This window comes from Puntigrus tetrazona, chromosome 7 (assembly GCF_018831695.1).
Source record: "Puntigrus tetrazona isolate hp1 chromosome 7, ASM1883169v1, whole genome shotgun sequence".
Taxonomy (NCBI): Eukaryota; Metazoa; Chordata; class Actinopteri; order Cypriniformes; family Cyprinidae; genus Puntigrus; species Puntigrus tetrazona.
The window spans coordinates 19529102-19601190 of record NC_056705.1 but is presented as its reverse complement, the minus strand read 5'-3'; the positions used below and the strand labels follow the sequence as shown (position 1 = coordinate 19601190).

At 40.1% G+C, this 72089-nt stretch overlaps 1 protein-coding gene across 17 annotated transcripts; it reads left to right on the top strand.

Annotated features, from left to right (window-relative positions):
• The first annotated feature begins 23115 nt into the window (after window positions 1-23115).
• Window positions 23116-49071, top strand: tle3b (TLE family member 3, transcriptional corepressor b). 17 transcript variants are annotated; one of them, XM_043243985.1, is made up of 22 exons: window positions 23116-23490; window positions 23996-24187; window positions 24900-25000; window positions 25322-25385; window positions 26725-26769; window positions 32689-32751; window positions 32861-32965; window positions 35962-35994; window positions 37571-37775; window positions 37927-37943; window positions 41133-41252; window positions 41675-41725; window positions 41814-41966; window positions 42387-42519; window positions 42784-42959; window positions 43439-43515; window positions 43810-44059; window positions 44791-45038; window positions 45154-45301; window positions 45772-45922; window positions 46253-46329; window positions 47472-49071. In XM_043243985.1, the coding sequence occupies exons 2-22, from the start codon at window positions 24164-24166 to the stop codon at window positions 47577-47579; spliced, it is 2349 nt and encodes a 782-aa protein (XP_043099920.1). In that variant the 5' UTR covers window positions 23116-23490; window positions 23996-24163; the 3' UTR covers window positions 47580-49071. The 17 variants fall into 17 exon arrangements, with proteins under 17 accessions (XP_043099920.1, XP_043099931.1, XP_043099926.1 ...); XM_043243996.1 differs by having other exon boundaries at window positions 23117-23490; window positions 32861-32935; window positions 35965-35994; window positions 37574-37775; window positions 42781-42959; XM_043243991.1 differs by having other exon boundaries at window positions 23117-23490; window positions 32861-32935; window positions 35965-35994; window positions 42781-42959.
• Window positions 49072-72089: the final 23018 nt, after the last annotated feature.

The window sequence follows — 72089 nt, the reverse complement described above, 5'->3', positions numbered from 1 at the left end:
AATAATGAGGCTACCAAAACCAGTTCCCCTTGTGAAAGCGTCTTACTTTCACCACAAATGCGCGTGTACACACACACTCACACACACACAAACACACTCTTGTCTCAAACACCTATCTTGACCAAAAAGTAAGAAAAACACAAGTTCACACTTGCTCATCTCATCTTTCTTTCTCACATGTTATCATCTTGTCATGTGCCATGGTACAGCCACAAGTTTATTTTTAAGGTTGTTTTTCTCTTCCAGAGTGTGTTTGTGTGAAGGTTATCTCACAGGTTCAGCTGCGGTTTGGTGCAATGATCTATAAGTGCTGAGTGAGCAAGAGAGACGTTTGCTCTTGTGAAACCTCACAGACCAGAAACCACATGCTGTCTCCTCTGCAAACTTTTTTTCTTTTTTCTCTCTCTCTCTCTCTCTCTCTCTCTCTCTCTCTCTCTCTCTGTTGTGTGCTCTTGCAGCATTCAGACTAGTACTGTCGAAAGATTAATCGATTAATTGCATCCAAAATAACAGTTTTTGTTTACATGATATATACATGTGTGCTGGGTGCATTTATTTTATTATATATATAAACACACACATGCATGTATATATTTCAGAAAAATAACTTATGTTTATATTAATACTTCTAATAATAAAAATGATACAATACAAAAAATAACCTGAATTTCCCATAACTCGCTTAACCCATAACTCACCACACACACAAATCCTTTCAGTCGCTGATTTTGGGGTGCAACATTCATAAACGTGTTAGCAGCTTGATGTGTAAACTGTGCTGGTGTGATGTGATTATGCAGTTGGTTTTCTTTTCACTCTATCACACCAGCTGCTTGAATTATTGATGTTCTTTCTTACAAGCTGCTGTCTCCATGTGTTGTTGAAATTGTTATGAGTTTGCTTTTCCCTTTCATGTCTTTCCCGCTGTCTTTGTTGCCTTTGACTTGTCCACACAAAATGATCTGCTGCTTTGCGTTGTCATGGCAACTGAGGGCATATACACAATGCATTTTCTCTCATTGCGCATTATCAGTTTATTATCAGATTCACGTTCAGTCTTCAGTCTAATTTTTCTGCTGAGAGTTAAATGCTTTTTCTTTCTCTTTCGGTATTACAGTGTGGGTGATAAGCAGAGGTTTACGGTTCCAGGAGCTTGTGCACCTCTCTCTGTGTAGGTGTAGGTGACAAATTGGATTTTGCACATATTGCCACCACTGTCATTGCTTCTGATGCGTGTGAATGTATCGAGGGCTGTCAGAAGAGTGTGGAAGCTAAAAATACACTTTCTGTGTCCTACATGGCACCTCTTGCATTCTCAGTTTGTTTGTTATTTCTCTGCTGCTCAGACTAGTCCATGAGATGTAGGATGCCACACATGCACACACCACATGTAAACACCGTCTCTCACGCTTTTACTCGTCTTATCATCGTCTGAGGTTTGGTGAACATGCTCTCTCACGCATTTCATCTCAAGGGCAGTTAAACCCATACCAGCATTGGTAAAGTTCACACGCGATGTACTGAGCGACAAAACAAAAGACGGAGAACAACGCAGAGAAAAGAAAAAAGGAAAGGGGTGGAAGATAGGTCGCAACCGCACATTAGCAGGCACGCTGCTTGTCAAGTGAGAAAAAGAGAAGTAGATCGGAGTGTGTGTTTGTGTGGAGTGCTAGTCTACTCTACAGGAAGGTGAAGGCAACGCTGTGGTGTGAGAATGACTTGTGTACACTTTTGAAATCAACCCACGATAGTGATTTTGTCTTTGTTACATCCTTTCCTAAGTATTTAACATAGTTAAAGATCTGTCACTTGCTGATGTACCTCAGCCCCCTCAAAGGAAAAATACTGATTCAAACAGAAATCTCTCGTAACTGTAAAATGAGGTGATGGTTGCCATAAAAGAATTGTTTGTTTTTTTTCTTTCGTTGTGACATTATGTGGGCGTGCCCTATTTTTGCACACTTCACCAGGTTTTAATCATTTGCTTTCCTGTGTGGTAGAAAATAGTTCAGACTAATATGATATGCTGAATAAATAAAAGAGAAACACACACAATGCATGCAAAGTTCATGCAAATATATGTATAATATAATTATATACAATGCGGTAAAAACTGTAATATTGCACAATGTTATTATAATTTGAAATAACATTTTTAATATTTTAAAATGTTATTAATTCTTGTAATGGCAAAACAAAATGTTCAGCATCATTACTCCGGTTTCAGTGTCACACGGTCCTTCAGAAATCATTATAATATGCTGATTTGGCACTTGAAAAACTTATCAATGTTGAAAACAGTTGTGCTGTTTAATGAAATTATGATGTTTTGTGTGTGTGTGTGTGTGTGTGTGTGTGTGTGTATAAACCAATGAAGTACTGGTAAAATAAAAGTGTACTGCAACGGATGAGTTTAAGATTAAACATTCACCAACCATCAGTCCCCAGCTGGTTTTAGCCACATGCTTTTTTACATATCACCTTTTTGTATGTTTCCTCATTTGCTGGTCTCTCTCTTCACTTTATACACACATACACACATGCACAGCATCCTTCCACACAGCCCTAATGGTCCCACTTCCCTTTCTCTGTTTCTCTCTTTCTCTCTCACCGTCTCACACACATAAACACGTCCTCCACCTCACCCTGACACTGTTGTGCTTCTCTCTTTTTAAACCACAGATGATTTAAATACTGAGGAGGTGTTTTCACCTCAGAGTGAAAAGCAGCATGTTATCTGTGTGGGCTATGACACACTTTGAGACCGAGAAAAGCTTGTTATGAACACCATAATCTCTGAGATGAGTGTGAAAAATTGTGCAACAACTACTGTGCAAGAACGAAGCACTCCAACTAGGGCAGTAGGAAGCTGGAGTTCTATTGAAAACAACTGTATTGTGGTGTTGGTGTGTTTCTGCATATATTCATCCGTCTCTCTCTTTCTCTCTCTTTTTCTCTCTCTCACACACACACACACACACACACACACGCTCTCATGCATCATGTAGGCAATTATTAGTTTAACCCTTGTTCAGTCTTCCTTCTCTTTAAATGATTTTCTAATTACAGTGATGTAAAAACAAGCTTTCTTTCTCTCATCACTTATTCTCCCACTAAAATAAAGGGCAGTTTTTTTGTTCACTCACACTGACCTTTAATTTAGGACTTAGAGGCAGATTCTCCTGCAGCCTTTCTAAAAATAACAGAACAGAAACTAAGCTACGGCAGATTTTTTTTTATTGATCGTAACAGTCATGCACTCATTGTGCAGTTCTAAGTATTTTTTATTATAGACTGTAAATAACAAAGTAGATGGGCTGGAAGTCTTCCATGTATAGCAATCAGAATTTATAAACTGCTCCATTACCTCGATTTCCATTGGTTACTCTCCGAACATTAGCAATTATTTTCACGCGAGCGGTGCTCATAAAAGCTATAATCTGGTGATTTACAGGCTTGCGGCGCAATGCACTTGGCCTCAGTAGCAATTTCCTCCTCTCTCCCTGCTCTGTTTATCTCTCTTTGTATTCGCTTATGTTGACAAAGTCAGTAGCCGTTCTGGCTTCAGCTGATTCAGTGAGAAATCGGTTTAAAGAGCGAACACATGTTTTATGCGTGTTGATCTGGAATCCGTTTGGATGGTAACGAAAATTGTACAATTGTTCATGTAGTTCATTTTTCACTGTGGTATGAACAATGGACAATAAATTGGGCAATAATTGGTTGAAAAAGCTATTTTATGCATGAATCCATTTTTAGCTATTCTTTATTTATTAAATGTGTGTCTGTGTTGTGCAGACATAGAAAACGACGTGTGCTTGTTTTTATCCGCATACAATAGGCTGCTGAGAAGTGCCATCGGTGTCTTGTCAATTCCTGCTCATAGAGATGGATTGATAAGGCTTGTGGAGGTGAAAGCAGTATGTGACTGACTGTTTGTGTATGTATTTGTTTGTTAGCAGGTCACAAAGCTCTATCGCATTGCTGCCCACTCAGCCTACGCTCATCAAGCCATTAAAGCCCCTGAGGGAGAAGGAGCGAGAGAGATGGATGAAATATGGGGGGTGTCCATTTGTAATACAAAAAAAGAAACCAATGTAGAAGGAGATGGAATAAGATGAGCTCATAAATCACGCATGATGGAGACAGAGCAGCTGCTGACATCGTGTTTTTGCATAGACCTACAATTTGAGCTACGGGATGAAATATCCAGGGTTAGAGCTTTGTTCAAATCCCTAACTTTAGTTATTAGCACTAATGGTAATGTTAGCTTTAGTGACTCTTGTCTCTTCCAGACTGCGAGACAGAGCGACTCATGTAGCAGTTTAGAGAAATGAAGGATGTTGAGGTCACAGGGTAGATGTGAATTTGGATGAGGTTGTTCTCTATGGCTTCAGTATGTGTTTGGGGATATCAGCTGATGTGCTTAGACAATCTCTTTCTCCCACTTACCGCTCTGTGACTGGCCTGAAACACAGCTGTAATGGGACCATCCAGATGTTTGCTCTTACGCTCACAAATTACTACAGATTGTTAAAGGGGAAGCAAAACCTGGAAGGTAATCAAACATGCCACCAAGGGGTATTTGTTGAACAATTTTCTTTCTTCTTGTTAAATATACGCACATATTGTGAGCTTGCCCAGTTTTATGTGGGTATTCACTGAATCATTTGTGTGGCTTATCTTTCTTGAAATATCTGCAAACGTGAAATGTTTCTACATGAAGTTTGGGTGGAACATTTTGAATCCTCCTTAATGTAGCAGTTAATTTGGTAGCTGTAATGAAATATTAGCAAACAATCATCTTTCAGCATTTAAAAATCTTGATTAATGTTAAATTTCATGGATAAAATCTACATTATTGGGAATTTTTTCACATGACAGTAAAATGTTTCTATGCAGCTCAAATGTGCCATATCAACCAATAGAAAGCTCCTTGGTGTGTTCTGTGTGAACTGTTCCTCGTACATGATCACTAGACAATGGACAATGCCATGCCTTAATGCATTATTAATATTAACACTGAACCTTATTGTAAAGTGTTTATCTTAAAAAAAAGTAGTAGATTTAGCTGCGTACAGTCCTGAACCTTCTTGTTATTTGCTGGTTGATATGAGGGTATTCTCATTCTTGATTTGATTTTATACGATTTTAAGTGTCCCTACCCACACAGCATATACATCCCAGCAGACATATAAACTCATAGAAGCCAAATGTTGACTCAGTGTCACTTTAAGACCCAATTTGAAAACTCTTTAAACTCTATAGCTACAAGATCCTGCATGAAAAAAGTGTAATGAAACAAATTAAATGTAACAATTTTGTAACATCACACGCAACCACACTGCTTGTACTGTAGTCAAGTAACCACTTCTTCTATCTTTTTTTCTGTGTCAGTTTTTTGTCACTCCCTGTCTGTGTCTCTCTTTTTCCCTCTCTGACTAACTCTCTTGAGGTTTGGCAGCTGAGCCCCAGAGTTAAGTGGCTTTTCTAGTTTATCCTGAGAGGTCAGTGGGAGAACTGAAACCTCATCTCTGAGGCATGATCGCAGCCCTCGAACACGACAAGCGCCCTGGATCACAATTTTGCTTTCTGTCAGAAGCTACATTTTGTAGCTGTTTCTTGACGTCACGTGAACAAACAAGGAAATCCTGTGTGTGTGTGTGTGTGTGTGTGTGTGTGTGTGTGTGTGTGTGTGTGTGTGTGTGTGTGTGTGTGTGTGTGTGCACATGCATTTATATAAGAGCGAGAGCAGTGCAGACGATGGCAGCAGCGATGTCGGTGGTTTTAGTGGCGGGTGAATTACAGCCTGCTGTAGAGCTGTGGTTTAGTCTGCTCTCTGTCTCACACACAGTAAAGTGCTTTACTCGTCACTCATCAAGGGCTCTCGTTTCATAGGCCCCGATGCGCAACACTGCTGTAGGCCCTGAACCTGCACACACATGCACATACACACACTTGGGTGGGCCACGAGTGCCAGGCCTGGGAGCTCAGCCTTGCCACAGGTGCTCCTCTGTTCTGCGTGTGTGGCTAATGAAGCTCATAAAGATGGTGGATCATTACTGAAGTGTCTTCACTGCAGCCCTGTAGATTTACTTATGCAGATTTGCAGGTTCCTCCCAGCTCCTCTTGACACATGTCTGTGTGGTAGCAGATATAAAATTAGCACTACAAAGAGGGAGATTGGAATCTGCACAAACAACAATGTGTTTGCATGCACTTTAAAGGTAAACGTAACAGTCCGGTTTTTGAACTAACCGACCTTAACCGACCGATAATGCAGTTGTAGCTGAGTTTCCTCCAGCATGTATTTTTGTTATTAGAACTATTTGGGCTTGCTGTTGTACTATTTCTCAGGAAGTCATGGTAATGTTTATTCAATCCTTCATATATTTGATTACGCATTATGTCGTGTACTTAGACAGTGAGATGAAGACTATAGTAGCATTTATCTTGTAGTTTATCATATTTCAGCTCTGTTTATCGGATTTTGCAGCACACATGAAGGTATTGTAATGTGATTACATTAAGATCGCCTAAAACCTTGAAAACACTAAGCTAAAGACTAATAAAAATAGCTAAATAAAACAAATAATTATAATAGTAGATAAATGTAACTTTTGAAAGTAAGTCTGCGCTTAATGCTTGTGAACAAACTGTGTGAGATGCTTGTGCGTGGGTGTGTTCAAATGTGTTACCAAGAGTCAGTGTTCTAACTTATGTCTGGTTCTCAGCTTGCTTAGCGTGCTAACGAGTGTGACATTAATTACAGCTTACACTGCTTTTCCCTTTCTATGTGTTTATGCTAGTCTCTTTCTCTTCCTCTTTTTATCCGGAATTGGTGTGAGTTTCCATTTGCTGTCATCATGGCTCACAGACACTTGTTAATGAGGCTTCAGATTCAACCCTCACTGGTGGATTTATCAGGTACTGCTCCCAAATTATGTTGAAAAGTCTTAAAGCGTTTGAATTAACCCTTAATGTCTTTTTATATTTTAAAATTGATGATATCAGCATTGGCATTACTGCCAGAAGCACCTCCGCCAGTGCCACTGGACGAGCTGTGGAGTGATCATCCGAGACTTTCGCCCCCGACTTTTGCCCCTTTAATCCTGGAACACCTTAGCAGTGACAGGGACGTCTCCCTGACACCCCCCACAGCTTGTCCTAGGATCCCTGTTAGCCCCATACTACGCATTTGTCCCTTCTATGCAGCCTCTTTCTGCCTCCTCTGCCAGGTCTTTGATGGCTCTCTTTTGTTTGTGGCCAGTGATGCCCGGAGACTTTAAAAGGCTCTGGGTAGAAGCTCCTATGTAGCCTCTGCAGCTGATTTCTATTGGGAAGGTAAGAGCTCTCCACCTGGTTTAAGAGCATGCAGCAGCCAGCTCCATATAACTTTAATTTTTTTTTTCCACTCCCTGAAGAATAGATATTATTGTTCCTGACTCTCTTGTGAGATAAGAGACTACGAGACTTAACTTGCTTTGTTCTCATCCAAGCCCATCATTCTAATATGCTTCACTCTAATATATTTGGTGCATAACGTATTATTATTATCATCAGTGTATAAAATATTTATGCTGCTTGATGTTTTTCTGAAAACTGTGATACATTTATTTATTTATTTAAAATTCATTACAGGTCATCACCCTGATGCAGATTGTTCTCTTTTTGAACAGCATTTTGAACATGTGATATTTGCAGGGTTTGTGAGCATTGGGTGCAAGGATGCATGACCTGTTTATGTTCCTGTGTGAAGTACAGATGTGCTCTCAGAGATAGACGCTCTAGAATGTGGTCAGTCTGCGGTGTTCTAAGACACAGTTCAGCCTGTCTGATCTGTGACGCACTTCCTTTGTTCTGCCATTTACTGCCACTGAAAAGTCTTGGCCTCAGCAGCCACTTCCTGCCTAAGATGAGCGCCTTTTCTGTGGTTTTGAGGGTGAGTGGAACATGTGGGTACTAAAGCGTTGTCAAAAAGCAACCAAGAAGAATAACACGTAGACCTATTATAAATATTAGAGCTTTATATAATGTATCTGCTAAAACCCAGTTTGCTATTAAAAGTTTGCTGTATAAAAATCACATTTCTGCCTGCCTCAAATATATATATATATATATATGTATAAAGATACTTGTGGCTTGACTCTACATGCCACAGTGTGACTTTAAATTTTGCAGTTGCAACAAAGTGACAGTGTTTCTCACAGTTTGACTTTATTTTTATTTTAAATTTCTAAAAAATGTCTCTTTTTACTCTGAGGTAGAAACATGCATCAGTAATTTGCAGTATGGCTAAAAAAAAATCACAGCATGCCGCAGGAAGCATTTTATGTGACGTTTATGTGATAAATGTGGTGCATACTTATTCTGCTCATTGCGTGTTCAGGTAGTGTGCTTCTCTACACGCCTCTTGGGCAAATGGAGCTGTTCTCTGCCAGCACCCAATTAGTGAGGGTCACTGAGCGACTTTGACGTGGGTATGTGCGGTTGCCCCATCAGTAGGCCAGATAGCTCATTAGTGCTAGCGCGCTGTGGACTCAGTGTCCTTTGCTGAGCATGCAATCTGTCTGTAGTAATCCACAGGAAGCTGGCATTGGAGGGGGGAGGGGGGGCTCTATACTAAAAAAGGTTGTCTAAAAAGCAGGCTTGAGGTGTAAGCGGCTCTGCCAGAGCAATATAGATTTATTGGACTGTCCGAACGCAAGGTAGAGAGGCGAGGAGAGAGAGAGCAGCAAGGACAAGCATCTCTGCACCCTCACAGTCAATTGTTCAGTAGAGCCGAAAATGTGTTTTCAGATCTTGGTTGGACTTGCTGTCCTAGGGGAGACAGAATAAGAGAGGGAAGCACAAGAAAGAGATTTCATGTGTCTGTATGATGGTGGATGTTAGTGTACAGTATGTGTGTGTGTGTGTGTGTGTGTGTGTGTGTGTGTGTGTGTGTGTGTTCATTCTTATGTCAAAAGCCATGTTAGGACATGTGAGAATGATGTGAAGACTGAAACCCACACATAGTGTCAGATTAAGCCCTCAGACTGACAGGATTCATTTTGGGCTGAACTGTTTCATCATAAGCCTTGAAATCATAGTCATGTTTACAGTGTTTGATGTACAGTGTACTTGACTCTCACAATATTTGAGAAGGGTGTAACAGATTCTGGGTGCATGTTGACTTTTATTTTGAAGTGTTGTTTTTTCAAGAGTTTCCTGTTCCTATGTTGGTTGTTTTCCTGTTGTGATTGTTTCCAGGTGTGTCTCGTGGTTAAATCATTAGTCTCTTTAATTATGTTTCAGTAGGAAGGCTGTGTCCTGGTAAAGGTGCATATCTCATCTGCCTCATCATCAAGCGGTGTTAAAGGCCTTCTAAATTTTAAGGATCCTTGGAAGGCTTGAGATCGATATGAAATACAAAACACACACACAAATATTCTTCTGTTGTGTTGAAAATTGATAACATTACACCAACCCCCCCATGATGTAAATTACTAGGAGACCACAAACATATTTAATATTTATTAATAAAATACTTAATTAAAAATTCTATATTTTATTAATATTTTTGCACCGTGTCTGCAGGGTAACATAGCCAGCAGCAATACTAGATCATCTCATTTTAGCATTCTATGTTGAGAAAGAGCCTTGAGGCCTCAAAAGGACTAGACTAGGAAAGACACAGGTTCAATAAAATATTTGAATTGAATGCCACTCTTTGTGTGAATCATAGGCTAGTTAACATGGACAGTTAGGTGTAGCAACTTTACTGTTAGGGGGGAAAAAACTGCTTTCTCCATTGATGGGCATTCCTAAGTTTTTTTTCTGGCACACATATTTCCATAGTAAAAGCCCATATTCTATTCACTATATTTACATTTGACATTATCCTGCCCTGTATCTCTTTTCAGTTTACTCTGAGCAGACAATGTCTTAACTGTCTTTAGACATTTATTTAGACTGCCAGTCATCACATGAGTGCTGAACTGCTCTCTCTGTCTCATGTGGCACAACGTCAGGACTCTAGACACTTACCTGTGTGTTACCAGGGCAACTCCTGCTCTGAGACTATTAGGAGGTCCAGTGTGTGAGGACTGCAGTCTTGGCCACTGCGTGAGGAAAAACATCTATCATGTAAAACAGAAGATCTACCGATTGCTTTTTCCTAGTCTTTTTCCAGAACCCATTAATCAACTGTGCAATAAAATAACACAATCCTGACATAAAACTTTTTTTTCCTTCCCAGATGTGTTGTTGGATTGCTAGTTTTTCTTCCAGTATAACGGGGGATATATGATATATCCATCTTCAGGTGCTCAGTTCCCCAGATGTGGAAGCACCTGTAATTATAAAAAAAAAAGAAAATACAGAAGTTCCTGAATGAGAGTCTCTATACAACAAAATCTCTAGCTTTGCTGCATCGCCATTTTACCCAAAAATCGTCACTGTCTTAATCAATCTTACTATCTGTATTAAATATTAAAGGGGTAATAAACGCAAAATTGGAAAGTTCCGACATTAATTACTCGCTCTCATATCACTTCAAACCTGTAACACCCGTACTTTCGATAATGGAGCAGACTGACCCAGAAAAGAAAAACCTTTCATTATTTTTGTTTTCTTTGCACACAAAACGTATTCTCATTGCTTCGTAAAATTATGGTTAAACCACTGACATGACATCAACTATTTTAACCATGTCTTTTCTACCTTTCTGGGCTTTGATCTTTTTCTTTCATTTAAAATAAAAAAAATTGATTGAACTATCACTTTATTTAATATTTATTTTATATAGGTATTTTAATGATATTTTACATTTAGCATTTTTATGGGTAAATGATGGCGGAACATAATAAATGTGTTTGTAAACGAAACGCGTGATGGCCATCTTACGAATAGCTCTGCAAAACCGTTTTTGCTGAGGTTTTTGGCATCACCCTCAGCACACAGGTATGACAAAATGGAAAACAATACATTTTTAATGTGTGGCTCAAAATGCTGACAAAGACATGAGACTCTCTCTGCTGAAAATCTATATCTCTTGAATAAATAATCATCACATTTTTTCTTTTTTGGTCAATTTCCAAAATTATTACCCTGTGAAGAGATTTGTCACTTTGCACAGAACTATGGTTTGATATCTGTTCATGATCTGTTCCTAAGGGGTCACGTGTTAGCTGATTACAGTGCCACCTTGCTTGTGGTATTTGAATTAGCTTACTTCATTGGCCAGTATATAGATCACTAATATTAAATTGTAGGTATTTTTGATGTATAATAATGTCATCTTCTCATGATCTTCTCGTGGCATACTGGTACTGTGGCAACGAACACCAGTCCAAATATATCCACGACTATGATACCAGAAATCCTGTCTGGCCTGAACTCCAACTGCCTGAATGAATATAAAGGACAAGGATCACTTATTGGGCGAGAAGGACAGATGGTTGAAGACAGGGGTAAAACCACATGTTAGTCATTTAGTCCATACAGTTCTTCCTGGGGAGTTTTGCCCTAATTCACACAGAGGTCCGGATTCACACCATCAGGAAAGAAACTCACACGGTGACGTTCAGGCCTCGTAACATTATGGTGTGTGACTCATAGAGCCACTTGGCAAAAATGTCTTAAATGAAAAAACACACCCAACTGTTTCCTGGCTATCCACACGAGAGAAATGTGAACTGGACACACAGGTGTAATAGATACAATCCTTTCAAAGGGTTGCAGTTTAACAAGACTGACCTTGAAGACTGCTGTGAAATGCTTTCACTGATTGTTTTAGTTTGAAGTGGATAAATATGAAATAAAATCACTGGCACCAAATTGTACAGTAATTTAAGCCATTAGCACCAGTTAAATATGCTATTTGTTTTTCGCTTGCCATCAGCCATACTCATAATAATTGCTTGAGAGCTTGTTGGAGATACATTAACACAGAGCAGTCTGATAATTAGAGAATTAAAAGAAAGTCCATTTTTAATCTTCTTTGGAAAAGAAGACTAATGGATTTCACACACACAAACACACACACACACACGGATAGCGCATTAATCTCTGTTGATTTGGCTAATCGCTTTCTCTCTCTTGTGTGTAAGATCATAGAAAGATGATTATGAGGTTTTTGGTCTGGAGACGTTTTCGGTCCGGAAGAAACAGCTGAGCGTTACGATCGATGAATCTTGTATCAGGCCTCGGCAGACTCCATGATCCGTGAGGAGGTTAATCAGTGCTAATCAGAGTAACTGACTGCTCTGAGCGAGCACACACCTCTTTATGTGTGTGTATGTGTGCGTGTTAGGCCTTTTTGATTGTTAAACCAGCACGATGCATTTGTAAGGTGTGTGTTTGTGTTTATTAGGATGCGTAAGAAGGACTGTGGGTGTTAATGCATGCATGATAAGAGAGAGCCCGAGGCGCATTTGATGTGTATCGCAACCCCTGCTCTGTGCTTTTTGATAACTCCATGTTTGAAGCGGTTCTCTGCCTTCACTCTCGCTTTCCCTTCATCTCTCTCCTTCCCTCCATCTCATCGTCTAGTCGAGTGTGTTCTGACAGGAAATAGAGCTCAACAGCAATCCATTGCCAGGGAAGGGGATATTTTTAGAGAGACTGTGTCATTCAGTGAGCATGGCAGTACTTGTGTGAAGTCAATTTTGCCTGGAGGGGGGATTTAAGTTGCAGTGAGGACCAGAGGGGAAGCTTTTTTTTTTTCTCTTTCATTTTTTCTGGGAAGGTCATGAAATTAGCATCTAGGAGGAGTGAGTCAGAAGGGGCCTGCAGTGACAGATAGCCTTTGTGTTCGACAGGAAAACACAGTGGTGTGTATTGTCACGGCATGCCCGCCTGCTCCCGTCTCCTCGCCGCTCCTTCCAGAAAGTGTGTGAAGCACATAGTGACCAGAACTGTCTGCTTGTGTGTCAAAAGGGATCAGGCGGGATTTACACGTCTAAATCATATTGATTCATTCGACATGTCATTTTATGTTGAATAAGACATTTTTTGTTTTCCGGACTTTAATAGACTACAGCCTTCAGCTTTTGTAGCCTCAAGCTTTTGGTCCAAGGTCTTAAGAGGTGAAACTGAGAGAGGGACACTGAACCCATTTAGCACTGAACTGATAAGTCACATCCCCACGGCTGACACTCTTGGCCTCTTTACAAGTGCTCTTAACTTCCTTTCTCACCCTCGGCTCTGCTCATTGTTTATAGCAGAGTTACAAAGAAACACAAGTGTTTGTTTTGCTTTCTCCACATGAACGAGCAATTCACATAGCGCATATGAAATGCTAGACTTCAAACGTTTCTGCCTATAGTGCCATACATATGGTTTGAAGGAGAATAAATTCATATAGCCTTGTGATTCAAAACTCACATAACTTTCAATCTTCTGTAGAACAAAAGATATTTTAAAGACGGATTAAACTGATTTTGTCCATACAATGAGCAGTGGGGCCCAAAAACAAGACTCTTATTTCACTGTATTAACAAAACCATATGAAGCCATTTTTAAAATATCTTATTTTGTTGTTCCACAGAAGATAGAAAGTCTTACTGGCACGACATGAGAGACAAGAGGTTTAGTAAATATGACATTTTATTATTTTTTTAATTTTTATGGACATGATAAATAGCATAATAGGTCTATATGTTGTTACTGAAATGTTTCACATTAAATTCTTACTATTCATATTCCGTCTACACACCCATCCATTGGAATTTATTTAAGACAAAACAATACTTAACTGAACCAGCTGAGCACCTAAGGAGCAACCTGAGCAATATCGTTTTCCTTTGAGAAATTCTGTTATTATCCAAACTACATTCTCACCACTCTCCAAATGAACACTGATGGCAGACTGCTGTACCCCTGAATGAGATGTGTATTTCTATGGGCATGGGGGTCCTCTCAGCTGTTACCGTATGCTGTTGATCACGTTTTGTCAAAAACTCATCTGCTCTGGATGGTTTCTGAAGAGGCCCCTGAGTGGGTCTGTCATTCACATGGAGCCTCTTGAACCTGCCCGCCCTCAGCCTCCCTACATCCCAATTAATGGGAAAAAAGGCTGAGAGGGGGTGCTTGACTCTGACAGACGCTCTTTAATTGTTATCCTACATCCCTACGGATACTCTAGTTTTCGCATTCGCAGACACAGTCTGTCTGATTGCTCTGTGCCTCTCTGCATAAGCTGTACACCCTCTGCCTTGAAGGAAGATGTGCTAAGCATATAAGTACTTTTGTGTTCAAATAGCATTTTATCTTGTCCTATTTTGTCCTATATTATCTATCTATCTGTCTGTCTATTTGTCTGTCTGTCTGTCTGTATATTTATCTCTTTGTCTGTCTCTCTCTGTCTGCCTGCCTGTCTATTTTTTTTTATTGTTCTGTCTTTCTTTTGTTTAGTTTTTTTCTGTCTGTAAAACTAAAAACAAATGAATTAAAAAATTTGTCTGGCCAACATTAAAACTTTGTCTTAAGAATTTGAATCTGAATGACTGGATAAAGCATATGTCTGTGAGGTTTACGTCTGTCTGAAAATGTAACCAGCCAGTTTGTCTTGAGAATTGTTGCTTTTCTGTTCAAAGTACACTAAGTTTTTTTAAATGTAACTTTTTTTTCAGATCATTATTATGCATTATGTCTGCCACCTGAATTAAAATGTTATTCGACACCTTTTACTGTAATTGACCTGTAACCCTGGTGAGAATATTGCATTTCAGTGTCATAGACCTTTCTGATCTACAGATTACGTAAATATTTCAACTGACATTATTCAAATCTATAAAAACATTTTCCTCACACGTCAGTCTGCGTCGATGCCTACATCAGCAGTGTAAATGCAAATCTCATTTTACGCCTCTGATCTTGTTCTTTGTTCGTATGTCCTCAGATATTTGCGGCTGACAAATAACCGTTGTGTAATGACACTGGCTACGCCCTAATGTGAAATTCATCGCCCTTCATTATAATGAAAGGAAGTGTACAATTCAAATCCATCAACTGTGGTTTACACAAAACGCTTGTGCTGTTTACCTTCGCTTGTTTTGACTGTTTGCAGGATCTGGTTGCCTGAATTCACCTTTGAAACCATTTCCTATTCTCTCTGCTTGTGATGGCAACCAGTCACTCCACCTCATGCTGGTGAGTTATTTGTGTTTGTGGGTGTGTGAGTGTGTGTAGTGGGTTTTGTGTACGTGTGTTTTTGAGAGGGAGCAGAGAGAGAAATTTCACACCCTGTAGGTTGTAGGCTGTCAGTGACGCACATTCCAGACTGTCCGCCCAGGCCTCTGTCACAGCGCCATTAACACTAGTGCATGCTGGGAGTGCCACTCTTCTCTGTGAGTGCATTAATGGAGCCTTTAAAAAGGAAGGTTAAAAGCAGCCCATCCTGCTCAGATCAATTCTTTATTGTGCTAGTGAACTGTGGCTCCTGTGACTCTTTCCTCTTGTTAACATAATGCTTTAAAAAGCAACCGAAAGGATTTTACTGTATAAATAATGCAAATGGAAGGTAATCACTAAAAGCAACAGGTTATGGCACACTCATCACTTTTTTCGGTGCCGGTGGCAAACTGTACACAGACTTAAAAGCTTTCTGCCGTGAGAGAAGGAAAGAAGAAGGAAAATGCAGAGCTTTACGTGAGTTGAATAAAGCGGTAGCATTGATAGAGAAGTACAGAGACAGCGTTTCGTATTCCCAGAAACACCATCACCTCACAGAAGGGGACAAACCACTTAAGACCTGAGCATTAGATACAGCATGGCTGCTTTATTCCAGCAACATTCATTAGGTCAAGACGACGGCTTGGGCTTTCTTAAAGCACTTGAGCAGAGTTCATGGTCATTTATGAGGCAGACAGCGGAGGTTAGAAAAAAAAACCCCATCACAACCATGTTGTTGTTAGCAACTGAAGAGTTTGATGGTACTGCAAGAAATAAAGGAACATTGAGATTGTTTTTCAATAATCTATTTTGTTTCAATCTCACAACCTTGTTTTAATCTTTACGCAATCATGTTTCTCACCGGAAAGAGGTCGTGTTTATTCTCTGAAGCATAATTAGAACAGGATACGGTAGAACTTCAGTGATCCCTGAGGAAAATCTCTTCTTATAATAACAGATCCCAGGAAACAGCAGCAGGACCCAGTGCGTCATATCACAGAAAACACGACTTACAAACGTGTCTACGGTAAAACGCCAAAATGGAATAAGATTTTCACTTTGACTATTGTTTATTTAAAACAAGCACTCAACATTATATAAACAATGATTAAAGAAATAAAAGAACATTTAATGTGTCTTTGAATAATGTGTGTCTGGTAGAGAGAAAAAAAGAGCACTATAATTCTGAATTACAAATCTTTATTACAGAATTGTTTGCATACAAGTGACTTAAATGACAAATGAAAGTAGCTTGTTTTAGTGTCAGCATGCAAACCAAGACAAACTATTTGAAATTGCTTTAAAAACCACAAAGCTGATTAATTAGGTATTTTGAGTACAATAAAGGGAACATTAAAAGTTCAGAAGGAAATAAACACTTACCTCAAGTCTTCTGGCATCCCTCCACCAACCCGGCTCCTGTTTTATTATGTATTAAAAATTTTATAAACATTAATTAATTAGTCGAGGGGTGGTGTATCCAGAGGCTTCAGGCAAATTTTGTGTTTGAGTCCTTCATCACGGACAAAAGGCTAAATGTATTTACTTCATCGCCTTCAAAATTTTATATATACAATACAAACTAGAATGGATTTTGTAAATAGATAGTAAATAATCATTTGAATATATCATTGATTTTTTTTTTTAGCATTTTAGAGCGCTAGCAGAGCATAATCTAATAGCAAAAACACCTCCTTTGAATGGAGGGTAAACAAAATAGCACCATCAACAAGAGATATCGATCCATTTTTCACTTATTCACCCATCCTTCGAGTCCTTCTGAGGTTATGAATATCATTATGAAAAATGCCTGCAGAAACGTGGGCCTGACGGTGGGTTGTGAGCCGTGACAGTGAGCTCTGTCCTTCTGCACCAGTGTCAGACTCACTCTATAATATCATCAAAGAGTACTTAACCTTATCTGAGTTTCACAATATGATTGGCTACACACCGATGGAGTTTGTCCAAGAGTTTCTGAAATGTGTTACTATATAAGAGACAGATAAAGAAAGAGAGAGAATTGCAGTGGCAGAATAGTCAGCACTCTCTGGTGAGTTAGATGGACCTTGAGCAGCTCCCTAGCCTTTCACTAAGTGGACTACAGGGAGACGCTGATAACAAGGTAGCAGCACTCTGTGAAGTCAACAGAAAGAGAGAGCGGGGGATTGGAGATGTTAAAAGCCTGATAGAGGTCCACAGGAGCTTCAGATTAAGGATGTGACAAGAATATCTTCCGCTTGTGTTTGTGTAAATGGGAGAAAGAGATGTGCTACAGTACATAAGTCAGCACCAGGAAAACCTGTTTGTGTGATGTTTTTCATAGTGTCCGGTGTGTCTACGTCTACGTTTACACAAAAGGTCTCCGGTTTTGTGTGGTCCACGCGTATTTCATTTCAATCCATAGAGATTAATAAACACACACTGCTGTGTGTTTGTCTTGTTTATTGGGGATTTATTTTTGATCAACATAAAGGCACTAGATAATAAGCAATAAGAATCATATAATGGAGAAGACGGCTGCTGAATAATAGCAAGGACAAAAATCTGAAGCCTCTTTACCGGAATGGAAGCGGGAAGATAAAGGCCGTTTCAACATAACAATTACTGCTAAAATTATTTAATTTAGTTTTTGGTCTTAAACTTAAAAAAAGTCAAAAAATTGTTTGTTGTCTCATAAAAAATTGTGAAACTATTGTGAAGGTGTTTAGATCTTAACTGTGATAAAAAAAGTAAGTTATGTTTCATTGTGAAATAATTATAATAATAATAATTATTATGAGGAAGTGTTTTGTGTTTGTCATTTTTATCAAAAGAGGTGTCTCGTATCTGGCAAGCTATCATATTCAACTGTAACATCTCTGACCTTAAAAATAATATTTTTAAATACAACATTTAAAAAGAAAAACACTAGCATCTTTAATGCATGTTTGTTGTGCTTGGGGGCTGATAGCATGGACAGATCGGGTGTGCTAACCTGATCACAGCTGTGTCATGCTAATGAGACCCTCAGGGCTGGGCTGGGCTGCTGCTCTTTGTTGTGTGTTTCCCATAAGACCTGATCTGAGGTGATAACTTTTGTTTGACACTAGGCCTCCTACAGTACTGCATTTTAGACAGGTGTGTGTGTGTGTGTGTGTGTGTGCATGTTTGTCACCGGATCGGGGGACTAGTTACATGAAGTCTTCCTCAGAGAACAGTATCTCCCCCAAGGAAATTTTGAGTGCTTATAATCTGTGGAATTGTTCACACAGTGTCTAAAAGAGGATGAGATTGTTCTTTCCGTCATACAAAACCCTCACATTTACAGCCTCATCAGTTATGGATGGAACTGACTTTCTTTTATTAGAACAAATGATGAGTTTCTCATTAAACGGTTGTAAAAAGGTACTTAGGTACCATGCGAGAGAGTATTCGGTAGAGCCTCTCCACGGCTATAGTGAGCATGAACAAGTGTATCTGTGGGTGTTTGTGTGTGTAGGTGTAGAGTCAGCTATATTTCCTCTCATCCACTCTTCTCTCTGTCAGATGATAGCTTGGTTGGCAGTACAGATACTGGCGGTGTTGAGGAGGTGCTTGACTTTTCGTCCCCCCAAGCTTTCACACTCCGCCTGCAGCACCTGGCCACTTTGTTGACCTGCTTTTAAAGCCCTATCCACTTGTGTCTCAATCACCAAAAATAACTGCACCCCTCTGAAGAACTCCAGACTCACCTGCTTCTTTTGGTGCGTCTCCGTTGCTGCTTCTCCTGCACCCAAGAAACAGCTATTGCATTTACCATTTTATTTTAAATGTTAAAAATATATGACATACATATTAAGAAATGATCAAAGATAATATAATATCACTAAGCAGTGCTCCACAAGTAATATTTCTAGCAACATCGGTCATTTCTTATCACTGTTTCTCGCACTATCAGCAAGTGCGTGGTCCGGAGAGACACTTTCTGCAGTTACACCAAAACACCAGTAGATGGAGAAATCTAACTGTCTTTATGAACGAGTCATTGATTGATTCATTAGACCAGTTCGTTTAAATGCACTGTTTCATTCAGGAATAAAGTGCAATAGAGTGGGTTTTCTGAGCAAGTCATTGAATAAATCACTTTATTATTCATATATTATTGCATTGCTTAGAGATGTGAACAGTGGCTTTACGTGGAATTCCTTGCATTGACAAAACTGTGTATAAAAAAAGTTATTCTGTATAAGGGCTTGTATAATAAATAAAAACATTGCAAAGAACCTGTTACTCGAAATAAAGTTAAACTAAATTGAATGTAAAAATGTATTAGTATATTAGTAGTAGTTTTGTCATAAGCTTATTTTGGTGTAGTGTAACTATAGACATTTATGTAATTTTGTAATGTAATTTAAAATATATATATATAAAATATAAAAACAAACAGTATCTCAATATTCCCTTAATAATACTAAATGTTAGCTGTATTGAGCTGTTGTATAAAAGCATTAGTGCTTTTTGCTTAATACTGCTAATGTCACGGTGGCTGTTGCTAATGTACAGTTCATGTGAACATTTAGAGCGGCATTCATTCTCCAAAAAACAATGAAACGTCAGACTCTTATGGATGCTAATATGTTCTCCATTACTTTATTTTTACTGAGAGTCTAACATACACAAAAGAGGCCCCGTAAATGTTTTTGCCCTTGGAAAATAATCCAGATTCTCTCAAAATGTGTACTTAACCTGTCTCTGAACCTAAGAGTGGACACAGCTATTGATTCCTTAGACAACATGGAGAAAAACTCAGTAAAGTATATGGCTGGCAAGTTTTTTCAACAGAGCTCTCATGCCCCTATGGCTTACCCCCGGAGCTTTTCAAATAGCTGTGATAGGCAGCTGTGTCCCAAACAGGCTTATGAACATATAACACCCTCTCCAAACACACACACACACACACACACACACACAATCGGCTGTGCTCAAAACAGGCTTATACACACTCACACACACGCACACACACACTCACACACTGTGACAGCCAGCTGAGTTCTCAACAGGCTTATGTGCCACAGGTTCCCGTGTGGAATCCCTTTCTTCTTTATGGTGAGATTATAGTGAATCCATCAGTACAGATGCAGATTGGATTGGGAGGAGAATCCCTAAAGAGAAGCTTTTCTTTACCCATCATCTCTGGCAGCTCCCAAATCAAAGTGTTGGATTAACGCTCACAGATCCACAAGCTCCGAGTCCTTTTATATGGATATATATCATCCATTACCTGCACATTAGCATCTAATATATGCTGTTTATGCGAGCTGCGTGTGAGTCAGCGCGGTTACGCCGCGGCTCCCGTACTGAAGATATTACTTTTACTGAAACAGAATGAGAATTTCTAAGTGCTCATAGGCTCGATTTCTCTCCCTCGTTCTCACACACACACACTCCACATACAACAGGCCAGGGCCAACTGCCAAATCCTCCATCTTTCTTACTCTTGTTTTCATTTGGCGACAGTGCTCATGTCTGCGTTTGTCTCTTTTGATAAGGCTTTTCATCCTGTTTGCATTGATTACAGCCTGACAAGTCGCTCTGATACACCATGGCCCATTCAGCCCAGCGCTGCACACTGAAGCTATTGTAAGCAGGAATGTCTCTTTTCAAGCCCCAATCCCACATATGAAAGCACGTCAATAATCCAGAGACAGAGGCACTCCACAATACATGCACGCCATGCAGAGTCGGACCTAGTTTTCTGCTCCACTACCAGGGAAATCAAGCAAAGAAGAGAGAGCTAGGTAGCGGAAGGTTGCGTACATTTAAAAACTCAAAACAAAAAAAAAAACAGGCAAGCAGAGACCGAGAAAGAAGCATTTCTCACATACTGAGGATAATCCTGCCAGCTATCATTTGGAGCTGCATTAGCATGAAAATACAAAGAGTGTTTGTCAGAACAAAGGTGCGAATGAACAGGCACTTGGATATGAAACTGTTGTGCGTTTCCGCTCCATAATTACAGCTAAATCAGTTCCATCCTCTAGCAACGGTTATATAGCAGCGCATAAATCTGTGTTGAAATGAAACTGCAGGTATATGGCGAATACTTGGTTTTATGGCCCAGGCGGTAATTTGAAAAGAGGGGTGGAGTGCAGTCTGTCATCTTCAGCTGTTACTACGGCCGTCAAAATAGACTTGACACGACTATGGTAGCCCTTGTCTGTGGCTTGAAAACTCATTGACTCGCACTTTTGTTGTATTATATAGAACGTTTCTGTGAGGGGTCACTGAACAAGCAGGAAATCTCCATTATCTCTGCACACACCAACGGTACACAAGTAGCTTGCAGAGAGCTTACAGAAGTGTGTCTGCCATTGACCCAGTTTAGCATTTTGAACATTCTTGTAGGCTAATTCCAAGAGAAAGTATCAATATTGCAGTCGTGCACCGGCAAAATGTAGTTCTCTTAAATGTTAGAGCAATGGTGTGTCAGTAATGGCTCTCATTATAACTCCATGCTCCGTACTCACTTCCACTCCAGACATTCGTTCCAGCCAATAACCCTCCCAAATGGGATGGACAAAAGTTTAGTTTAATCGAACAATGGTTGGCTTTTTCCCAGATCTTTGTATTGAAATGACCCCGAAGTCCCTGAGTGCAAACATCTTAAACGTGTCCAATTAGTCCGTTTAAAAGTACGTTGCACCTTCCACGTTAAGGCATCCTGGATTACTTTTTTTTATGGCAAAAGTCTATTTTTTGCTTATTTTTTAATGATCAAAAAAAATGCAAAAATAAAAATAAATAAATAAAACAAATAAGCACAGAGGATTATTAAGCATATCAGATTACACCCCTATTTGGAGAAAACAAATAAAGCCAGAAACAGTTGGCTGCGATGAACCAGCCTTTGAGTGGAATAAATGTTTTGTTTTGTGGTAATGCGACTTGCATACATAGAAAAAAAATCAAACTGATATTTAGCCCCTACTAGCTTTTCCCTCTTTTGTTTTACGCAGGGCTCTTTTTACCACATGGTAGTGACAGATTGTTTGAGCTGGAAGGAAAAGCCATTCGAAGCTAATTAAGCAGCCATTCCAAGCACTATTCGCAGGCGGGAGGCTGAGAGGCACAGGCATTTGTCAGCGCTCTACCCCTCGTGGGCTTGATTGACAACTTAGGTCTCGAACTGACAACCCGTGTCGCTCTTAGCCAATCAGATACACGCCAGTGCTCTGATTGGTCAGCAGGCGCAGAACAAGGAGCCGCGCCCCACGTGGGTCTGAGCAACACATGATAGGTTGGGTTTTTTTTTTTTCGGGCGCAGACGTGGGCATGGAGGGTGTTGCTGAGCAGACAGCGTGAATCAAGTAATGAGGGCTGATTTCACAGATTATGCTGTTAATTTGAGTTACATTCAAAATCGGTAGCATAACTATACATTGGCAATGAGGGTGCTCTCTCGCTTCGCTGTGAACGAACGTCCTTGGAAAGGATAAAAAGGGGCATTTGATGGATGTTTTGGCTCAAATCAGTCGATCAGCTGCTCACGTATTATTTTACACTAGTGACGGATTCGCAGTGTATTGAAAACATGGCACTAAAGTATAATTTATGAAACGCCAAAGCAAGTACAACCAAATTCGGTGCAACTTTCCACAGCTTTTCGTTGAAACGGCAGCAGTCATGCTGATGAAACGGTGAATAGAAGCGCGACAGACAATTTCGCTTGTAATATGTATTTCTTAGGCTACAGTCCATCTCCTGAGATTTCAGTTGGTGGCTAGACTTCGAACAATCGTCGCTCATGTAAGTTGTTTGTCTACGGGGAAAGCAACCTATTTAGAGCCAAAATGGCGAACATGAGGTCAGATTTTTATTGGCCAATCAGCACTCGCGGAGCAGACTTGCTCCACGTGGGGACCGCGCGATTGATTGGTCGGCGCAGTGAAGTCCTCTCCGAGTTTTGATTGGTTGCCTTCTCTTGTTCTCGCGGTAGTTGAGCCCGCGTGTCAGTGGGCAGTCTGTGTGTGGTACTGCGAGTGTTGGAGAAACTAGGCAAAGCGATTCCGAGCGGCTGGCACGTACGAGGCAAACTTTTCACAATCAGACATTTTTAAACAAACAAGCAAATAGGGATTGGAAGAATTTACCAACAGCGGGAATACTGCGAATTGCGTTCAAGCGAGAACCGGGTCTTAACTGAGGAAAAACATTCTCGAAGCGATTGTAGACGCTGCTTTTCTAGGGTTGGGATTGATTCCCAACCAGCGCCTAATACTGATCGTGTAAGGTCACGAGTGGAGGACTTCGACGTTTCCTCGGTGCAAGGAATTATCGCTGTATTTATATTCGCGGAAAAGGATTTTATGGAGACTAAAGGTAACGCGGAAGATAACTTTCAAAAAGAATCCACTTGTAATCTAGTCAGTTATTTAGCTAATTCAGCACTCTTCGCGCTTTATTTTCTCCGTTCCTGTTTTGTAATTTGCAGAGCTGCTGTTTTCGCATTTACTTCGAGGCTCGCCGTTGTGCCTAACGGAGCAAGTGTATAAATTTTGACCCATATATCGAGGCATTGCTCCGAGTCGATTGGGGTTCTGTTGCTTTACGTGCTATCTAGCGTGTTGTACGTTGTTCTGTAATCTTGTCGGGTTACATTCAAGCAAACAGCAGTCAGGTAATCTTGTTATTGCGAGAAGACCCATAAGCAGCTTGTTAGTCGCAGCTCGCGGCGCAGATGACAAGCAGCAAATGTGTGTTTGACTCGCTCTACACAACTGTTCTGTGTTTACAGCACGCGCGCCGCTGAATGCTTGACTCTTATTGGAGATAATGAGCCAACGCGCTGTGTTTTTTGTCTCGCTCCTCGGGTGTGTGTGTGAAGGATAACGGGGTTAAACCGGGTATAAGGAGCGGGAGAAGCGGCGGACGGACTGGGCTTTGTGTGTCCGCGAGCGCAGGGAGGGGTGACCGACGGGCTCTCGCTCATCTACTCGGATTACTGAAGAGCGCCACATCCCTGGATCTTCACCTCAGAAAGGATACATTCAAGATGTATCCGCAGGGCCGGCATCCGGTGAGTAACCTACATTTATATCGATGCTTTGTGCTCGAGCGCGTTTGCCTTCTCCACCGTTGAGCACTATTGTGTCGCGTGACGTCTCCCTCGCCTCGCGCTTTTATTTCTGCTCAAACTAAGGATGCGCTCCTCCGGACGTCCGTTAACTTGATTCCCGAACAGTAGCGCTTTTTCGTTTCACTTTAAAGTGGAAAAACGTTTAGGAGGAAAAAAACGAAAGGAGGGGAATCAGCTGCTCGTTTTTTTTGTTGTTGTTTTTTTTTCTTTCTCCGGGGCTGTTTAGACGCAGTGACCCGTCTGTGTCACGCCGACCGCTGCTGAGTGTCGGAGGCTCTAAACCACCGACAGGCCGAGCTCGAGGGAGCGCCTGGCACTTCTGACAAACCGCGGTTCGGCTCCGATGAAATATCATTTCCCTGAAAATCGGGAAGCATGAAATGTGTTATTGACACCCGTGGTTATGCCCATGACTTGCTCAAAAACACAGCGAAAGTAAAACCCGAGACCTATGGACTGCCGTAAAAAGAGTAATGGAGAAGGTCGTAGGTTGTTTTGGTTATGGTGGCAGGAAGTCAAAGGTACAATGACATGCTGAAACACCGTTGATGGTGTAATGGCACACTGCATCAGTGACTGGGTTGGATTATATTAATAGCGTGAAGTTTATCTCTTCAAACGGTTCACATAAATTGTTGGGTTTTTTTTTCAGGCGCCTCACCAGCCTGGTCAGCCAGGCTTTAAATTTACTGTAGCAGAATCTTGTGACAGGATCAAAGATGAATTCCAGTTCCTTCAAGCTCAGTACCACAGGTAAATATTGCTGTGACTCATTTCACACCTGTTTCTAGACTCTGGTGCTGCTTTATTTCTTTGTAAATCAAACGCAGCGTCACTGCAACCTTAAACTTTGCCGTTGTTGAATAGTAACCATAACAGTGTCGTACGTAATATACTCGTGTGTGGTAACTGTAACTGTTTATAGTTTCGTGTTTGTATTTGTAATTTCATATAAAAATTGCATAAGTACATGTCTCAATAAGTTGCATGTGTACTCGACCGCATGGAGATCTTAAAGTGGCTTTGCCATCCAGTAATGCTAGGTACTCATTATAATGGTCTTTCTCTTTGCAGTCTTAAAGTGGAGTATGACAAACTGGCCAATGAGAAGACAGAGATGCAGCGACATTATGTCATGGTAAGAGCAAGATGTGATTTGTTTTTAATCCCAGGTCTTTTATCTGTCGCTCTCTTGTTCTTCCGAAAACGTCAATAGGGTCACCAGCCAGCTATCTGAGCTGGTGTTTAGTATCCACTACCCCTATTTATCGTGTGATAGCATTTGCATTGATTGCACTGCAGGATCAGTGTTGAGATTATAAGAGTGTGGGTGTTTTTATTTGTTGTGAAATTCCTGGAGGCTGTTTTGGGCAGGGAGTTTCTGCTTGTTCCATCCACTCTGACCCGAGGTGCCGAGTGTCTCTTGATTCGTGTGAGAGAAGAAAAACAGACAAACCTGCTCCGTTTAATCCGATTCGGAGCTTTGGAACAAACAGCGTTTAAGAGACAGTGTGAATAATTCGTGAATAAAATCATTTTAATTATAAGATCTCGTCAGCAAACAAATTAAAAATCAAACAATGTATGCATTTATTCAGTGGAGGTGTATGTAGTTGTTTCTTCAATTACATAGACCTGACCTAGATGAAACGTTATCAACCTTTAGGATGATTGCAGTCTCACTCAATATTGACCCTTGTGTGCAATTTAGGAATTACACTAATATTAGTGTGGCTGAACGCCTCTTATTAGAAGTCCAGTGAGTGGAAACCGAATTCCATCAGGATGTGATGTAATAGTGCACAGGTTGAACAGTGTTAACCCAGCTCTACTCTCTCTTATCTTATTTGAACATGCAGTAGATATTGACTCAACATGCCGGCACCTTTGTTAAATATTATTTTTCTGAGGAATGCCGAGTGGTAAAAAGGCCACTACCAGATAAACGAAATGAAATACACAGCCACGCTCTGAGAAAAAAAAAAAGTTTGCAGTTGTTCAGACGAACATAGGCAGAACGGCGGTTTTGAGTATAGAAAAGCACTTTTCTCTTGAATTGACCGATGCTGACGATGGAACTGAAATAAAATTTTCGACGAAATGTTTCTTGGAGATGGAAGAACAGCGAGGATAGGGAGAGTAAATAATGGTGGATGAGATGCCTATTTGTCAATCTTTGCATGTTTTTTTTTTTAAACCAGTGTTTGGTAACTAGTATGAGATAAGTGTGCTTTCATGAATGCTAGTAGTGAGTAAATGCCACTAAACAAATGTTGCCAGAGAGATTCATAAACATTGCTCTCTACTCCTGTAAACAGGCAATTAGCCCCAGCTTTGTGTACACTTTTTTTTTTTTTTTTTTTAACGCGTGTTAAACTAGGATATAAATTGTCATGATAAAGGTGATACACTACTGCAGTCAAACGCATTATACTATTTGTGTGTGCGTGTGCTAAATTTCTCTTTTCTTCTTGCAGTATTATGAGATGTCCTATGGACTGAACATCGAAATGCATAAACAGGTATGTGATCTTCTCTGACCCCATGCTATTTTCATTGTACATTTTCAATTGTTTGCTTTTATTGTACAACACGTCCTTCCGGTCATAAAGAAAATGGCGTGGAAGGGCTTTTGCGGAGGTTACAACAGGTGCATGCACGAAAACCTGCAAGCGTACAGTTTAAGTAGTGATGTGTATGATTAAATTGATTACCATAGTTAGAGGAAAGGTTAGTGCATCTTTGAATCTGCCTTGTGCAAGTCTGAAACCATTTCCAAATTCTGTTCCCTTTTCTTCTCTTTGTTTCCTGTGCCGCTTCTCTATTTAAAAAAAAAAAAAAAAGTCAAAGTTGTGTCTGCATGCAACAGAACTAAAAATAAAAGGATTAGCAAGAGAAAGATGGAGGCCTGGCCGGATAAAGGTCACTAGGTCAGCCGTGTCCAGCAGGAAATGTTATTTAACCTCTTTTAGTAATTGATGTGACTGGTTGGCATCACAGGCAGTCCTAATTGTTGTCAGCCTGTATGTTGTTGTTTTTTTTTCCTGTAACTGATCGATTGGGGTTTTGTAACCAAGTGAGGTTATGAAATTGATGCATTTTAAGAGATACCAGACAACACCCGCATTTCCTCTATTTCTCTATCTCTCGATGTCATTAGTAGTGATATGATGTATAGTCATATGAGGAGGGCTCAGTTTGAAGAGGCCCTTTATGGTTCTCACCCTGAGGCCTCACAAGGTTAATGGTATCAGTGTGAGGGTGGTGAATTGGAACAGCATGCACAATCCATCAGCTACTCCGTGTGTGTGTGTGTGTGTGTGTGTGTGTGTGTGTGTGTGTGTGTGTGTGTGTGTGTGTGTGTGTGTCTGGGCCACATGTCTCTCTCTCACAGACACTGCATTTTCTGAAAGGTTCTGTCAGGCACTTATCTCCAGCTGTGAGAGAGACGGAGAGAAAATGAAAAGGGAGGGAAGGGAAGGTGCAGGGGCTTTGCGCAAACAGGTTAATCGACTGGCTTTTTTTTTTTTTTTCCAGAGCCTCTCTTTTGTTTATCAATAGGGCTCTGACTGAGTGGACTCAAACGCATGAATTATTCATCGGAGCATGGACTCCCTGCTCTCTCTGGAGTTAGTGATGACAGCAGTCTGATAACACATAGTCTGCCCTTCATGTAGTGCTTTTGGAAAAGAAAGGGAAGGGAGGAAAATGCATCTAGGTGCCAGATTTGTCATGCGCTTTCAGGATCCACCAGATTCGGATTACTGTTAAATAACCGTTTTATGTAAACACGCGCGAGAGTTTGTAATGGTGTGAGGGTCAGCGCTAATCTTGCAGTACGTTAGTGCCTCGGGGCAGGATGGTGAGTTTTTACGGTCGTGGGGGGGAGGGCTGGCCGTGTGGGGGCAGGAAGTGGACGGCTGTGCTTGTCAATGTAGCCCTTTAATTACTGAGCCTCAGAGGCCCCTGATCTGCTGTCCCTCTGTGTTTAACACAGTTCCCTCTGTCTTCATTTTCTTCCTCATTTTGTCCTGAAGTGCTCGCTGCTGAATGAATGCAGAACTAGCCTGTGTGTGTGTGTGTTATCATTGGTGTGGCTGTATTTGGTCAGTTCTTTGTGTGTGCACACTAAGCCAGATTCATTAAGTGAAGCTCAGTCTGTGGCCTTAGAGGGTGAGAGAGAGCGAGGAGGGGGGTTGAGACTGGCAGCGGGGAGGGAACTTGTTCAGATGAATAATTTATTCAGGATTCCAGGAATTGTTTGCCAAGGTGATGATGGTCGATTTGATTCTGAGCCAAAGCAAACTGACTCGGAGCACACTGCAGTCTCTCTTCAGAAGTGTTTGTGTACATGTGAGTGAGATGTCTAGCGGTGACAAAATGCGCCCGCATTATCATGGCAGGCCAGTGAATTCCTAACAGAACGCAGACAGGGTTATATTATAATTTATTTTGACAGTTTGTCTAGTTTGAAAGCCACTATTTGTTTGAGCTTATCAGGGTTCATTTGTTTGTGTTTTTATTTATTGTGTGTTTTTATATATTTGTACCAATTATCCACTTTTTTTTTTCTAGATAAAAATAAACCATGAAATCAGTTTTATAATAGTGAATTGGTGCCACATTGCAATATTGTAATATGCAAAATGTTTTTATTTAGCTAAAATGGTTTTTGTTTTCATTATTTAATGCTTTAAGAACTTACTTTTAAGTGAGCGCTCACTTAACTATCCAGTATCAACCAACATAAATATTTTAAATGTAAACCAATAGCAATAATAATTTAATCTCTAATATTAAAGTTTGTTTTCCTTCCTTGGAAAAAGCTGCATTGGAAAAAAAAAGTGTTGTTTTATTGGACTGTAATCAAATTCTAGCCTATAAGACATTTTAAGCTGCTTGCCACATTGCATCTTCACTGTTGAATATAGATATTGTGGTGTGTGTGTGCTTGTATGTGTATAAAGTTCGGGTCACATCTGTCTCTCAGCTCTGTGCACTGAACCAGGTGGTCGTGTCTGTGTCCTTTGTGTCCGGCTTCAGCAGATGAATGCACAGAGAGACACAAACATCAGTAAACAGTTCCAACAGGATTTGTGCTGCATATGCAGTGAGGGCAAGACAGAGACACCCTGTACAGACGGCTGCTGCTCAATGCAGCCTTTCAGCCCGAGGGAAGCCGAGGGTTAGAGGAGCCTGTGTCAAGCAGGAAGGAGTGAACTCGAGTGTGTGAATGCCACCGAGTGCTTTGGTTTATGTGTCTTATCCGTGAAGATGGCTCCGTTTGTCATCAGAATGTATATGTTTGAGTGAGCATGTAAACGTAAGTTCAACTGTACAAACTCACTCCCTACTTTCCCTCCCTCTTGTGTGTAATTGTTCATAGACTCGCTGAGAGAGAGTGCAACGGTCTGTGTGTTCATTTGTCGGTGAGTGGGTCTACTTCAGTGTGCAGTTGTTTTGCAGCATATTTAATCCTCATCAGTGTCTCCCTGCACTCAGCTCGTACCCACAGCAACAGGTAAATGGCTTCTGGCGTGCCATTGACAGGGCTGTGTGTGAGAGCTCTTCACACGCTGCTTGACAGCACTGAGCACCTGGGATTGTGAAGCTGAGCAGAAAGCCTCTCTCTGCTGAAGGGCCTTGTTTTCACTCCCTGTGCCCTATTTTTTGTTTTTTATATATATATATGAGCCTGTGTGGGAGCTGTTCTAGTAGCTTACGGCACGCCTCTGGAACTCAGCAATACTGCACTTCCTGTTCTTATCCCATGGTTCTGGGGTTTAATCTGAGGTTAATGTAGTTTGTAGGTTAGTTTGTGTAAAGTGATTCTGATTTGGGTCATTTTGGCTTTTCTGTTTATTTTATTTTTAGTCTTTCAAGGGTAAAAAACAAATGAAGAAGAAAATGTATAATTTCATAATAGTAAAAAAGAGATTTTGGGACAGCTTTTTTATTATTATTTTTTTTTAAAGCTGACAAATTCTACTGTAAATTGGGTAGTGTATGATGTTCACAGATTTTTTTTTTTGTCTAGTCGAAGGATATCAAACATGTTGTTGTGTTTTTTTTTTTTTTTTTTTTTTTTTTTTTTGTTTTTAAATAAGCCGATTTTAGAAGCTGTTTGTGTTCAGTTGTCAGGCGTCTCCCAGCAACAAGGCACATGTTTCTGTGAGAGTTTGTTGTGATTGGAACAACTTTAAAGTCTGGTCATGTATTATCCTCGGTTGTGTAGTGTATGATGCCCAGTTTTCTTTTGTCACTATTTATGGAGTCAGTAAGTGTATGATGCATAGTGTTTTAAATCTATTCAGATTTTAAGTCATGTAGTGTAATTCCAGCCTTTAGTTAATACATTAACATTAACAAATGACACATTTTTGTAAAGTTTTTACCATTATTACTTGCTTTTTTGTTGGTAATTGCCTTAATTATCTCAAATGATTCAATAAAGAAATGCATTTTAAGGAATGTCACAAAAAATCTTGTTGCTTATGGGATCATGATGCATAAACATTTGTTTTTGACATTCACCCTTTTTTTTTTTTTTTTTTTTTTTTTTTTTTTTTTATAAATGTTTTTTTTTTTTATATAACTATAAGCTGGTGCCACAACAGGAAGCTGTTTTGCTAAAGCAGGTGCTTACTGCTATTTAGATCCTGTGGTACATGGTGTGCTGTGTACTAACAAGTCATATGCCGCATATCAGTGGGAAAGTCATTTCTGATAATTGCTGTGGAATATCTTCTCCTTTGGATAGTCACCAGGGTTTTTTGGCTCAGATAGAAGGGTAGTGTTTCCCAGTCTTCCCTCTCTTTAACACACACACACACACACACACACACACACACACACACACACTCTTCACCCCACCCATGAAAGAGAAGTGTTACTCCCCCTCCCCCATCTGCCCCCTTTCATCCCACATTAATTTGCTGAGTTGATCTGATCGACAGGCCGAAAATTCAATTTAATGACCTGCTCCTGTGCGCGTAATATGATTTTACTGCCTGTTATGGTCAAGCAGAGCTCCAATTTACATAATGATCTGAGGGAGAGATAGGGGCGGACCGGTTGCTGTGGCAACCTCAGAGTGGCATACAGGAATGGAAGCCAAGGGGAGGAGGGGGGGTGAAGTGATGGAAAAAGAAGCTCGGTGTACGGCTGGCGTATGAGAGCAGGCAGCGTTTTCATGTTCGAGTATTTCTTTGCTTTGGTTAGACACCAACAGATTATTGTTGTTGTACGTGTTTGTTTTACGAAGAGGTGTGTGTGTGTGTGTTTGTGTTTGTGCAGTGAAGCCGGGCTGAGAAAGCATTAATAGCTCAATGACTCTGAAGGGGTGTGGAAAGGGCTTAGATCCTTTGTTCACATCCCTAGAGACAGTTCATCACAGGTCAGAACTCATCCACTCTCGCCTGCTCTAAAGAGAGAGCGAATCCATCAGAGTGCCAGGGTCAGCACCCTCCCACAGGCGCAGAGGTCACGCTGCCAAAAAATGAACGGAATGTGGCTTGCAGTGAAAGAAAGAGAGAAATTTCTCTCCTCCCTCACCTGCTGGGCCATCTGCTCCAACCTATAATCAATTTGTTCACCGCCCCGTACTTCCTCTCCCCCCTCCCTTTCCCTTCTCTCCTTTTCATCCTGAAGCGTTAGCATAGCTCATGATGAAATATAGCTCTTGGGGGCTTCAGGTAGCCGTGAGTAATGCAGGAGAACCAGAGCATGTTGGCTGATTACCCTGTCCGTCTCTCCATATCAATAAAAGTCATTTTGAATATTGCTGTAGGGCTCCGGTTCCTCGCCTCCTGCGCTGCTGGAATGGGAGCATGGGGAAAAATGGTAATTGCTCAGTATTGCCATCGTTAATCTCCCAGCACCAAATCAGCATTAGCATATTTCAGCATCTTAATGAAATAATCTGTCTGGGTAATGAGGGGGTGGGGGGGGTGATTGAGGCCAGACGACCCCCCCCTTCCCTTTATCCCTCCTTCCCTCTCTTCATCTCTTGGCCAGATGGGCACCGCAGGCCTTCTGCCCATCTTGGCCTGGCAGAGCTGTGGATTTGGCCAGATCTGTTTCAGTAGCAGTGTGCTGGAGCCCCATTTGGCTTTGCTAGTCACACACACACACACACACACACACACCATATCAGCGCTCGAAGAGCCTCGTGTTCATTATGCAGCGAATCAGACACATGGCAACATCGGCGAAGACAGACGTTTCTGAAGTTTTTACTTCATTAATCAGGAGTTCTGGAGGTATCCCATCATGCCTCGTTTAGATGCGCGGAGGCTTGATTAGAGCATTCAGCAATGTGAAAGTAACGTGAGGGTGCTGGAGCGCATGCTGTCATGAATTAAATACATTTGAGTGATTAGAGAAGAGCTGACAACATTTAATAACCGCACTGTTTGTATGTCTCTGTTTTTCTGTTTCAGACTGAAATTGCCAAACGGCTAAATGCGATTCTTGCTCAAATCATGCCTTTTTTGTCACAAGAGGTAAATATTCTCCATTTCCGTTTATGAAATAAGCCATCTCGTTGCCATTATTTCTGTTAGCCCACACTAATTTTCAGTGTATTGATTTGTCTTTTTTTCTCTCTTCCAGCACCAACAGCAGGTTGCACAGGCTGTTGAACGTGCTAAGCAAGTGACAATGACAGAGTTGAATGCCATCATCGGGGTACGTGGACTTCCCAATCTGCCTCTCACCGTGTGTATACCCCTCTTTCTCCTTCATTTGACCAGGGCCAGGGACAAACCTGCACACATGCAGCTCAGTGTACTAATGCATTCATGCCTGGCTCCTAAAAGACAATTGGATTTATAGTACGTAGCAATAAAGATCAAATTTGATGCTTAAGAAGGCAAACTAGTCTACTCCCACAGGCGGGGTTTGGGTCAAAGGTGATACATCAGCTGTAATCTTCCACTGTAAAACCTTCAATCCAACACCTATCACCTAACAGCTCTTAAACAGTCCAAGGGCAAATCCATGATTGCCAGAGACGTTTATACTTGTGTTCTAGGCGGAGATCAGGATTGTTGGTGTGTCTTAGTCCCATCGGTCTCTTGCTGCAGATTTGCCCCTGCCCTTCATGGTCTGATTTTACTTTGTTTTAATTTATAATGTCATATGTTTACACCATGATGTTTGCTTTTTTTATGTCATTGTTGTTTTTGTCACGTCAGTGTGTGCCGCTTGGATCATTTGACTTCATTTGTGCGTGTAGTGCTTCTCTCTCTCTGTCTGTTTGTCACAGGGTTTGAGAGGCATGTGGAGAGAAACATGTTTAGGCTTGTGTAGTTAAGCTCTTGTTTTGATCACACAAAGGGAGAAGTCTAATTCTGTCAGGGTTGTCTGTGATTAGCCGTGTTAAATACTTTAAAGAGCTTGTGTTAAGGAGCATTGAGAAGCTTCCTATTGACTTGGGCAACACAACCTTACTTGAATTTATTTAACCAGTTTCTGTACTAGGCTAATTACACTTTGCCTAAACCCTGGTTATTGTCATTCTAAGCCCAGCTTTTTGAAAGGTATATTTCACACTTGTTTTAGAAGCAGGACTTTTTACCTGGAGTGTGAAACTTGGAGTGCGCTCCAGAGCAGGGTCACCAATTTAAATAGTGATGCCAATCTTGTGCAGTGTGAAAAGATGCCGTGTTAAAATGTTGTGGGTAGATGCTTAGCAACAGACAACCGATTGCATTTTTACCAATTACAATCACATTATATAGTACACGTTCTGAAAACCAAACTAGTGTACCTGCTTAAGCATTTAAAAAATACTTTCTTGATGTCTTGAAAGAGACAAAACAACGGTTGTTTTAGTAAAATCTACTAAGTAACTAAAATCAAACTTGTATTGGATGTAAAAGTACTTAGTGTGCCTCCTGTGAAGAGTGTGGCTTTCCAACTTTGATTAGCCTGGGCTGGGCTGGTAGATCAGGACAGCCAGAGCCAGATATTGGAATTCAATTAAGGCAAATGAGCCAAGACTCTGACCCCTGTTTTCAAGGTAATTGCTTCCTCGAATCTGCTTGAATGCAACTGTCGACGGGGCTCCATCATTTAACAGCTAGCCATTCAGCAGAGCAGCTTGGCAAGAGGTGGGGGAGGCATGGGGGCAGGGCTTGTTGCTTCTGCTCACGCATACACACACTTAGCAGTCACATGGTCATCGTGATGGTGGATAAATAGATGTAGTCAGGCAGACACTTGCCGCACTGTTGCAGGAATTAACACACACTCTCACACACATCCTCACAGGCCTGGAAAAAAAACAAGCTTTTATTTGTTGGCTGGTGAGATGGCAGGAGATCAATCTGTGTGCCCTGACGAAGAGGGGAGGGGGGGTCATTAAAGATTCACTGTTAATCAGGAGCCAGCAGCGTTTGGCACAGAGAGAGGGAGAGAGAGCGATAGAGAAAGAGAGAAGGAAGATTGTGAAAGGAGAGCGAGACATTGAGAGAGGGAGTGATATCCACAGGGAGGGGTAGAGGCAAATAAGTGGGTTAGCAAGAGAAGAGAGACGCCCATGAAGGCTTTAGTCTGTGGTACCACTGACCTGTTAAAGTGACAGTGTACAGCATGTCTGTGGCTTTGCTAATACATTACTGGCAACAAGGTTTTTATGTTAATGACTTTGTAACTGTGCCAATAAAAAAAAAAACAGTATGAGTAATGCATACAATTGCATATATAAATAAATATAATGAAGAAATGCATTTAAGAAAACACAACTTTTCATACCTCTGCCAGGTAACTTACGAGACCTTATTCTTATGTTTATCATTTATTCTTCTGTTTTTATTAGTCATTATCAGCCTTTCATACTCACTATAAAACGTTTACCCCAATAAACATTCAGAAATTATATTTTAAAGTATATAAATAAATGATCAAAAATAAGGAAAAAAGTAATATAGTGAAATTTCTAATAAAAAGCACCCTTGATTAACAAACATTTAAAAAAATAAATAGTGCAATATAATAATAAAAAAAAAATGAAATATACATACAGACAGAGATAAATTCACACTAAGTTATGAGAACTCCTAGCCCTGTTTATACCTGAAATTAAACTGTCTCAGGTGAATTGATGGCTGTTAAAAGAATTTAAAAGCCCTTCATTTATATCATTTATATTAAAGGACTGGGTATTAAAAAGTATAATCTGCCTTGTTTCACAACTTAAAATGCATATTAATACAGTGTGATGCTTAAGCCAACAAGACCTTAATTTCAGTTGTCTTAATATAGAAGTCAGCGTGAATTTTACTGTGTTTTTTTAAAATGTAAAACTTTAGAGGCAGAGGTTTGCTCTGTTTAGATACAGAACACCAGATTCATTTTGCATACTGTTTGTTCATTTGCATTTCAGATTTCACACTAGCAACATAAATGGCCTCAGCCTGACTCCAAAACATGACTTGTAATAAAAGCGATTGTTTAGCCAGTTATGTTTGTCACTACTATCCTATTAGTGGAAGACTAGTAGTGAATGCTGTCTTTCTAGGATGGTTAGAGTGCTCAGCACTGTGGTTAGGTTAGAAACACACAAATTTAAATACAAAAGCACCCTTCATTGCTGAAATAGTGTTGGTCAGCATTCAAGCGCCTGGGTGGATTTGTGAAGTAGTGATGTGTTATTCATGAATGAGCAGTGTGAGCGTGTAATGACATGCTCGTCTCTTTTCTCTCATCAGCAGCAGCCTCATGCTGTCTACCCTGCTCTGATGGTCAGTGCTAAAGACGGCCTCTGTGTGTTATATTTGGGTTTTGAAAGTAAAGTTGAGACCACAATATTCTTTAGACCCAAACGCTTTTGTGTGTGTGTGTATGTTCTGCCATGTATTTCCTTTAGTCGTTGGTGTCAAAGCAATGACTGTTTACTGGGAGAGTAGTAGTGCTTATTTCCGTATGGTTTATAAGAACTGTTTATTTTATTGAGGTGACCACTTCAGAACAGATGAGGTATAAATAATGTATTTGATACATATTTTGGTTGCAAAAAGCAAATTAATGCATTAAAACTAAATGCACTAATTTCGTATGAAAAAATGTATTTACATTGCAACATTTTTATTTACAAAATCTTATTTGCAGTTATCTCACATCTTATACATTCATTAGTGTGTTATATTTGTTTGTCTTGTGCTCACCAAGACTTTATCTGGAATTAAATATTTTTAAGCACTATATGGACTGGGTTAGATTTTTATTAATGTACTGATATGGGCTCGTGGGATTTTGCAGTTATTACTAATATGGGCATGTCTATCTACTGTAGATTTGGGAACGTCTTTGTGTGTTTGATTTGTGTCACAGGACAGTTAATCCAGCAAAATTAGCCTGGTGATAAATTCTATAATTACTGTGTACAATTGTGGGAATTGAGGTATAACATTATGAGTCTGTGATTTGTATCAAGTCTTTTCACATGAAAGTGGATTCCAATATTTTATCTGAAAGGTCTAAATCCAATAATTTCTTCTTTTTTTTTTTTTTTTTTTTTTTGTATAAACCGACATTTAAGCAATGACGAACATAATGTTTAATCCAGATGCAATTAAGTGATCACACAGTACAAAACACATTCACCTGATCTTATCAGCATTATTACATCTTGCTCTCTCAGCTGTAAACAGCCACTGCTTTGACGCCATGTGTTGCAGGCTATTATATTAACACAAATATAGAATGGCTTGTCTGATTGGCTGTTGTTAAGGAGGCATAGAGAAGTGACATAGCTTAGGAGATGGTAACCACAGACCTGTGTAAACGCTGAAATATTATGGGCTGTGATGTTACTGTAGTGGATGCCATTCATTTGGTGTTTACCAACATTTTGCTTAACTCACTAACTGACTGTGTGTGTGTGTGTGTGTGTAGTAAAGTGAATGAATGTGTACATATTGACTCAGAAAGCAAATACCAGAATACCATGCACCCGTACTATATTATTGTTTCTTGATTGTATAGGATAGGAGTGCGTGTAAATTCTGTTTGAAGCTCTTGTAATGAGTCATGGTTTTATGTATTTCTGGTTTGTTGTAAAAAAGTTGCATGTTAAGTAGAGTAGTTTAAGAGCAGTGCATGTTTAGAAATCTGTAGAATGCAGTAGAGCTCAAGGAGGACATGTCCTTGTAAAGGGCGTCCAGCTTTGATCCAGCCACTAATGGAGGTGTTAGGGTGCCAATGTTCCTCTCCGAGTATCCTGTGAGAGAGGGGCTTAACCAGTCACCTTTATTCAGTGCATGCTGTCCATCTGCCTCTTCCCTCCGACCCACTTGATGTACGTGTGTGTGTTGACAGCAGCAGCAACTCCAGGCTCAACACCTTTCTCATGCTGCCCATGGACCCCCGGTCCAGCTGCCCCCTCACCCCTCGGGGCTGCAGCCCCCAGGCATCCCTCCAGTCACGGGCTCAGGGTCAGGTCTGCTGGCGCTGGGAGCTCTGGGCAGCCAGGCACACCTGCCAGTCAAAGACGAGAAGAACCATCATGACCTGGAGCACAGAGGTAACCCACGTATGCATTAAATAGAAAACAAAAACAAATGTCCTGAAGTGGTACACTCATGCTTTGGTAAGGAAATAAATGTAAATGCTGACTTTGTTTTTTTTTTTTTTTGTTTTTTTTAAACGACTTAATCATTCTTCCATGGATAAAGAGCGGGAATCTAGCACGGTGAGTTCTGTCATTTTCTGAGTTTCCTTCTATCCCTACTTGCTTTTTCTTATGCAGAACTTTAGTATGTTCCATTCACAATTTTTTTTTTTTTTGGTTCATTCAGTGTTTTTTTTTTTTTTTTAATTTTTAAAAAAAATTAGCAAGTGTTTACATTTGTTCTTCTTTGTGGACTTTAAGTACCGATACCACAGTGGTGTTAAATGCCGCACTGCCATCAATCAAAGGGAATCCAAGTAGTTGTTTTTTTGTAAATCATGCTGATCTTGATGAGCTTTAGAGAGAAGACTATACACGTATCACATTTCTCCATTTTAGTTTTGTCACAAATTGCTGTTCTTGTGTTCCACGATATTCCAACAGTTTGAGCGACATGTGGAAATTGGAGCAGAATGCACATTTTTCATTGAACTATTACTTTAAGTCCTGATGTTTGATGAAGAGGGGAGTCTGAGGCATGTTAACAGTGTGAGGAGAGCAGAGCAGGCAGCATTAGCGCGCACTAAGCCTTTTAAAAAAAAAAAAAAAAAAAAAAAACAATAATAAAAAAGAGAGCCTGCTGTATAATCCTACTTTTAATCCAGGTAAAAAATGCGCAAAAGCACAGGCCAGGGATTAGCAGCGCTATAATTTCATCACAATTAAAAAAGACTTTGACTCTCTATCTTAAAGGATTTGTCCTCACCCACTCTTCATGTCTGCGGCTCCTGGCTCAGATAAACCTGACTCATTCAACCATATCTCATTGCCTCCTCCTTTGTTTCTCCTTGTGCCTCTTTTCTTCAGTTTTGTTAACTGCTCTTTCGCTCGCTCTTTGGGCTCTTTGTCTTCACAGCTCTCGTTCTGTCCCTCTGTGCATATCTCTTGTCATGTTTATTTGCAGTTTTCTTATAACCACTTAGTCTCCCTATCTCCCAAATGCTGGATTGCCCCATTTCGCCCCTTAAACTGGATATGCAGAAAGGTTTGACTTGGCAATAGATTTGTGTGTGTGTGTTGAATAGGCAGCAGTGTGAATGGGTGCAGTCATGCCTGCAGAAATCAGACTCTGCTGCTGATTAGCGCTTAGTGCAGCAGCGGCCATCCTGCTCTCTGCCCGCCAGGACTTCCTGTTGTCACGGGTCATCTGATAGCACCGCTCTGACTTTGCTTATTGAGTCACGTTAAGCCTGTCTTAAAAGGTCAGCCTATTAAACCCGCAGCTGAGATGCACACATACACGCTGCCCTGTCAGGCTGAGAGAGCAGTCTAGGTCTGTTTATTACTTTTGGATTAGCAGAAGAAGGGGGTGGGGAGAGAAACGGGCTGCTTAGTGCTGACAAAAGCAACACCGAGATTGTTGTAGAGTGTTTGTGAGTGGGCTTTAAGCTGCTGGGATTCCTTTGTGTCGCCTCCAGGAGAGCATGGAGTTCCTTCTGCCTGGAGATCACTTCCTTTGGCCCAGCCACATCCTCCTTTTCATCTGTCTTCCCTTCTCTCTCTGCATGAATAGAGGTTTGTCAGTCAGACTGAGAGTGTGGGCTTGGCACTGAGATCATGCGCTGGCAGTGCCACACTCTCTGGCCCAGAGATGGTGCCCGCCTGCCCAGCCGTGTTCACAGAGGGAGCGCCACTCAGCCGCTGCCCCTCTCAGTGCGTTCTGGGTTTGCGTAGCTCCAGCTGCTCTTCCTTCCTCTTTTCCTGTCTTTTCAGCTGTGACCTTTCTCCTATGGTACCTACACAAAGTTTAAGAATACGAATGCTGTTTTTATGTATTTAACAAGAGTTAGTATAATTGGAATGGAAGGTCCAGGTTTGCTGTGCTTGTTTTTAGTTTTTTTGGTGTGCTTGACAATTTATAAAATTTTGATTATTGCAATTTACAATATAAAATAGGAATTACTACTATTGTACTATTTATTTTTTTCATTTTTTTTTATACAGAAGAGCTGTGAAATTACAACACTAATATTTGAATTGTCATTTGTTTCAAGTATAGAGATCTAATCTCTTTTTGACAACTTTACATTTAATTTAGGGAAGACGGTATGTGTTGAGTTTTTAAATACACATAATTGACAAACTCCTAGATCATAGGAAATACTGTTCAGCATTTACTGTGAACAATCTACTTTTAGAGGCTGCTGCTTGCACACAGAACACTTCACTCCGAAACAAACTGCATATTTATTTTGAATTCAATCACAGTTTTTGTTATTTGATAATCGCCCTAAGCCATATTGCCATTTCACTTTTATTTCAATTAATAGTGCTGCTCTACAAGTGGTCTTGGCAGAGGACCAGCGTGTAAAAGTGGCATGCATGGACTCGCTCCTTGTTTTAAGGCCCAGTCGTTGTGGTGAAAGGGTGGCTGTTTGCTGTGCTTCAGTCGGGGCGGGCATGTGCAGGAGGGTAGGAAAACAAGCTGTCGTCTGGCTGGTTAACTCTCAGGGTGAGGGGCCGTTTATTCTGGTCTGGTGTTTGCGTTTCACTGTGTTATTCTCTCTCTCTCTTCCCCCTCCGTGCCGCAGGGATCAGTTTTCGCTTGACCCTGCTGTCCAGTTTGGCGCATTGGCGTTGTGTAATGCTCGGTGCAGGTTGCCCAGGGCTGCGTGGTTAGCCCAGAATGTTTGAAGTGTGGTGTGGTCGGGCTGGTTTAGAGGCCTCACTCTTCAGGGATAGTTTGCTCAGCTGTCCTGCCTGCTTTGCTTCATGGGGCCTGGGCTTGCTTGCTTGGCAAGCCCCACGCTCTCTCCTTTTCTCCATGCCAGGGAGTACGGGGTGATCTAACAGGGTCTGGGGCTTAACCCCCTCGCTTCTCAGTGTTTACCTTGTACGAGAGAGGAATTTACACACATGGCTCACTCAAAGCCACCGGTGGCCCCATGTCGCCTCTGATATTTGTATTTGTACTGCTGAGAGTCTGGGCCATCCTGAGCATAGCTTACTGTCTGCAGCTAATGAGCTGAAGCTAAAGTCTCTGTTATGTTATTTTGAGGGAGACGCTTTTACATGGAGTGTTTGTTTAAAATGTAATGCACCTGCAGATGTAAATGTATGTATGCTGCTTGACATTTGAGGGGTTCTGTCCAATTCTATAAATGTAGCATTGTTTCAGGAGAACAAAGTTTGTATGTTCACCAAGTGATAAGTGGTAAGCTTTTATTTGTGATTTGTGCTGATCAAATTTTTATTTCTTTGTCCAAGCAGAATAATTCAGTATCACCGTCAGACAGCCTGAGGGCCAGTGAGAAACACAGAGGCTCGTCTGAATACAGTCTGGACCCGAAGAAACGCAGAGTGGAGGAGAAGGACAACATGAGCCGATATGTAAGATTCTGTTTAATATATCCCCACTTGTTTTAAATGGACAATCACATCGTGACTTACTACAGACTTAAGTTTTTTGTTTTAATTGGTGTGCAGTGTGTGTGTGTGTGTGTGTGTGTGTGTGTGTGTGTATAAGTGGAAAAGATTTATCACTTTAGAATATCTAATATTAACTCTAAAAGATCTGAGACTGATACATTGTGCATCCTTAATTAAGTCATGTTCTTTTGCTGTTAAAAGCATACAATACTGTTCAAAGGTTTTGTCAAATTAATCATAAGTGTCAATAAATACTTTAACATTGTTCTTTAACAATTTCTATGTAAAAAAAATATTCATGTTTTTTAGAAATCAATATTTTCTTGATCACTTTGGTATTTAACTTTTTTAAATTTATTTATTTATTTATAAATACACTACAGGACAGCGATGGCGACAAAAGTGATGATCTGGTTGTGGATGTGTCCAACGAGGTAAAAACTAGTATATGTAGTTTCCGTTTTTGGTTGGGAAAACTGCTACTCTTTCGTATGTAACTGATGTTTCTCTTTCACACTGTAGGATCCAGCCACTCCAAGAGTCAGTCCGTCTCACTCTCCTCCAGAGAATGGACTTGATAAGGCCAGAGCACTGAAGAAAGATGCCCCCAACAGCCCGGCTTCTGTGGCCTCCTCTGGGAGCACCCCCTCCTCAAAAGTGAAGGACCACCCACATGTAAGCATTAGGGAATAGTGGATGGACATTTATGGTGTCAAACCTCTGCACGTTTGCAAAACCCTCTTCCTCTCCACAGCTTTATAGCTACAGCATAAATGTCAGATTGAAGCGTAACATGAATACATCAGCTACTGTCAGACAAACAGCGGCTTAGCTGCTAGCCTTGGCTAATATCTCAATGCGCTTAGCTAGCCTCAGAGGGGAAGAGGAGAAAGGAGAGAAGAGAGAGTGATTAAAGATGAGTGAGAGGATGAGGTCTCGGGGAAGGGTTCGGTCTGAAGTTTAGCTTTATCCTCCTCAGCTATAATGAGCTGTCAGTGTTTGACTGGATTAGTGCAAGAGAGCTCTCTGGATTTGAGCGTTTGTGGTATGTAGCTTTGGCTCCGTTAATTCCATCTCTGTTCCTTCATCTTTCAGAACGACAAGTCCTCCACCCCAGGTTTAAAGTCCAACACCCCCACCCCACGCAACGACGCTCCCACCCCAGGAACCAGCAACACCCCTGGTCTCAGGCCCATACCCGGAAAACCACCAGGCATGGAAGCACTGAGTAAGTATTAAATGTGCACTTAAACCTATCTGTTCAATGAGCGTTTGCATTCATCAGCAGAATTGTTTTTTTTTACGTATTTTTGAGCATTGGGCAACCTTTTGAAACAACCACCTGAGCTCGTAATGCTATGTGACTAATTTTGGTTCAAAGAAAAAATGAGTGGGCTATGCTTACCAGTCAAACCTGTACCTGTATGCATTCATTTTATATTTTATTTTTTTTTTTTTAACTTTGGTGCATTTTTCTTCATATTCCCAGCAGCACCTGCTCTACGTACGCCATTGTCAATTGCAGCGCCATATGGGGCTCCATTTGCCATGATGGGTCACCATCCGGAGATGAACGGCTCTTTGACCAGTCCGGGTGTTTACCCTGGCCTTCACATCTCCCCTCAGATGAGTGCCGCAGCCGCTGCTGCCTATGGACGCTCACCTATGGTTAGACTTTGTCTTTTATTTTCTTTTGATTTACATATACATTCCTAAAGGTTTGCAGAAGCTTGTTGTCCTGTTCCAGTTTTCTTTCTTTCTCCCTCTCTCTCACACACCCTTTTTTCTTCTACTAAAATGGCCTTTAGCGACGTTCTTCTATAACTCAAAGGCTAACTTTACATGCATACCCTGTTAGGATAGCGTTCCGGTTAAATATTACCTTTTGCGTTTGTACTGTGTGTGTTCTGCATCTCTGTGTTTGCGCTGATGGCATGGGAAGTAACATTTGTCTGGGGGGTCTCTAATAATGGCTTGAGGGGAGAGAATAGCGCACGTACAAGAGCTAAACTAGAATATTAACAATATATTACAATATGACAATAGAGCTGGTATGAGGAAAAAAAATTAACTTCCGTTTCAGTAGGTTTTGCAGCTTATGTGTTTTTCATTTTACTTTTTTATGCTAAGATGTCTGTGTGTTGTAGGCGGGCTTTGATCCTCATCCCCACATGCGTGCCCCTGGTCTGCCAACAAGTCTGACGTCTATACCTGGAGGAAAACCGTAAGTGTTGTCAATCCATGCTAATGTTTTTTTTTTAAAAAACTTTTATTCAGCAATTATGCATTAAGTTGTATCAGAAGCAACATTTTATAATGTTAGAAAACATTACAATTTTAAATGTTGATTTTAACACTGTATGGAGCGCATAACAATATAAAGTAGCACAAGTGTCAGCATTGTTAATAATTGATGTTTCCTGGCAACCAAATCAGCAAATTAGAAGAATGTCCGTGATCATGTAACGCGTATGAGAATGTATTGGTTAATAATCAAATTCTTTGTTCTGATAAACAGGGCCTACTCCTTTCACGTTAGCGCAGATGGCCAGATGCAACCAGTACCTTTTCCTCCAGATGCTCTGATTGGACCAGGCATTCCCCGTCATGCCCGTCAGATCAACACACTTAGCCACGGTGAGGTGGTGTGTGCTGTAACCATCAGCAACCCGACGCGGCACGTTTATACTGGCGGAAAAGGCTGTGTGAAGATCTGGGATATCAGTCAGCCTGGAAGCAAGAGCCCCGTCTCACAACTCGACTGTCTGGTAAAAATTCACATTGTCTAATCATTCCATAAATTACAAGTTATTTTTTCTGAAGTACAGGTTGTTTTTGTTTTTTTTTTGTTTCTATCTTTAATCTTCGTCTCTTTAATCCCCTGCTAAATAAAGATCCAGTCTTCGGTCTATGTGTAGTTATTCCGGGGGAGAAAACCATGATGGCTTTCCATTATAGCCCTCAGTCTGTGTAACTTGCTTTTTGTGTGTGCATGTCCCTGTGCTTGCTCCGTTGTGCAGAAAGCGGTGTATTTGATGAGCTGTTCGGCCATTATAAAGTGATTTAATTTGTCTGAAAGCCTGGACTTATTGATCTCCCTCAGGAACAGGTCTAGAATTCTCTTGCTAATTTGAAAATGTGCTTCATCCCGGTGCTGCAACTAAAAACCCTTAAAAGCTTTTCCCTACCCACTTACCATTCTGTGCCCTCTTATCGGCCGCCTCTCCTCCTCGATTAACCTTCATAAACACAGGTTAGACAGGATTTAGAGAGCCAGAGCAAATAACAGGGAGCTGAACAGCTGCTTTTCAGCCCTGCCATTTAGATTGGTTCACCTCTTCAGCCTGATTATTGAGGGACTGAAGAGGGAGATTTGTACATATTCTTGTAAAAATTTGTCTTTTTTTTTCTCTCTCTCTCCTCCCAAAATCCTCTTTTAATGCATTATTCGAAAAAATTTCTCTCTCAACATGCGTTCCCCTCTTCTCTCTCTCTTCAGAACAGGGATAACTATATCCGTTCCTGTAAGCTGCTTCCGGATGGCCGCACTTTGATTGTTGGAGGGGAAGCCAGCACTCTGACCATATGGGATTTGGCCTCTCAGACTCCCCGTATCAAAGCCGAGCTCACCTCTTCTGCCCCAGCTTGCTATGCGCTGGCGATCAGCCCTGATGCCAAGGTCTGCTTCTCCTGCTGCAGTGATGGAAATATTGCTGTCTGGGACCTTCACAACCAAACGCTTGTCAGGTAGGAAGCATGCCAGGTGATGCTGCATGAAATACTGTCTCTTTGAGGATAGTGATGTATACGCTGTGCTGATGTATTAAACAATGATGTGTATATGTCTTGTCTATGTATGTAGGCAGTTTCAGGGCCACACAGATGGTGCAAGTTGTATAGACATTTCCCATGATGGCACCAAACTGTGGACAGGTGGACTTGACAACACGGTACGGTCTTGGGACCTGAGAGAGGGACGACAGCTCCAGCAGCATGACTTTACTTCACAGGTAAACGCATATACAGAAATAAAATCATACCAACAAACTTGTCTATTATGCTTACCGAGACTGCGTTTAACAAAAATACAGTGAGAACTGTTGATGTGAAATATTATCATTTTTGTGATGGCAAAGCTGAATTTCAGCAGCCATTACTCCAGTCTTCAGTGTCACGTGATCCTTTAAAAATCATAGCAATATGCTGATTTGGTCTTTATGAAGCATATTATTAATGTAGAAAACATGCTGAACCTTGCTGAATAAAAGTTTGAAAAAAATTGAACACTAGTGCATTTATGAGTATGAATGCATATACATTGCATTGTACCACTGCATTTAAACATTTTCTTAACTTATTTCAATTATTTCTGTACTTTTGTTTCTGATAATATATTGAAATTTCAAATCATTGTTTATGTATAAATTGTCTGTGCACTTTTAGATCAGTTTGTGATTTGTGCTTTTGTGCCCTCATCTAGATCTTTTCTCTGGGCTACTGTCCGACTGGCGAGTGGCTGGCTGTGGGAATGGAGAGCAGTAATGTCGAGGTGCTTCATCACACCAAGCCTGACAAGTACCAGCTGCACCTGCACGAGAGCTGTGTCCTCTCCCTGAAATTTGCCTACTGTGGTAAGACAGTGTTACTTCACCTTAAATGTAGTGCATCTTGCACCTGAGAATAAATGAGGGGGGGGGGAGGGGGTGTTAGACTTTCTGTAAAATATGAGACATGACATGGGAAAACAATTGCACAGAGTACTTCAAGCCTTACTTTAGTATTCAATGATGTTTTTTCCATTTTAGCTGGGCCAGGTTGCACTTTGTACCAGCACTCTCTCTCTTTTTCTCTTAATGGCCCACTCTACTTCCAAATAAGTCGAGCTGTAGTGAATCAAGTCATTTAGATCAACCTTGACTCTGTACCCATTAGTGCATGTGTGTTTGTTCCATTTCCTAAAGGTAAATGGTTTGTGAGCACTGGGAAGGACAATCTCTTGAATGCCTGGAGGACTCCCTATGGTGCCAGCATTTTCCAGGTATGTCAATCAATACCTCATTCCCTCCCCTCGCTACAGACCATAATACAGTGAGAATGTTTGTGTGATTTGTAGTGTGAGATTCTGTTTTCAGGCTTTCTTTTTGGGACTTTTATTCCTGTTGTAATGGGGTCTTTTGAATGATGGCTTTTACTTTTGCTGTGGAGATGCAGCTGTACAGAAAATGGGCCATTAGCATGCATAAAACAACATCTTTGTTGACAAACATTTTGCAAGTTTAATGGCTCTGTGCTTAGTTTGAGGAAGTGAGGCTGCTATTTTAGAGCTATTCTGAAAGGCCTTGTCAAAATAATAGACATTTAAAAAAAAAAAAAAAAAAAAAAAAAAAGGACAATCTGTAGTGTCAGTGGAGCAGCTACAGTTTTTAATCAGTATTTATTAAAGTTTAAAATGAATAAATAGTTTTACATAGGTAAATATAAATGTTAATGTTAAAATAGCAGAAATAAAATTACTGAAGCTTAAAAAATAAAGCTAAATGGCAATGTAAAAATAAATAAATAAACCATCACTCAGTCAACTGCTACTCCACTCCGGGTTTGTCATATTGTTTGCTCTTGGTTTACTGGTGAATGTTTGCTCAGCAATATTTGTTGGGGTTTTTTTTGGGGGGGATGTTTCATGCTTCATTAGAACATTAACCTTTCAGTTCTGTGTGAAATTCTGTAGTCTACTGACATGCAGGCAATATTACCTGAATTAAATAATTAAAAACATCTTTGCAATCACCTTCCCACTTTTGCATTCACCATCTGTCACTTTTGATTAAAACGTGTATTTTTGAACAACTTTTTTATTTCCCAAGCTAACTGCTGACATAATCTGTTATGATAATCTATTAATGCTGTTTTTTACACAAGGGGAATTCTTGCTCGCATTCAATTAGATGACGGCCGTTAAATTGTTTGAGCGACTTAAGTCTCCCTGCTTCAGGCAAAAATCACACAGCTCTGCAGTGCTCACATACGTTGCCAACTGTCTACACACCTACTTGCCTCTCAGAGTGGCTTAAATGCTTCAGTTAATATTTAGAAGGGAGTGATGTTGACATGCTGCTCTGCGGTTTATGAGTCTGTTTGATCATGTCAGCTAATCGTTTTCCTTCTCTCTGCCCTCCACAGTCCAAGGAGTCATCCTCTGTCCTGAGCTGTGACATCTCCGCTGATGATAAGTACATTGTGACAGGATCTGGAGACAAGAAGGCCACTGTGTATGAAGTGATCTACTAAATTCATTGCTTCGCCAGACATAAAGACCTATGTATGGAGTTTCTCATTGGGCCTCATATTTAATGGATTCAAGGGATCACTCCCTCCACCTTTTCCTCCTTTTATAGTAGGAACCCAGGTTAGGAACTTGTCGTTCCGTTGGGATCGGTTCCCAGATGTTTTTATTTTTAGCGCACCTGGATTCTTACAGCAATGGAGTGGTCCTCTACAGATCCAAGCGGAAACGTGTTAAACTGTCCCAAGGACTTCCTGACGGCACTAATGTAGTAAATATTGTCTTGCCTTTGCTTTCGGTCTGCTCATGGGATTGTGTGTGCCTATTCCTTCCATAGTATTTTTCCCTTCCTTTCCTTCCTTTCAACAAAAAGTGAACGATCTGTGATGTACTATGAAGCAGTGCTTCAGTTTTAGCCTCCTGCTCCCTGGACAATTTGTTAAAAAGTGTATATATGGAGTAATAAAGACGTTTTATAAATATATAATTATATATATTTCCATGTCCTGATATACTTGTGATGGGTTTCTTTGTCCTCATGTCCTTAATGCTTGATGAATGTAGATTAGGACACACTTTTTAATTTTGATTTTGTAAGCACACTCTCTGGGCTGGCCATTTGCTAAAAGGCTCACGTGGGAAAACCCCTTCATGATCTTAGTAATGATTTTTATTTTTTATTCTTATTTTTTGAGCCTATGTGCTGTTCATGGAAATGGGAACAGACTGGAATTCTGCGGAAGTCCGAATACGATGGAAACAGCCCAGAGGAGAGTGAGATGTTTGTAAATTGACAGCGATATTAAACTTGGAGAATGACTAACTGTACTACTTTTCTGTGCCCTTTGCATTGTGTGGCGTCTTGTTGGAAAGAGGAATACAGATAATGAAGTGTGAGTGTAACATGCTGACTCGGCGTGGATCGCACATTGCGATGAGTAACCTGCCAACTGATCCCATAAGCGGCCCCACTATAGTTCGCTGTTGGTGAAACGGGATATGACTCATCCCAGTGACTGACAGCTTACTTTTGCTGTAGAGCTCCACCCGAATGAGCCTGCAGTCTTGTTTTCACTCACAGATTGATGTAAACCTTCTTCTACGTGAGTGATCTGAGTCAATTGGGGATTTATTTCTGTACAAGTTGAGCCAGTTTTCTAATGAATATATTCATTGCCTGCACTGACTTTGGTGGAAGCTCGGTGTGGAAGTGTGCGTGCGCATGAGAGAAAGAGAGAGCGAGAAAGAGAAGTGGCTCTTTTAAACATGATCCTGGCTAACCATTTTTGTGTAAATGTGGACTGTTTGAACTGTGGGAACTAGAGTCTGGTTCATGGGGCCACAGCAGAACGGCAAACTCCGACTTTAGTACAGTACAAAACCTTGACCCACCTGCCTTTCACAACCTCTCAACTTCACACCAAAGTATGTAGCAAACTGTCAGCACTGATCATGTACAGTTGTTAATAGTTCAATAAACTTTTTTTTTTTGTAAAACGTGTCATGAATGTTGGTTTAATTGAGAGCAACACTGTGGGATTTTGAATCACAGGCTGGGTGTGTGTCACGTTAACCTCATACGTCTTAAGTTTGGAGACTAATGACAGAGGCTGGGAATGCTGGATGCTATCTAGATGTTGCCACATGGTGTCAAGCTGCTGAAAGGCTGATTGAAGAGTTGAGACATTAAGTTGTGTGTGTGTGCAAAAGAGACATAGATTCTGCTGCCTCAGCTATCTGTTGTAACCACAGACCCGGCTGACTCAAATATGCCCTGCGGTCCCCCACAGCTGGTGACACACGCAACACACCCTTTTGATTACCTCACCTCAAGTGGATTATCGGCCAGGAAGTGTTTGTGCCGATTGATTTATTTTGGTGTTTGGAGTTGGTTTCATTAAGAGTGTGATTTCAGTAAACGTCTGTCTCTCGCCTCCTGCGCTCTGATGCTTTAGATGTAAAATGACTAAATTAGAGAAATGAAACCTCACACTTCCTCTGCACCCTGAACTTTGTTCTTAATGTTGCCCACAATAGCCTTTTAGTAAATGGGTCCTTTAAAATGTTGCATGGCTACATCATGTGTAGAAATCCTTTCTACTTTACCATATATATATATTTTATGTATTTATTTTATATATTTATTATTTATACCTTTTTATTATTATTATTTTTTTGGACATGTGTCTTCCTCGCATTGTCGAAGGAAAGACTAAAAAACCCAGATGAAATCTGTGAACTTTTAATGCATTATCTACATTGGTTTTAGGATAAAATCTAAAGTTTCTGTGGTCAATTTCCATGTGGGGTTTATGTGGTAGTTGTATAAGAATATTCAAATTCAAATTATAGGTATATCTTGGGCCTACAGTCTGTACTGCTAATGTGGGCACTCCTATCCAAATAGACTAGATGATGTACTTGGTCTTGCTGTTAGCAGAGGAGAGTCAGCAGCAGATTGATGATTGACTGATGTACCAGCCTGTTAAATGAGCCGCTGGCTTTGTACATTATGGCAGTGGATAGATCAAATGAGAGTTATTGATTTTTCACTAATCTTCACAGATTTCGATTGTCTCCCTCAGATGATGATGAACTGACCCACTCTTTTCTCCCTGCTCGGTGAGTCAGGTGTCTGCATTATCCTTCCCATCCAGAATCTCAAACCCAAAGCTAATTCAATTCCTCTGGATTCTGTTTAAACTCCACTGACGGAGTGCCTTTTAGCATTTGTGAAGCCATTTCTTTTCTTCTCTCCGTTGGTTGCTTTCTGTTTTCTCCTTTGGTTTTCTCTGAAGCTTACCTTAGCTGGCAGCCCTGAGTTTGATGTTCTCCTCAGAAAGAGTGCTGCGAGGATGAAGGAGAGGGAGAGATACACTCCAAATCCCAACATACTGATTTTCCTGCAGGCTCTCGCTCACTCTCATCTCTTTCATTTCTTTTGCTCTGATGTGGAAAAAGCTGTACATAGACAAGGTGTGTTTTTATTTTCTCTTTTCCTTTTTGTTTCTTCCTAGTTTCACTCTTAATAAGGGAGCAGCTGAATAGGTGGAGATTAAAGGGCTATCCTGTTGAGTGGCACCACTGAAGAGAGAGAGAGAGAGAGAAAGATAAGAGGCTCTGTCGAGAGAGAGAGAGAGCTTCTCTATGAGAGCGACCAGCGATTTGATACAATCCTCCACTCTTTTCTCTCCTCTGAAGAGCTTTCATCAGGCCTGCACACAAGTGCCCTCTCCACTCAGGCCTCAAATTAGTCCAGGCTTACTGAGCCAGATGAAACAGTAACCTCACTCATCCTCCGCTGCCGTCTCTCTCCTCCTGCGTGACGAGCGTGCTCAGGAATCTTTCCTGCAGCTCTTGAGGAGACTCCTACTGAACTGGAGGAGAAGTCGGTGTGAGAAGATTAGTTTCATCTGTCTGATTAGACACTGAGAGGGCAATATGGTGTGTCTGTGTGAGGATCATGATTTTCTTGCCGCATCTGCAGGTGGAGGCTGAGGTAAATTTGTTGTTATAAAGGCTCAAACATGACACATCCTTTTTATGTTGAGTGTTACATTTGTATAGTATGAAATATAATAACGAAAACAATCCACTTAAAGTAAAATTTTGGGACAAATAAATGTTTCTTGAAAGGCTTAATTGGGCCATATTTGATTAAAAAGTAATATTATATTTTAAAATGACATTTGAAGAGTTCATTTGCAAAAACATAATTACTGAAAGTATAAACATGTAATTTACAAAATTAATGTTAATTGAAAGTATGTTTATTGTTGCATATTAAAAGATTGTTTTATATCAAAAGCAGATAACTCCAACAGTCGTTGGGAAGCAAGAGATGTATTAGTACAGAAATCTTCTTTCAATGTTGTTTAACGGAGAAAAACATTATACATTTGTCAAGCACCAAACGCAGTTCAATTAAATCTATATGATGTCTTTAAAAATGTGTTTTAAAAGTGCTTGACAAAGTGCTTTTTTTTTTTTTTTTTTGGTCATTTCATTTTAACAGCATTGAAAGATGACTTTCCTTACTGACTTTTCCCTACTTCTCTTGCGCTGCTGGAGATTGGACTCTTATGATAACTGGAATATTAAGTCAAATACGTTGGTGGTGGTGGTGAAACCATTACCGAAAATAAAACACGTCAACAGTCAAAAAACGTATCGACTGAAATTAATGCCTATATAAAAGCCTATATAATATGTTCGTGTTTAGATTTTTATTGATGTATATATTATTATTAATACAGAACAACTGATTTATTTTTTTTTATTTGAGCAATTGGGATGGTGCCCCCTGGAAGTTGGTGCCCTAAGCAGACTGAGCATAGGGAGCAGCGATACTGAGCACATGACCAACATAAACAAGCATCCCAGCTTCAAAACATACCTAACGTTAGAGGGAGCGACGAGCCGGCAGAGGACTGCCCTTCCCCAAACAGTTATATTCACAATTTCTGATTTACTTGTATAATGCGTGAGGGTGGCTGTGACTGGATGGCCGACGATGGGTATAGGTGAAGTATTTAGCATTTTTGCTGTTCATATTTGCTATTATGCCAGGCAATAGTTAGCAGAAATGGGACAGGGAGGTCACGTACAGGACATAAATAGATCCCAATATATGGGACGGTTGGCAACCCTAGGAAAGACTTGACCCTAGCTTTGACAAAACTCTCAGCGACAAGTGAAGTAGCTTTGTCACCTGACCTAAATATCGCGCACTGATTCGCTGAAGTGGACTTATCGGCCTCTCTTCAAAAACAACAAGGGCTCTTGACTGCTTCTGCAGTAAAACGTGAACTCGCGATTGCCTTGAAAGTGGACAATACCTACGTTCTTTGACAAAACATGTTTAGTTATCAGAACACGCTATATTTTAAGAATAATGCACTTTTATCAGCTATTTGTTTATTTATTTTTATTATTTTGATGAAAATGGCATTTATGAGTTTTTGCAAATAACCTCTTTATTTATACCTGTAATGGCAAAGTTCAATTTTCAGAAGACTTTTCCAGAGTACCTTTTCCAGAATCTAATATGACACCAAAGATAGTCCAGAGAACCCAGTCAAACAAATTAGACAAAATTATATACTTTGTAATTATCCAATATTAAATATCTGTGAGTGGCAAAAGTTCGTGAATCTCTAGGATTTGTAGTTAATTTGAAGGTGAAATTTGAGTCCATCTGTTCAGAGCTGTTTTCAGTTAGTGGGGTGACTATCAGGTGTCAGTGTGTGCCTGTTTTATTTAAAGAACAGAGATCTATCAAAGTTTGATCATGTGAATCAAAGTGAATCATGTCACGAACAAAGGAGAGCTCTGAGAACATCCGAAAATGAGCTGGTGTTGCTCATCAGGCTGGAAAAAGTTACAAAACCATCTCTAAAAAGTTAGGACTCCACAAGTCCACAGATTGTGTATAAATGGAGGAATTTCAAGACCATTGTTACCCTCCCCAGTGGTAGATGACCAGCAAAGCTCCAAAAGCAAGATGTGTTATAGTTTGTGAGATTGCAAAAGGACCCCAGAGTAACTTTTAAGTAAATGAAGGTCTTTCTCACATTGGCTAATATTAATGTTCATCACCACAAGAACACTGAACAATCATGGTGTCTATGACAGAGGAAGGAGAAAGCCACTGCTCTCCAAAAAGAACATTGCTGCCTTTCTGCAGTTTGCTAAAGATCATGTGAACAAGCCAGAGGGACATTGAGAAATGTTTTGTGGACACTTCAGGCTAAAATAGGCCTTTTTTATACAAACTTTTTGGTCTAAATGAGTAGCAGTATGTTTGGAGAAAGAAAAGGACTGCATTCCAGCATAAGAACCTTATCCCTTCTGTGAAACATGGTAGTAAGTATCATGGTTTGGGCATGTTTTGCTGTATCTGGGCCAAGACAGCTTGTTCAAGAAACAATGAATTCTTAATTATACCAGGATATTCTAAAGGACTGTTGGAATTGGATCCTCTTTGTCAACCTTCAGGACACGTGTGAAAATCTGATGATGTTTTTGGTCAGAAATATAGAAAATTCTGAAGCGTTCACAAGCAGCATTTGTTGATTGTGTTGTGCATTATTTTGTGGTCCCAGGGGCTTCCCAGAGAGAAATGTGTTTTAGACGTGTTTCTTGAGCAACAAATTTGCATGTTACAAAGATTGCTGAAGGATTTTTTGAAACTAAAACTGGAGTAATGGCTACTAAAAATTCAGTTTTACCTTCATAGGAATACAATACATAAATTTTATTACATTTAAAAAAAAATAAATAGAAAAGTTATATATAAATTGTATTGATATTTTACATTATTGCTTATTATTTTTTTCTGTAATTTTAAGTAAATAAATGCTGACTTGAAACTTGAAAGTTACTGACCCCAAACCTTTAAACAATAGTGTGCATTATGTACACATAAGTTTATTACATCACAATATAATTGAGTTTTATGTACAGTATATGTGTATATATGTATTGTTTCTGCCCATTTCGTTGTTTGGATGGTGTGCAAAAGCTCTGACAGACTGGACAGAAAAAAGAAACAGCAGCAGGATGTGATTATGAAGTTAATCATCAGGTATGTCCATAATGGTCATTAACTTAAACCTGTTGGAAGTGGAAATTTATAACTGTAGCAATCAGACAGGATTAAGAGAACATTTCCTGCAGTGGTCATTAAAAGTGTAATAGCTCAATCTCTCTGCTAAGGTCATATAGCAGCAGTGCCAACAAACCGTCCATTTCTTGAATGGACTTTCCTGAACAGTTTTGTGGCCCATCTCTGACAAAAATCAGATGTAATAACCACAGGAGTATGCATGCTGTTCCGCACAGATGGACCGATAAAGTTAGGAAGGTTTCACCTTAATCCTTATTCAGACATTAAATCCGCTTTTTACTTGAGTTTTTAACACAGCAAAGCTTACGCTGTAATCACACATTTCTCCAGTGATTTATTATTATCGCACGTGCATTTCACATCTTCATTCTTACAATGATAAATGTCCGTCAGGTATAACATTTTAGGGTGTTGAGAAATGATGATATATCGCCGCTGCTTTAATTGTTAATATCCTGTTTTGGCAGAGCAAGCAGAGCAGGCATCTTCAGGATGATTCACAGCAGATATGAAAGATTTGCACCATGCTGAGGAGGTGACTGTTTGAGGAAATATTTTATTTGCACATAAATTACATTACATATGCAGTGATGCATCACACAAAGAGTGGGACATGAGTACTGGATGATGATTCATATTCTGTGATGAGTGTGTGAGTTGTGTAGGAAAGTGTGACAGCCACAGATCATCTCAGCACAGTCGGGTTCTTCCTCTGAAACGCCACCTGAAGTGATTTTAATGCTGGTTTTCATCAGAAGAGTGTGAGCTTCCTCTGACATGTTCCCCAGTGTGTGTGTGTGTGTGTGTGTGTGTGTGCTCTCTAATGAAGAGGGCTTCACACTGGCATGATTACAGCTGCTACTGGTTAATTCTGAGGTGAAAAGGGCCGTTAATGGGCTCAGTAAAGCAAATAATTGGGACAAATAAGTAATTAAGAGATTGCAAAGGGTAAGATTAAATCTAAAGGACCTTTAATTTAACATGATTATGAAGTTCTCCTTTAGCTCCTCAATCAGACGGAGCAGGGCTGAAATGAGCTCTTACTGCTAATGATTTCCTGTGGTTTCTGGTGCATTGAGGGTGGTTGTCAACCCGCTGCATCAGAAATGTCATTAAATCCATAAAAGATGATGTTTTTCACATTCATGGCCATCTTCTTTTCATTATTTTCAGTTGCTGTGTTGTTCTCGAAGACCTCAACCTAAAGCATGACCTGTTTGTCTATCGCAGATGGATGTACCTCAGTGCCGACGAGGCTCCAGTGGTCGTGCTCTCAAGGTGCGTTGTAAACGATGCTGCCATTTGAGAATGACTACTGTGACTCTAAATAAACAGTCGTAATGAGAATAATTAGAGAGTTGATGATAATGACATTGAGAGAGCGAGAACAGATGGGGCTGGTTGTAATTCATACCTCTTGACACCATAAACGTTTTTCTTCCTAATCTGATGAGGTACTTTTTTCCGCCTCTGTCCCTGATCGCTGCCGTGACTGAGCTGACCCACCTACACACACATTTCACAATGCTAATATGTTCTCATATTGGGCTATCAGTACACAGGAGCAGATGGTGATGTGGTGTGTGTGTGTGTGAGAGAGAGACACAGTTGGTGGTTGGTGCACAACTGCTTCTGTCAGTAAATACTCTCCACCTTCACACCATTCATATGCTCGAGTGCGTATTACTTTTCATTCCCCAGGTTTACATGCAGATAAATGCATTTTGTTTTTGTTTTTTTAACATAATGCAAAGCTGGTTTTGAACTCAGTAATTAATTATTCTGCTTCACCAACAACACTGTAAACAACCAGCATGACTTAAATTGTATGCACTTTACAGTAGGAGTTAATTGTTTAAAATTATATGAGATGTTTGATGCCGGTATGTTTAATGCACCCTATAGCCTAGGAGATTCCTCCCTTTGACACATAATATATAGTAAGACAATTAAAGCAAATCATGCAATAATATCATTGCTTTATTATGCACCATTGCATAGTATGACATCTTTCCATCTTATCCAATAGCATTAACACCAAGGAAGGGACGAGACAGAAAGAGAAAAGAGGAACAGAAAAGTAAACGTTGAATGAATGAACAAGTAAGTGGTAGAAAGCAAAAATACTGATCACTGAAAACCCACTGGCATAAGTGCTCTTCTTTTCTGAGTGACTGGAGAAAAGGAGATTGTTGATTGTGTTCTGGATGTGCCGTTGAACTTTTGCTTTGTGAGGTGAGGCTTGATGCTTGGATGATTGCTTATCTTCAGCACTACTGTTTACATCTGAAATTTGGCTACAAGGGAAACTTGTTTTCAATATAAATGCCAATATATATTTTTTATAGTTAAAATATAAAAAAATATATCAATTGTATTATTTAAGTATAAGTGCATATGCTTATTGAAATGAAAAAGAATATCCAGTTAATTCCTGCATACTATATTTGACGAGATCAGGGATTCAAATGTGAAGAGTTTTACTGATGGAATTAATAGGAACCAAAACAACACAAAACCATGAACAAGAACACATTACAAAACAAAAGTCCTAAACCAGGGAACACAGGCTGGAGTTATGACACACACATGCACACACGCACACAAAAGAAATGTATTCAAAGTTGTACCTTTTATCTAAGAGGTGAGACGGAGCACTGATTTCTAATGGACCACAAAACGACTCATTAACCACATATTTTTATTTTTAATTGCATTGTTTAATTGCTTTATTAAACTGAATAACGAGAAACAGAAGTACAATCAGAGGAGAAATGGAAAACAGATGGTAGAGAGTTCTTTAGTTCTGATGGCAGCAGTTAATCCTAACATAAACAGAATTGTTGATAACTTTGGTAAAGTGGAAAGCAAGCCAAAAGTCAAGTTAAATACTAGCAGCTTCACATATTATGCTTCAATAACAATTTTATGGTATAATATAAATAATTGCCCTTTTTTAATCCATATTTTATTTTCTATATGTGTGTTCCAAAAAAGGAATGGATATTTCTGTCTTTGTTCTTTTTCTGTCACACTGCAAGCAAGCCAAAACAGTTTCTTGCTAATGCTAGCAGCATGTAAGTGTGTGCTTTTTGTTTCATGCATGTGTGCTAACAGGAAATCCCAGGAAGAGATAATGAGCGTGAAGCTGCAGTGGTCAGGGCTCAGGACCAGTGCCAGCCCCCGTCTGCATGTCCTCTATGGGTTGGCAGAGGCGAGTGAGTGGGTTCTGTCAGTCCCTGGCACAGCAGGATGGCTGCTTTGCCACCATGTTGGGCATATTGTCTGTCTCATTTGATCAGTGTAATCCACTGATCAGTGGTGGGGATAGAGAAAGAGAGAGGAGGGTGTCTGGATGTGAAAATGCTTTTGCTGGATCTGGAGATGATTTAGTTTCGGGCTTTTGTTTTGCTTTCAGCAGCTAGCGTCATTTTTTTTCGGATACTGCATAAAAAGTCCATAAAAGTTTTACAAAAAGTAAAACATGACTCATAGCTTAAATGTGGTTCATTTATTCATGAAAATATTTTCCTACTTATATTATATTCTATACAGAATAATTTGCCCATACAAACATTGTTAGCACCTCATGTTCTTCCAAATCTGAAGGACTTTCTATCATTCTTTCAAGCATTACACACATCTTTCCACTTAGAGCTGAATCTTTCTTTTTTTCTTTCTTTCTTTAAACCCTTTATTTCACTTCTGTATGCAAGCTTCTGTACTGGCATAAACTTGTTCTGTTTCTGTTTTTAAAGCATCTCATTTCACATTAAGTCTCTCTGTGGAGTGCTATGGAGGGGTTTAATGATACAGCAGTTTGAAATGTAAACACAGCAACAGCTGCTTAGTGACGGGAAGTTGAAGCTTCACTCACTTCTGCCTTGTTAATGTCTACATTACTATCAAATGAAGCCAGTGAGGAGATGCGCTGACACTGTACTTGACACTTGTGGTGTCAAATCAGATTTATATATTTTTTCAGTTTGTATGCATTGTTGGCATATATTGATAGGGATAGATTGGGATAATAATAGGTGAGGCTTGCCACTCTTTACCTGTACAAAGTTTCTTTAATCCAAGTCCATCTACTTGATGGCCATCTTGGAAAAAAATGTCTGTGCTACATTTTATGCGGGATGAAATGAGCTTTGCAAAACGTACAGTATGTAGTATGAATGTTTGTAGTGTGATATAACAAATTGGGACAAATTGTTATGTTAGCAGTTCAGACGCTACAAAGCAGAGATATTGACATAAAAGCAAAATCTCCAAAATAGCTGGTGAAGAATAATTTAAAAAATGTAAAAAAGGTTCTGTATTGCCATTGATCTTTAACATCCATGTAATATTTCCATTGCACAAAATGTTCTTTATGGTAGAAAAATTCTGAAACCCTCTTTTGTAACCTTTTTTTTCAAGATATAAAGGTTTTGGATGGTGCTAGCTATATTACTGATATTGTAGTCAAATACAAAAATGTATTTTTAATGCTATGTTAGATGAGAGAATCTTACAAATTATTTTTCTGCAAACACACACACACACACACACTGCAACCCATAAAAATGCTCTAAAAATGTATGCCCCTTCCCCCCCCTTTTTTTGATCTCTCTCTAACTCTCTTTCTCTTTCACTGTTTCTCAGACTCAAATGAAAAGTTGATGACTGTTTTCAGTACTTCAGAAGTTGGGCTGAGCAAAGTTCATTAAGGTCATCTTGAAAATGTAAGGTTCAAAAACCTTTCAGATGGATCTCTTTGAAAACTGAATCACAGCATAATCATATTTTCCCATAAAAGCCCCTATAGGAGCGCTCGCAGAAAGTATCTGTCTCTATTGCCTGGCCGGAACAAAAACAGCCATTCTTTCTTAATGGACCGCAGGGTGAAGCGTGGTTCTCCCCGACACTCGACAATCTAAAAGCCCCGTGTTTCACAAAAGCCACTCTTTGCTAATAATGGGACCGCAGTTGAGGATTTCTCAGAGCAGAGATGAGTGCTGTGACACACAACCGTTCTCCTGAGATAAACAAACTACACCACCCAAAACCATATATTTGTTGGGCTATTTGAGGTCTTCCTTGATCTACGTCAAGGAAAACTGACATTTCCGAAGCTTTTGTATGTGTGTCTGTGTGGCTATGTGTGCAAACTTGCGAAGATATGGTGTCATTGTTTAGGTTTCGCAATTAGGGCGTTGTTAGTCAGTCCAACTGTTGCCATGGGAGATCGTGACCTCATGTCCTGAGGGGCTACGAGTGGTGTCTGAGTGCTGGTGGAGTTTGGAGAGGAGCTAATGAGAGATCCTGTCTGCCTGCTGTTCCACTGAGCTCCCAATTAATCAACGACTCCCTCTCTCGCTCTCTTTTCCCGTCTATAGGGGTGTACTACTGATACTTTTCCTCTATTGTTGTGTAAGCCTGTGTCCGTGTGTGTGCGGCTCTGTTTGGGAGGCAGCCATTAACGAGAACAAAAGACATTAATTGGCAGTTAGAGCTTAATGAGGCGGGAGAGGAAATTAACAGAGCTCGTCAACAGAAACAAATCAAATCCTCCACTGAATTGATGCGGAGAGTCGCTGCTACTAACCATCCAGTGCTGCAATAAAGAACGGCTCATCTTAGACTCCAACTTTTTTCCGCTCTCGTCGGCCTGCTTTGCAATTCATGGCAAAACTGAGAAGGTAAGAGAATTACAGAGAGGAAAAAAATGAAATAACAATGAGGAAATGGCTCCCTATTACATCTCCTTGTTCCTGGATTTCAGCAGGATTGTGATTAAGGAATCAAGCCTGTCTGCATTAGCATGTGAATAGACCGGGTCCTGAGAGCTCAGCCAGAGCCAGGAAGGAGATTGGGAGGATATTTAGCATCTATTCAGGGTGCAACAAAGGCAAGGCACCCAGGCGGACAGACAGCACAGGCCTCGGGTTGATTAGGTGGTGGGAAGCTATTCTTACAGATCGGACTCAAGTAGTATTTTGTCTAATGCTAGCTTAAATCTCTAACAATCCTTCTCAGAAGACATGTACATGTGAAATCCATTGAGAAAGGAGGGTTTTAGGACACAGATGATTTTCTTTTTCTTCTTTTTTGTTTTAAGTGGTCTTTTTTTTTAATTGGAGAAATATTTGCCTCAATTTATGTATTTTTTAGATGTTTTAGATGTACTTTGCTGTGCGTTTATACAATTAAACGGCCTCAGTTTGATGAAGTCAATCAAATATATAAGGTTGTTTAATTTGATTTTGCCTGGTTAAGTGCGTGTCTGAGCGTCTAATAGCAGTTGCAGTTATTTAGGGTGAATTAGGAGGATGAGATAAGAAACCTGTGTAGTGGGAAGACTGTGTATGTGACTCCATAAAATAAAGAGGTAAATACATTAGCAGCAGTGTATAATATAATCAATCAATCTTTTAAAATTTTTTAGTTGTCTGCCTTGTTTTATTATGCATGTTATTCGTTGGCCAACACAAGTGGATATGTTTAAGGCAGTTTTAACTCTCCAGTTCATGTTTCATTCTCCAGGTCACCAGTCAAGATCTTTAACCACTATGACCACAATATTGGTCTGTAAATAATTCAGGTTTCTTTTTTTTCATAGTGCTGTGTTCCCGGTCTTGTTATCCAAGCCCTTTTCCTGCCATATGTCTCAATTGACAGAGTATTGATCATGAGCTTGCTACATAATTGAAAATGTCTGTTATAAAATTACCTCAAGAAAGTAGTGCACTATCAGAAGGTTTTTAAAATGCGAATACGTGATTTATCACAGGAAAAAGTCTAAAATACTTTTCAGAAGCTGAGCTAGATCCTCAAAGGACCCGCGGCTCTCTTTCCTGATTTCACACTCACTGTTTACCTTAAGACGGTTTCAGGGGATTAATTTTCAGTACTGTGAGCAAGAAGAGTGGGTGGAGACAAAAAAGAGAGCATATGATGGCTTATGTAAAAATGTACAATGCATTAGGTTTCTCATATAGCTGAGTAAAAAAAGCATACAGAATAGCATATGTTGGCCTGTCACTCTATATGCTGTGGCTGCTGTATGGATTTGAAACACATGAATATTAAGGCATTTGTTTAAATATGAGGATGTGCTTTTTAAGATCAGTTGGTAACCAATGAATGGTCTGAAATGGTGAAATGTTCTAAGCCACCACTCTAACAAACTCTAACAAACACAAGCTAGAGCAAACGTGATGACTACATTTAGAAATTTCCACACAGAACAACACTTCCCAGACAGGAGCGGAACTGATATTATTTCTTGTGTCTCTCTATGGCTTTATGAAAAGATGAACCTTAGGGGGTATCCGGTTGATCCTAGCCTCCTTAGCCTCTACACTGATCCCAGGTCAGTAAGAGCTGTCTGCTTGTTTTGATCCAAGACCAGACCTGCTTTATTTTTAAACTGATACTAGATCAGTCCAAAGGATGGATTTTTTTTTTATGTTTTACAGTTGCCGTTTGTATTCATAACCAAGCTCTTCCTGTAATCCTGGATTACCAGAGAGCTTCAGTCTCTGATATTATCATGTTGACATTGCTCAGAGGTATGAAGTGCCTTTTTGCCTTGTTGGAATGCAAATCTTAAGTGGATGAAGTCAAGGGATCTGACTCATGTGGTAATTGCCAGGACTTTTTGTACTTTAAAATGCCATAAACCAAAAACTCTGACACAAAGATTGGAACATTCTGATTTCAAGGGAAATAAGTCTGAAAAATGGTCAGAAATACTTGTGCTGTCACATGTGTTCATTTCAGAGCTTTCATATTTAAGTGCATGAAACAAATCCAGCATTTAAAGAGATTTTAATGAGTAACCATGACCAAATTTTAATTTTTGAGTGTACTTTCTCTTTAAATACATTTAAATGCAGTTTGATACTTGTGGACTAGACCGTTAGCATGACTGAAGTTGTACTAAATATTAAGCAGACTGCCACTGGCTTTGATACGACTCTGAATTGAATGTGAATATTTATGAGTTTATGCATCATGTCATGTACACATGCACAGACAAAAGAAGACTGTAGCTCCACTGCACACATTTCAAGTGTGCACGTAAACATACTGACAGCTTAAAATTACTAAGTAATGTGAACTTTGCTGTTAGCCGAATCTCAATGTATCTTGAGTCTGAGAAGCAGGTCCTCTAGGGAGCCCGTGGGTCCTGTAAGTGCACTTCTTGTTCTAACAAGCGTTCCATCTGTTGGGATCCACAGCTACATCTCTGCTTTTACCCCCTGGAGACCCGCAAGACTGAGAGACCGAAACACAGCGAGGAGAAAGGAAAGAAAGAACATGTTATTATGAGTCATTTGCAGTGTAAACAATGGCCCTTTGTTCAGAATAGCGTGTTTTACTATATCCTTGTACACATGGTCTCAGTGTCAAACATACTAACGTGTGTGTTGGCAAGGTGTTGCCGGGATTCTAATTGGCGTGTTTGTGGCAGAAAACACAGGGATAATTATTAGGTGCTTTCAGTTCCCTCTCAGGGTTTGTCAGTTATTGCTCTCACCATCTGCTCGATGTGGTTGCACAAACACGCATAAAAGCACACATACGCACACACCTGCTCTCCGCGGTCCCAGAATGCCAGCGAGTGTGACCCAGGTGTGAGTCAGATGTAATGCCTTGGAGAATCTCCATGACCTATAGCATGCCTATCTGACACCTCCTCTTACTCTTCTCTTTGTTCGTGCCCTTTTGTCTTCCTCCGCATTCACAGGTGGGAAAAAAGAGTGTTTATCTAATAGTGAAGCTATTTTTTTTGGGTGGGGTGTTAGGTGACTAGATGCATTGTAGGTATGTGTTGTGTGCATCTGTGCCAATGTGTGCACCGGGAACTCCCTGGGTGCCACTGTTTCAAACACTCAACACAGACAATACCGCACACCTGTCTGTTTTTTCTTCTTTCTCACTTTATTTGAACACACCCACTAGGTGCAAGGGGAGTGGAGGTGTGAGACGACAGATAATTACAGTCCACCCCAATTTAGAATCAAAAGTTCTGTTGATAATGAGGCTACTGCTTTCTATTAAAGAAATATGCCACACATGACAAGCTCTCATGGCATGTCTTGGTCTTTAGGTTACAACACTGCTGGTTTACAACACAAAAGAAAACATCTATAGTTGGTATTTGTCCAACTCCATGTCCCTCTATACCAGCATGGCTTTTTTTTCTTATGCAAACACGAAAGTAGTCTCAGGGTCTCTGTATTAAAACATTATTTTAAGGTTTGTTAGAACATGATGGTGAGTGAATAATGACAGAATGGCAATGCTCTTCTTCTTTCCGCTTGGCAATAATTTGTAACACACGTGTAATATTTTCTCTTACAGCTCTTTGCGTAAGCCACTAGAGCGCAAACACACTCTTTAGTACAGTACAGATATGAAAACATTGTGGAATAGACAAAAGCTGCCCAGCAAATGTAGCAAAATAAATGCTGACCCTTCCTTGAAACTGTATTTAAGAGAAACGAAAGAAGATGGCTGCTCCAGCATTACACTGCACTTGAGATTACTAATCATATTTTCACACCTGTGATGATTTTCTTACAGCTCTTTGCTTAGTGTTGACTTTAATACATGTTAACTTATTTCAACATCATCTGCGAGGTCTGATTTCTGTGTGTGCCATCAACAAGAACGACATGACAAGATTTATTGCTTTCATCCTAATCTGTGTGGAATAATCTGTTTGGGGATGTAATTCACATGGTATGTCTTTTGACTTGGATTAGCACATTCTATCCTCTTAGCAAACAGCTCAGTGGAAGTTATCAGTGACATAGAGGTCCCAAGAGCCGGGCGAATCCACCCAGCCACAACCAGCCAGCTAATTCTCATTCGCTCTAATCTTCCCAAATCGCAACCTCCAAGTATCTTTTAAAAGACATCACAAAGAGCGCTCTGAAGATTATTCTGGGGTCACAAATTGCCTCTGCCATTGTTCCTAAATGCGTGTCAATGAGATATAAAGCTTCTGTAATCAGCGGCAAGAAAATTAGCCATTTAAATGAGTCTTCGTAATTCAGCACATCCCTGTGCTTTCACTTTGAAATCCGAGTTTATGTACACAGATTTTCATCAATCAGTTTATGTGTGATTATGGATACAGCCTGCAGATTTCAGATTTGATTATTGATATTTTTTGTTTCCGTTTGTTTTATAGGCTGTCAGTACTCCATCAATCACATGTTGTTCTAGGATCCGCCTCCCTCTGTGAAAATGAGTGAATTATTCCCTTTAATACTTCATGCATTTGGAACAAATAAATGTCTGCGTCTGATCCTGTCGGTTGTGCTCTGTTTCTCAAGCGATTTATCCCAGTTCACGTCTGCTGTCACACGCTCACAAAGCTCCCCTACTTCACTACAATCCCATTTCATCAAATAACTCTGCAAAAAATCCACAAATCGCTTAAATCCTTGACTCTCTATTCCTGATCCTCATGGATTCTTTATAATTTAATAAACAGGATTAAAGTCATCTGTTGAAGCAGTGTAGCCTTGTTTCATTTCTCTGTTTTAACTCTGTGTGTGTGTGTGTGTTATTAAACCCTCCAAGATTACAGTGGTCTAATCTTCATGAACACATGTTGTGAAGAATAAAAGAGTTTTATTTAGGGGAAACTGTTGTTCAAGTTTGCAGTAAATATCCATCCATCTCTCTCTCTCTCTCTCTCTCTCTCTCTCTCTCTCTCTCTCTCTCTCTCTCAAAATTAAATGAATTTATTTATGGCCTATCTATATTCTTAGAGACATAATTTTTTAAACATGTCCCCACAATGAAAACAACTCTGGACATCCTCCGAAGAAAATAGGTTCATAAAGAAACCCTCAAAGCAAATAATTTTTATTCATTTTTAGAATATTTGTGTGGTTAGTGTTTGGGTTAAGACTGGCCTATAGTAATTATAATTAGCCTGATTTAAGAACAATAGAGGTTAATGGAAAGTCTCCATTTAGAAAGCTTGTTTTATGTGTGTGCATGTGTGATTTATATTTTCATCACATTCATCCCAGAGTGCTGGGAACAATGTGAGCAATCATTTTTAGAGCTGCGGTTCTACGTGTGACCTAATCTTTGATCCAGGCAAATAAATCCACCTGTTCAAAAGGAGCTTTTGCAAGAAGTATATTTATTTCTCTTTTTCCCTTCTCCCACTCTCTCTCTGTGCATGTGAGATGCAGGGATTTGTGTTGGTTTTGGCTGTTCTTAGAAAGACGAGGGTGAAAATATGAAGCTTAGCTGTAAATCCCAATCTCGGTTTTCTTATCCTGAGCTACAGAAATGTGTGTGTATGTGGGCATGCTTTTTGTAAGCATTTAATTCAGACCCTGAGTCATCTCTCTGTCCGTTCAAAGTCCCGTAACATTAGCTGGCACATATTTTCATAGGGTATTACAAAAATTAGGATTATAAGATTTTAAATATATTTTAAACATAAAAAAAAATGCGGATTTGGTTTCTCAGATTGTTGCACTGTTGCCAAAAACCAGCTGAGCAGAAACAGTAGCATTGGTGTTTGCATTTACAAAAGTTTGCATTTATTGACCATTCGCTAAGCCTTGCTCTAAAAGTATCACTGAATAATCCTATCCGAGGAGAATACCCTCAACATGCTGTTTATGATCACTGTTAATTTATAGAGCACAATTAATCTAAGCTTTTAAAAGCTCAGTCTCTATCACGGTGTCCTGGATACTAATATTTTTAAGATTCAGAAATAATTAACCACTGGCCAGTCAGATTTCTAACCAGAGATGGATAGGACAATGCTTTTTCTGTAGGCCTAGTAAGTATATTGTTATATCTAATAGACAGTTTAAGACTAATTAGTACAAATATGTGCACAGATAAATAATTTATAATAATCACAGATTGTTTCAAATTTTTGTAACATTTTTCAGGTGACTTTAAAAATGTTTTGAGAACAGTGAAGCTTAATTAAATTTCATATTTTAAATCATCAGTGAAATCTAACCACAGCTGTCTCACCAATTTTGTTTCTTATATTTAAGCTCTCATTGTTTTTGAAATCTCCGTTCGCTAAGACTCGTCTGCCTTGGTAACAGTAACCAAGGGGGTGGAGTTCACCAAAGAGTCACGTCTCAATAAGATGGCTGAAATGCTCACCAGTTGAGTAATTGAATACCAAAAACACAACTGTATTGTTTGTTGTGTATTGTGTATCACAGCCCAGGACACCGCCACCCTAACCTTGGCTTTCACACCTTCATGCTTTCTTTCCCTTCGCCTCCTTTACATAAATCCACACAGCGCTCCCCTCCTCCCCAGCGGCGCACGTACTCTGTGCACTCAGGTGCATGGTGATGGCAGTAATGAACTCCCAGGTAGATGTACACACTCCACTGCTTCTTCCCAGACGGAACGCCAAAACAAATCTTGTCATAATTAGCTGTAATCCTGCTCATTACCGCTGGCTTAATTAGCCTATTAATAACACATCCTGGGAGAGCTTGTTTGCTGCACAGGCAAATGTTTGTTCCTAAATTAGCAAACAAGGAAACAACAGCATTGTTCAAACACAGGCGCTCTGACAATGCAAATCAGCCAGGATTAATAGTAGTCAATGGCGGGGCTTATCTGTGTGTGTACGTATGAGTGTGGATCCTGTGCCCTCTTCCTCAGGCTGCAGAGGAAGATAAAATTTAGCGCCCTCTAAAAACCTGTGTGCACAATGATAGATTTCATTGTAGTCCATGCACATGGATAATGAAGATAAATTAGATGTATTGCACTGCTTATGAAGCACAAATCTTATTCAAAGCTTTTAAGCTCAGGAAAGCATCTCCTGTTGCACGATTATGATCACAAAGAGCTCAGGCCGTATCCAGTTTCATTCTAATGCCTCCTTCGGTGATCAGCGTCAACTTTGACCTCTTATCAGTTGCAGTTTGAGAAGCGCTCTTGGATGAGTAAGATAAAGTGGTAAGAGCTTCCGATCGTGCCGATAGATATTCAGAGGTACTATCAGGTGTCTGCACGGTCCAGTCAAACACACAAACTCTGGTTCGATAGGGAGAAACAGCCTTGTATAAGTGAATATGTGAGACATGCAAAAGGAGCATGAATAAAATATCTGACTGTCGTTGTTAGGCCACATCATTGTAAGACACATCCACTCTGGTTTTTTTAAAATAAAAATTTACTGCCCTTTGGCCTGTTTGTTTACCCACAACCCCTGAACTGAGATCATCTCGGTGGTTTCCCATGTTGCAATTAAGACTCAGATTTAGATGGAGCCACTGGTTTCAGATCAGCGTGAAATAGTAGCTTGCAAATGTTAAAATGGTATTTCCTCTGCGCAAAAAAAAAAAAAACCCACACACTTTCCACATCAATATTTTACAGCACATTAAAAACAGCATGTACTTTACTCTCCACTGCACTAAGATGCTTTTCTTTTTCTATCTGGGGATGCTTTGCCTTGCGTTTTAACGTGTGTGTGAATTTGACAAGGCATTGTTAAATGAGATGGAAAAGCAGTGGAATTGGCGTTCACTCTGTTATGGGTTGTTTGGGGCAGGTTGTTAGGGGGAATGTGTTATGTCTAATTTAACATCACAGTTTTGCAGGTTATGTTTCATATAATCCAGAGAATATCCTGTCCACTGCTGTGTTTTGGACCGTGTGTCTGTTTGCATTTTGTTCTTGCTCATTGAGTGCTGTTAGTGTATGTAATGTAGTGACACAAATAAGGTTAACTATTAGCTAATTATTTAGTCAGCTAGCCGATAGTTAAAACCAAATTATATGACAGTTTTGATCGGAATGCATAGGCATAACAATTTTAGAAGTGTACTTCATTGTATGCAACCTTTTTCTTGCACAGGTACTCAACACGAGACAAGTGATGTCTCTTAAGTGATGTCTCTTAAGTGATGTTTCACATATACGTAAATATACGCATACCTTAGCATATGTGTAAAAACCAAAGTGTACTTTGAGCTTTGGGAGCACACTACCTGCTAGCTATTTTAGTATGGCAGCCCTTTTGTGTTGCTCTAATGAGCCACAGCATTGATGATTAAACCAGCCTATCAAAATCTAAATCTGTTTTTTTTTTTTTTTTTTTTTCTAGTGAGTAAATAAGTAAATAAAGCTCCTTGCGAAAGTGAGGCTTACCCAGCGTTTTTGTGCAGTTGACAGAGGGTGAAAAAAAACCCATACATGTTTTTTTTTTCTTTATATTAGACAGATAGGTGAATTTTAATGCTACTCATGAGTGCATAAATAATTAATAGTGTTTGTCTGTCTCTCTGTTACTCAGATGTACTTTTGTGTGTGTGTGTATCACACAGATGTATTAAGTGTGTGAGAGAGAGTCAGAGAGTTCTGATTACAGAGGGATTATATTTTATAGGCATATTAATCATTCATATGTGGAACTGGAACTTTGCTTGCGTACAACAGCAGTAAATAATCTCTTTGCTGTGGGTGGCTGTGATACAAGATGTGTGTGTGTGTGTGTGTGTGTGTGTGTGTGTGTGTGTGTGTGTGTGTGTGTGTGCGCACATGTGGAAATAGCACCTGATGAGGCTTCTCACTATCACTTTCACTAATGGCTAATTTCATTAGGTATTGTTTTCTTTGGAAAGAAGATGTGGAGCATGAGAAGGACTCATCTGCAGTCCAGATGTTCAGATCTCTTCAGGAGGAGGCAGACAGTGCGGGTGTTAGGCTTTGACCATTCAGTCGGGTATACCTGTATTCCACTCACACACACCTCAATGCTTCAGGCACAGCAAAAAAAGACGAAAAAAACCAAAACTTGGCAGTAGGAATTGCATTTCTTCCCATCGTCTCTGTACTTTCCTTTCTCACCTGTCCCTCTCTCTCTTTCTCCCTCTCTCTGTCTCTGATGGAGGAAGAGGGAGATGGAGAGAGGAAGAGAGGGATGGTGTTTGATGACACTCTAACTGTCAGCATCCAGCAGGCAGCCAAAGGCTGACATCAGCATTACAAAGACTGAGACAGACAGTGAGATATGTCTATCTCAACGTAATGAGAGAGGTAAACTAGAATTAGTTTGTTGCATTGTTTTTTATTGTATTATTTATATACTATCATAGTATTTATTTTAATGTTTTAAATTAGCTTTTATTTTAGTTTCCAGATATTTTTAAACATTTAATATTTAAATCTAATATCTAATATTCTATTTTATTTTAAAGTTTTAAAAGTTAATAACACTTATTTGATATGACTCTTTAGGGTCTTAATCATGGATGGATTGGGGATACTTAATTTCTAGCTAGACAATGATGTCTCTGAATTCAATAATGAAATGCCTTTAACTGTAAATTTACTGTTTAATCTTGTCATTATATATTACTGTCACTCTATTCTCCAGTTTGATACTGTTAAGTGCTTTGACACAATCCGTATCATTAAAAGTGACTTAAGTTGACTTGACAATCCACAAGATATTTGCCTGTCATTTTCAGTGTATACTGAAGACTTACAAAATCACATACATGAGTAGGTGCCTAGTGACCATAAAAATATTTTATGTAGTGTGAATGTGTGTATGTAGACTCCCACACACACACACACACTTTTTCTGGTGTGTTTTATTATGGATTGAGCTAAACTCTGTAGGATGGTGGTTCTCCAGGACTCGAGCTAAAAAATAATGCGGTAACATTGATGACACAACAACATGCTGTGTATTTTGGATATTAAAATGCAATACATTAGTGTAGTTGATTTAATATATATTCAACCTCTAATGCTGTGGAAAACATCAAGGGACCATATAATTATTTGAATTATCGCATTTAATTTTATATCTACTTCAGGCGAACTGAGCTGAATTAAAAACTGAACTTAAAAAGAGCGAACAAGAGAGAGTCTGAGAGATGGAGGGAGAGTATTAGCATCTCTGACAGGCTGCCATAGAACAGTGCTGGGTAGTGAGACTGAGTGAAGACTTGGGACATGCTTAGTGAAGCAAAACAAAATGGCGGGCAGTCACTGGGGACACATCATCACTCTGTGCCAGACTTGCTTCTGTTTGGTCCCTTCAGTTTGGACACCTAGCGCCTCAAGGGTGTGTGTGCATATGTGCATATTGGTAAATATGGTATTGACAGCAACACAGTTCAATGACTCAAATCTAGTGTGTAAGCTGTCCGGATCTAGCCTTAGGGTTTTTCAGAATGAGCACCGGACATGGTTGAAACTAAATCTGGGAGAGCAGTAGCACATCTGCTAACTTTTTATTGACAAAAAAAACACACCTCTATGAAATATGTTGGATGCTTAGTGTAGTGTAGTGTAGGCCAAAAGGTCTTTACCATGCTGGAAAGTAACCAGCTCGTCGCTCTGTGTATCAGCTTATTGTGACATCACAAAACACACACAGCAAGCCCATAATGCATCGGGACACGCTCATGGCAGATGGCAGAGTGAGTCCTGCTTGGTGTCTGGGTTGGCAGGGGCCCAAGGGTGGCACAGGCATGGAGTTTTTGATGAGCTATGCACATACGAAACCAGAACATCTGGACCTGCCATGTGTCCAGCAGGCACAGCCAAAACCCTCAAGCCAGGACACACACATTTCACACTCACACATTTCCTTTAGCCAGCTGTGGCCAAACTACCGTGAGCTAAGCAATATGAATTATGCATTTGCTTGCATGCGTGTGTCTGCTCAGCCCAGCTCATATTCCAGTCCATCACCGACTTTGATTAAAATTCAGAAAACACTATGAATATTCAAAAAGCATTACCTCAGCTAGGAAAAACTGATTTGTCCATCGTCTGCATTTTATGGAGATTGAGTGGTGCCTCCCAGGTGTGCTAAACTGAGAGAGACAGAGGCAACGACTCTATTAGATTATTGCATTATCTTAATTATGAGGCTCTTCCTCAGCTTAATGAAGGATCGGCTTGGCTTTGGGAAGCACTGTGATTGATGGGAGTGAGTGCACTTGTAGAGCAAGTGATTGTTAGTGCGTGTGGGTGCGAGCTGAATGTTTCATCTCCTTTCTTCGGGCTCGTATCCACCGAGTGATTACACATCCATTAGATTGCTTTAATTAAGCTTAATTAGAGCAGTGTTTATGATGATGACGTGTTTGATACCTGGTATTAAATCATCCACTGTTAAATGTTGGGTTTAAATGGGTAAGGATGGGCAGAAATAAATCATTTGCCAGAGAGTGAGAATGAAAGAGGGAAAAAGGAATAAGGAGTGTTGATGCAAAACTCTCAGCAATTAGCAGTTGAATGTGTACATATATACAAATGTATCTATCCTCTTAATTGGTATTACAGGTGCCTGTTCTAAATACAACATGCATTGACTGCAAAAAATGTAATCCACCCATGAGACATAGATATGTCTAAATATCATTGGAACTAATTATATCCATGTTGATAATATCACATTTGTGCATGTGAGCATGAATCTGGGGGCCAGAACAGCTCTGACTACAGGACACATGCATTGGACCTTCAGCCAAATGCTGGAGCCAGCGCTGGCTCAGTGCAGGGCCCAGAACTGGCACTTCCTGCACTGGCAGTATTCTGTGTGTCTGTTTTCCTGTTGATGGCATGGCTAAATGGCAGGTGCATCTCAGTCTATCAGAATAGAAGTGAAGCTGTAGCTTGATTTTTTTTTTTTTTTTTGTCTCTTGTCTTTTACTGTGGAATATGATTACGTGGAAAATGGAAGCAGAGTGATACTGAATTTGAGTACTGGGGTGGGCGGCTCCATTTAGCTCCATGTTTGTGTAGTTTATTGGTGCTATAATATTTAGTTTTTTAGGTGTTTTGGAGAATCATGTAGCAACAATTTAATTGATATTAAAGGTTTCGTTTTTTTCTCTCATTTTGC

What these genes read in the sequence shown, in the direction of transcription:
- tle3b (XM_043243983.1), top strand. Translation starts at nt 24,164, where the DNA reads ATGTATCCGCAGGGCCGGCATCCG. An exon ending in AAGTGAAGGACCACCCACAT is followed by an intron (nt 41,967 to 42,386) that starts GTAAGCATTAGG and finishes TTCATCTTTCAG; the next exon opens with AACGACAAGTCCTCCACCCC. An exon ending in TCTATACCTGGAGGAAAACC is followed by an intron (nt 43,516 to 43,809) that starts GTAAGTGTTGTC and finishes TCTGATAAACAG; the next exon opens with GGCCTACTCCTTTCACGTTA.